The sequence below is a fragment of the Carya illinoinensis genome, chromosome 5 (genome assembly GCF_018687715.1).
Source record: "Carya illinoinensis cultivar Pawnee chromosome 5, C.illinoinensisPawnee_v1, whole genome shotgun sequence".
Lineage (NCBI taxonomy): Eukaryota > Viridiplantae > Streptophyta > Magnoliopsida > Fagales > Juglandaceae > Carya > Carya illinoinensis.
This window is the reverse complement of record NC_056756.1, coordinates 39,153,423-39,224,789: the sequence shown is the minus strand read 5'-3', so window position 1 is coordinate 39,224,789 and position 71,367 is coordinate 39,153,423. Positions and strand designations below refer to the sequence as shown.

Below are 71,367 nucleotides of genomic sequence, written 5' to 3'. Positions count from 1 at the left end.
TCCCTTTTTTTTCTGCTTCGCAAGGGGGGCGGTTTAGCAAGGTAGTGGGGAAAAAAATATTAAAAAAAGTTGTAACTAGTAAAGCAATCAAAGTTGACAGATCACATCCTAAGTAGAAAAAGAAATAAATGCCATCATTATTAGGTATATTGGAATGATTAGGGAATTCATTTCAGAACAGCAGTAATGCCAACAGTGCTATGAAAAATAGAACAAAGTGATTGAATTATCATAACAACCAAAACATACCTACCTATAACTTGCTATATATTGCTCGAGAGTCGGGAATACTTGAAAAGTGATCTAAAAAGGTTGAATAGAGTAGCAAATCAATTATTTACAACCCACTTTGCATTCTTGTTTGCTTTATGTCTTTTCATTTGTTTCTCTTTTAGCATTTAGAAAAAATTGACTTTCCATTGTTCAAAACAGTATGGTATTCTTATTTCCTCATACTTTTATTATATGTCAATTCATACCATGGATTCCTTCAGAAGTGACACTCCTACAAATTTAAAAGACAATGAGATTACTTTTCTTTAGCTTTAAACATTAACTTGTCTAGTAGTAGTAACACTACCATCCCTTCCCAAAGGAAGGCAAGTAAGGACTCATCAGCAGTGTGAGAACACTTCACAAAAATAGATGGATATTCATTAAGTGACCCAAAACTGGGGTGTAATTACTACCACAAGACTTATGCTTGTCACCCCAAAAAACATGGTACATCAAGTATGCTGCATCATATTGGTGTTTGTAAAAAAAAACTCTGATAGAATTAGACCTAGGGATCAACAAACTACACATAAGTTTGATCTAAAAGATGTAAGAATGGCAATTGCAGATATGATAATTTGTGATGAGGCTCCGTTTAAGGTGGTGGAAGGACAAGGATTTAGGAAGGTATCTAAATCACTAGAACCAAGATTCCAAGTGCCATCTCGAACCACTGCAGCGAGAGATTGTATTAAACTATTTAAAAGAGAGAATGAGAAGTTGAGGAAAGTATTTAAGGCAATTGGGCAGGTTAGTTTAACTACTGACACTTGGATGTCTAATCAGAACTTTAATTATATGTATCTTACTACACACTTTATTAATGATGAATGGAAATTGCACAAAAAAATTATAATTTTTTTTTTTATTCCTAATCACAAATGAGACACTATGGGAAGGCATGTAGAGTCATGTCTATAGGATTGGGGTATTGAGAAGATTTTTATTATTATAATTGACAATGCTTCATCAAATGATGTTACTATCAATTACTTAAAAAGATTTGTGGAAGGTCATTTGTTGAAGGAGAAGTATATTTATATAAGATGTTACGCCCATATTATAAACCTTATTGTGAATGATGGGCTAAAAGATTATGATGATTCAATCACAAAGGTGTGCAATGCGGTTAAATATGTTAGATCATTTCTTGCAAGAATGGAAAAATTCAAAAAGTGTATAGAGAAGGAGAAAATCAGTTGTTCAAAATTGGTGTGCCTTGACGAGATGAAACTCCACTTATGTCTTGTTAGAAGTTACAAAAACATTTCAAAAGCCATTTTTGCGATTAGAGAATGATGATGGTTATTTCTTACTATTGTTGTAGTGTGGGTTTGAGCCCCCAAAGTTCTAGTGATTGGGTGAGAGTTAAAATAATGGTTAAATTTTTGAATATTTTTTATGATGTTACTGCGAGACTTTCTGGCTCTTTATATGTCACATCTAATGCATATTTTTAAGAGTTTTGTGGCATCCAATCGCATTTATAAAAAATGAGTTAAAGCAATGATCCAGTGTTGAGAGTTATGGCTACGAGCATGAAGAGTAAGTATAACAAATCTTGGGAATCAATTGAAAAGACTAACTTGATCACATTCATTGTTGTTGTTCTTGATCGAAGATACAAATTTAGTTTTTTGTATTTTTAGTTCAAAAAAATATATGGTAGTAATTTAGTTAAAGAAATGATTGTAAAAGTGAAAGAATTGATGATTGATATGTATGGGGAGTATAGTATTATGTATGGGAGTTCAGGTGGAGTTTCATACTCTGAGACTCCTTCCTCAGTTAATCCTAGTATGATTGATTCTGATTATCAGCAAAGTTTTTGGGTTGAATATGAGTAAGAAATTATTGAAAATAATTTGAGGAATAAATCAAAGATTGATCAATATTTGGAACATGGTTGTAAGGCACGAGTTCCAAATTTTGATATTTTGGATTGGTGGAAGATCAGTGAAATAAAATATTCTATATTTGCGAGAGTTGCACAGGATGTGATGGACATTCCTATTTCTACTATTTCTTCTGAGTCAGTTTTCAGTGTAGGGGGTCGTGTGCTTGACCTATTTCGTTGTTTATTATCTCTAAGAACAGTTGAGATACTTGTTTGTACTTAGAATTGATTAAAAGATCCAATACCTATTGATCTTTGTGCCTCGTTAGACAATGTTCAAAATTTTGAGGCAGAATTAGGTAATGAATATATTTCTTTCTTCCATATTTATTGAAGTTTTTCATAATGTTTATTTTTATATTATTTAACAATCTTTTTTTCTTTTTTCTTTTTTTCCAGAATTTGATTCCCAATCAAGCTTTATTTATGTTGATGATGAGTGACTCAAGGCTTATGGTCTACACATTCTATATTTGTTGTTAAAGATTCCTGTTTGTGGACTGTTTATTTCTTGTTCAAGAATTTGTTTAAAAGGGTTAGAATATTTTCTATTGATAATATATATATGGACATTATATTCATGTTTATTGTTTATTGTTTATGTTATGGATGGCCTATGGGATGTAATGTAGTGGATGGATGAACGGATTTATGAGAAATGCTGGACGTTATATTCATGTTTATTTCTAGTTCATGAATTTGTTTAAAAGGGTTGAAATATTTTCCATGGATCATATATAAATGGACGTTATATTCAGATTTATTATTTATTGTTTATGTTATGGATGGCCTATGAGATGTAATGTAGTGAATGGATGGCCTATGAGATGTAATATTTATTGAGAAAGGCTGGAAATGAGATTTATAAGATATATATATAAAAAAAAAAAAAAAGAGGCAGATTTAACCCGACCCGAATCATTTGGGTTGGCTCGGGTCATTCTATGTTGGTCCTGGGTTGCGGGCCACATCAGGTCTGGCCAAAAACTTATTGGGTGGGCTCATGATCAGGCCTAGCTATGCTTAGCGTTTATACATTCATATGTATTGACCAGAAACTCGATACCTGTCTATTGAACTTATAGGAAGATACAAGTCAGGGTGTTCTTGATGATAAATGAAGTGGTGCTTTTGAAATCAGAAGGACTTGAGTGGTACTTTAATGCTAAAGTGAAGGGACAAAGTTATACCAATTTTCTAATTTATGAATCTTAGGTTAGAACAAGTTTGGCAAGTGGGATGAGATACAAAATTTTCATATTGTCTTACTTCTTCATTATAATTTTTTTAAATTTTCACACAAAATATAATAAATAAGTCAACTTTTTTAAATTCTAAAATAATAATAATATTAAAAAAAATATTTAAATTTTCATCTAAAATTAAAAATTCTCTTCTCACTATCGAAACATACCCGAGTTAAAAACACAAGGTTTTCATTAGTGAAGTAGACTGGTATCAACGGTAAGTCATTACTATTCTTAGAATGCCAGAAATTCAAATTTGAAATTGTTAAACCTTTCTCTCACAATGATTAAAAAGGATTCTTCTTGACCGTTGCGTTTGCACAAATTCAAGATAGTGTGATCTGTATATTAGATCTCGGTTTTCCTGGTTTTACCTTTCAAGAACGGTAAAAAAATGTATTGTTCAGTTTAAGGACAGTCCTCTTGGGCATCGTTACGCTTTACACATGATGACAGGGTTTATTTTATGGAAAAAACTATTTTTACCGCGGCCTTATTTGGTTAACCAAAACTAAAAATTTCATCTCATCTCATCTCAACTAATCATTATACATTTTTCAAATTCCAATACAAAATATAATAAACAATCTAACTTTTTCAAATCCCAATACAAAATTAATATTCAAAAATTATATTATAACAATATTTTATTTATTACTATTTAAAACATCTCATCTCATCTCATCTGTGTAACCAAGCGGGGCCAGTTGACTGGTCCGTAAATTTATTTTTATTTATTTTTAATTTGTTTTATACTTAATAATTAAGAAAGTAATTTTAAATATATTGATATATATTTTTATTTTTTAAAAATATTTAAATATATTAAAAAAATATGAAAAAATTAAAAATTAAAAACAAAAGTTTAAACTGCCTAACCGTAACAATGAGCAGCACCAATCTTATTTTTTTTTAGAGTTTTGCTACCTATAATTAAAGTCGAGTATTAATCTGCGTATCAATACTAATTATTTTATATTTAAAATTTAAATTAATACTGTTTTTTAATAAAAATATAATTTTTAAGTGATCACATTATATTAGTACACATATTAATATGCAGTTATACTTGCAACTAGATTTTTTCTTTTATTTATACTTTTGAATTAAGAAGATTTGATAAAAAATCTCTAAGGTATAGTTTGATAGTAAGGTAAGAATTTTGTATTTTTATCAATTGTTTTGAAATTTAAAAAAAAAAATTAAGAAAAATTTAAATTATTTATGATATTTTATATGAAAATTTTAGAAAATTATAATGACGTAATAAAATTTTTAAATTTAAAATAAAAATTTTGATGGACCAAAACCGAACCTTAATGCCTGCACGCCATTGAAACTGATGCATGAATTACTTTCTTTGTTGAGCCCCGCTATTGTGCCGCTGCATTTTATCGTTGTATTTTATCCCTAGTCTAAAATTATTTTATTATTTTTTTAATTTTTGTATATATATTTTTATTATTTTAAAATATTTTTTAAAAATATAAAAAAAATATCAATACATTAAAAATTACTTTTTTTTTTATCATTAAATAAAAGAATTTTACAAAAAGGTCAAATGAAGTGGTCAAATAGGAGTGGCACGATAGCTTAGTTCATCTTTGTTTTACTTACGACGCAATCTATATCTATGTGGAATTATGTTATCCCCTGGAACTTAATTGGTACTGGTCTGTGTGACTTCGACAGGGGTATTGCTTGAGTGGCCTTATTTTCAAAACGATTCATTTGTATTCCTTCAAATGCCTTACTGAGAATTAAATATTTATTTCTGAAGGTGACTTTAACATAATTATTGTCTTGTCCGTTAAAAGAATACACTACTAGGAGTTACCATTGTTAAGAACATTGAATGGTCCCATTTAATTATCTGGAAAAAAAAAAAAATCGATTAATCCTAATCGTTCAGAAATGTTGCTAATAGAAAGTTCTAGAATAAAGAACAAAAATACAAAGCATGCAATGCATAATGAGCAGAAGAAAAAGTAATCCTTAACAAATAGGATTAGAAGAAAGTTCTGGAATTTATAGAAAATCGGTTTATAACTTGCCTTCAAGTAATCTGGATTGGACTGGTCAAGTTGACACGCTAGAACATTTTCGTTAGAATAATCAAAGTTAAATCCGTATTTTAGATAATATTGAATATTTTATTCACATCAAATCTTCTTATTAAATTATCTATTTTTTTATTATATAAAAATAATAATATTTATTTTAATTATGAGATGAATATTTATGTTCCAAAAAAGATAATTAATAATCAAAAAAGTTAGAATCAAAAAAGCCATCTTATTTTATATATACAGAATGTTTTCTCTTTTCTTAGAGAGATTTAAAAATTAAGATAATGTTTGCCATTATTTATGCATAAAAGCTCCAAAGTAGATATATTAATTGGTTTATAGTCTAATTTTTTTATATTAATAAATAATAAATCATAACTGTAATTTCATTTGTTGAATAAATGCAATAAAGCATGTTTCCATAATTTTTTTTTAAAAACAAAAAAAACAAAAAAAGGAGCACGACTGTAGATTCAATATGTTCAAGGCCAACCTGCGTTGAGCAAGGCGACACTAGAAGTTGGACCCTAGAGCCGTACACGGCATCACTTATAATCGTCCATACACCACTTTGAAGAAAAATATAAATAAAATAAAAAATAAAAATAAGAAATAATGAGTAAAATTTTTCTATATATATATATTTAAGAAATAATATTTAAAATTATATATTAAGTGACACGCACTTTTTTAAAAAAATGTATAAGTATGATATTTATATAAAAAAAATTAATTTTTTAAAAATTATATATATATATTTATACATTTCTTTATACATTATGTAAGAGTTTACGTGCAAGACACGTATTCCTGTCGAAAGTGCCATTATTTTTGATATGGTCAATATGAATTTTAAGATGTATATCAATTAGAGTAATCATTCAATAAATATGGTAAATGTAAAGATAATCTTATATTTTTTTAAAAAATTTTACAAATGATTATAATTATGATTGAAAAAAATAAAAGAAACAAAAAATGTAAAATTATTAAACACGTAACAAATCAAATGTTTAAAACTCATTATATTAAAATGATAACAGGACAAGCATTGTTCTATTTGTTATGAGACCAATTAGACATGTACATATTAATAATATTGTTCTTATAAATGAAAAAAATAAAATAATATTATTTTTAATTGTTTCAGAAAACCGCCGGATATAATTGTTATTAGAAGGATAAAGTGTAAAAATAGAATATTCATTAGAAATTTTTTTAAAATATAATAGGTTTTTAGATAAAAATAATATTAATTCAAAAAACGACATTCACTATGATTTATTATTATAAAAGTAATATGAAGACAAGTATTATGTGTTTGAAACCATATCCTATAATAGTAAAATATTGTTCTATAAATTTAAAGACAACATTTTCTTTTTTGATCTTAAATATAATATTATTACTGTTTTCAAATTTGGAATTGTAATATCGATCTTAGAAAATAAAAGCATGTTCTTAACAAAATAATTTTTTACAGGATAACAGTGTTGTTATTTTTTTAATAATAATTTAAAAAATTCATTACAAATAGATTAATATGAAATGCGTTATCAAAAAAATAAAATAGTGAATGAGATAAATTAAAGACCAATTATAGAGTGATGCATAAATCGGAACCTGAAAATAATAATTTCATTTTTTAAAATGAAAATATTATTAATCCAATACGAGTTAATACAAAAAATAATATGAAGATAATTATTATTTTTCTAAATAATATTATATACAAAAAATACTATTATTTTTAAATCAAAGAACAAATTAAAAAAAAAAAATCCTGACTTGTTAATTTGCTCCACAAAAGTTCAATTACCCAAGATCTTTAATTTAGATTATTTGTAGGTTCGTTAATACTACTAATAATAATATATTCTAATTAATATTAGATAATAAAAAATTTTAATTGTGGACAAAAGTGTTTAGAGGACAAAAATGTAATTGTGCAAATGAGGACAAAACGTAAGATATCAAATGAGGGCAAAATAGTAATTATACAATGTGACCTCAAAGATTTGATGACAAAAATGTAATTGTACAATGTGAACTCAAAGAAAATGTGTAATACTACTCTTAATATGTTTTATGGAAAATGATATTATTACTCCTCAACTATAATTTATCTATAATATTTTTTGTATTTGATTTTTTTTTATTTTTTATTTTATTTAATGATTAAGGAAGTGAGTATTGATAAAATTATATTTTTTTAAATTTTTTCTTAATAATTAAGGATGTTAAAAAAATACTTAAAAAAAATTAAATAAAAATAAAAAAATTTAAAATACACATGAGTGGTAAATGAGTTGCAATAGAGTAGTAATTCTATCACTACCCATATTTTATTATCACCACTTCATCTTTTTATGACATAGTATTTAAGGATTGAAAATTATATATTATATTTTATTTAAAATTTTATAATTTAATTTTACGTTAAGAAATGTTAAAAAGATGATGATAAATAGATTTTTTTTTAAATAATAATATTATAATGGCCAAAAAAAATGAAAAAGAAAAATGAAAAATCCTTCGCTCTCTATTTTGGACGATTTAAAAAGAAAAACTTGTAGCTAGAGTTTTGGAGAGAGACAGTTTTCCCGCTTCTTGTCTTTGCATGCAGTGAAAAAAATTTCTCTTTGTAATATTTCGCTTGTACGAAGGGTTTTTTTATCTTTTCTTTCTTTCTTTCTTTTTTCTTCTTCTTCTTCTTCTTTTTTTTTTTTTTTTTTTAAATAATGATAACCGAACAAGTTGTATACAATATGTAGACAATTTTGTAATAAAGTATTGATTTTTAAGAGTCTCCTTTGAATTTTGATTTAATTTTAATATGTTCAAGTTTTAAAAAAAATTATTTTATTATAAAATAGTAGAATAATGGTAAACAGGTTGTCAGTATATCAGAACTCCCCTTTATATATATATATATATATATATTTTTTGTTCATTTCCACAATAATAGTAAACAGGTTGTCAGTGTATAAATTTGATAAACTGGTACGTAGAAGAAATAAATGATAATAATTTTCTCATTTTATTAGAAAATACAATGCAATTTTTTTAGCTTTAAATTAATAAATTCTCTCTCTCTCTCTCTCTCTCTCTCTCTCTCTCTCTCTCTCTCTCTCTCTCTCTCTCTCTCTCTCATGTTAGGGGTAACGTTGTTGTTCAAGCAAAATCCTTCGTACTAATATTTTCTAAAAATAGTTTAGATGATATGGGCTATAGGAAAATATTAAATTTACTTAAGAAATATTTATAACAAACTTATTTTTGCATGTATCAGTAATTGATATATTAAAACTCATGAAAAATTTTAAAAGAAAATTAATAAAATGATTCTTGTAAATAAAAGTATAAATAAAATTATTAGTATATATAGATCAGAATTACTTATTGGGTCTGTTGATGAAGTTGTGCTTTAAAACGTATAAATTTCCTGAGCTAATAAAATGAACTTTTTCGGCTTATAATATTAAAGATGTATTTACGACTCATTTTTATTTACTCAAAAGACGTTTTCTTAATGGCAATGATAAAATAAATAAATGCATGTTGCCTTGGCTAGGCTAAGGTTTGAAATTAACACAATAGTTCAATTTTGGATTATAAAATGGAGTCAAGCATATCGATTATATAGAGTTATTTTCTGATTTATAGTTGTTGATTTTTGTTATGTATATTGGAAGGGATCTTTGAGCCCCTATAATTTTAACTAAGAAATAAAGTCAAAAAGGGATTCAGACTCATAAGAGAAAGATGATTCATATTTCTAGTAGGAGATGACTTCACACTTCTAAAAGAAAAGAGATTCAGGTTTTTAATAGGAAAGAGAACTATACTTCTAAAAAGAAAATGTTTTATAAAACTAATTGGATTTCTATCACTCTAAATAAATAATCTCTATAAATAGCTTATAAGAGATAACAAATTTTTAACTAGATTTATTTGCTACTCTATACATTTACTCTTATATTACTATATCGACTTTGGTATCAGAGTGTCTCCAAAGCAACCAATGCCACCCCTTCATTTGTTATAGGTGATCGTGTGGTTGGTGGTGAGACACATCCTTAACATATATAACTATTTGGAAGGTTTCTTTATATATGTTTCTATATATTTTATCAAAAAATGAAAAATGATTTGTACAATTTTAAAATATGTAAATATTGCATACTTCTTTTAAAATATATATATATATATATATTTCATTTATTTATAAAAGTGAAATTACATCTTGATCTAATATAATTACAAGTTAATTCTTCACAATCGAGGCTCTTTTAATACATAAATTCTTTTGTGATTAGTATGGTTTTAACTTCTATAACTCTCTACAAATAATCCTTTAAGAGATAATACTTTATCTAAAATAGAGATTTCCTCTCTCACTCTTAAGAGGAAGAGAGGACTTTCAAACTTCAATCTATAGAAAAGGTGATGACTTTCAATCTATAAACAAAATATCTAAAAAGCTATTTTTTTAAAATTTTTATTTAAATAAAAGTAAATAAAAAAATTTAAAAAAAATAGATGTGAAAGTGATGATTACATAGAATTTATACACTATAAAATTATATGTAACATTATTTTATTTTATCAAAGAGAAAAGAAACATTTAATTCCAATAACAGTTAAGGAAATATTCCTGAGAGAAAGTTCTGGAATATCGAGGAAAAAAAACAAAAAAAACAAAAAAGCAATTCTTAGAAAAATGGTGTTAGGAGAAAGTTCTAGAATTATCGGAATCGATAGATTTGTATTGACAATTGCGTCGAAACTTAGGACCCAAGCAGACTGATCCTGGTCATTTATGCCGTCAATATTCATATTTTTACATCCAAACTTTTTTTATTTAAGTAGAAGATAAATAAATATATAGAATAAGTTGTACAAAACTTTTTTTTTTTTTTGTTTTTATTCATATGTTAATGCTTAGTGCTTATACATTCAGATGTATATCATGTATTGACCAGAAACTTGATACTTGTCTACTGAACTTACAGGAAATTAAGAGTCAGGGTGTTCTTGATGATAAATAAAGTGGTGCTTCTGAAATCATCAGGACCCGAGGGTTAGATTAAAGCACATATACCACATTTCTGAATCTATGTGGTATTATATCCCCTGGAACTTAATTGGTGCTGGACTGTGTGACTTCGACATGGGTATATTGATTATTGCTTGCTTACTGGCCTTATTTTCAAAACAATTCATTTTTATTTCTTCAAATGCCTTACTGAGAAATAAATATTTATTTATGAAGATGACTTTAACATAATTATTGTCTTGTCCTTTAAATAAATCACACTAAGAGTTCCCATTGTTAAGAACATTGAATGGTCCCATTTAATTATCTGGAAAAAGAAAAAAGAAAAAGAATCGATTAATCCTAATAATAGTTCAGAAATGGTGCTAGGAGAAAGTTCTAGAATAGAGAACAAAAAATAAAAAACAAAGCATGCAACACATAATGAGCCGAATAAAAAGTAATTCTTAAAAAATTGAATTAGAAGAAAGTTCTGGAATTTATAGAAATATTTCCAAGAGAAAGTTCTGGAATTTAGAGGAGGAGGAAAAAAGTAATTCTAAAAAAATGGTGTTAGGAGAAAATTCTAGAATAAAAGGAAATCGATAGAATTGTATTGAAATTGGTTGAAACTTAGGACCGAAGCGGACTGATCCTGGTCGTTTATGCTGTCAATATTCATATTTTTACATCCAAACTTTTAGATAAATAAATATTTATCTAAATATTTGTACATCCAAATAATATATTGTACAATATTTATTTCATGAAGTGCGGAAAATCTAAATCATCAATAATAAATATGAGAAAAAAACACTTTATTTATTTAATTTTATTCTAGAACTTTAAGATTAAGATATATATATATATATATATATATATATAAAAGATTCTTTAAAAAAAGACAAAATGGAAATGAACAAGAACCAAACACACATAAGTTGTCCTTCCCAAACCGCGTTTTTTAGAGCAATGATGTGATGTCTCCGTGTGGAAATATACTCATCTTTTAAATTCACAAAATAATATATTTTTATAATCTTATCCAAATGATAAAAAAATCTCTCAAACTTCTGGGTATTAACAAAGAGAAGCCGAATTGAGGGGACCATTTTAATAATAAACTGAAACTCAGAGGACTTAAGTGCAATCTTCGTTAAGAAGTTAGTTGTACTTGCTTTTGATTCATTTTCCCTCCATAAATAAAGAACCAACAGCCTGATCTCCATCTCGCTCGCGTTTGACCCTCTATTACTTTACTTAGAATCCTGTTTGTTCGCGACTGTGATGGATGCGTTCTCTCCGAAATTGCGACCATGGATGAGATTTCATCCGCCGGACGACATGGCCATCGACTTATTGAGGGCAAAGATCACTGGGAATGATGATTTAGTCGACTTCATTCCCGAAGCTCAGAGTTGCGAATGGGAGCCCTGGGATTTGAAAAGTAAGATACATTCTCCCCATTCTTACCATCAGAGATCCAGATTCGTGTTTTTTTTTTCCGTGCAAAAGTTTGTGATTCTTTGGTATTAGGGAAATGTAGTCTTCCTTTTTGCGAATTGTTGTTTGGATTTTTTATGTAATCGATTTTTCTATTTCTTTTTTGTTTATTAAACTCTGTTGGAAAAATTATTAACTGGTTAAGTTGATCATATCTGCAGGCTTAACCTTTTGGGATAACTGTTTATTTAATTGCTCTCGGGAATTTGAATCGGTATGAGAAATGTGATACCAATAAAAATATTTCGCTCTTCCTCAGTATGACCATTTGATTTTCTCGTTTGGACCTTGAATTTGTAACTTCATTGCTGTATGTTTCTTAATCATATTATTTATAATTTTATCCTCTTTTTTTGTGCTGTTTTAATTTTCTGCCATCTTTTACTGTACCTTAACTGTTTGTTTGATAATCCTGCATACTGTGCTCGTGTGTTTTACTAATTTTAGCCCTCGAACTTTATGCTTAGACTGGTTAGATTCAAGTTGCATAAAGACAGCATATCCAGAGTGGTGGTTCTTCTCGCGACTGGATCTGAAGCATCGAAGTGGGAATCGATCGAACAGGGCAACCAATGCTGGGTACTGGAAAGTGACTGGAAAGGACAAGAAAATCATGTCTGACTTGGGAATGATTGGAAAGAAAAAGTTTCTGGTATTCTATAGAGGGCGACGTAAAGGCAAGAAAACAAATTGGGTGATTCATGAATACCACATGACCCATCCCGCTCAGGTTGGTTTAAATGATTGGATTGTGATGTTATTGGCTTCACGTTTCTTCTTAATCTCAATTCTTATTGGAAATTCCTGTAAGTTTCGTTTGTGTGGAATTAAGACCATTTTTCTGCCAACCTTACGTGGATGTCCCCTTAAAAAGATGAATTATTCAATGAGCAAGGGGTGGAATCTGTTAAGTTTTTACTTGGGGTCAACCTAATCAACGAGTTGAGGATATCTTCATGTGTTTCAATTTGTAATTTTAGCTGTCCTCACTTTAAAGTGGAAGTCTCTTGGTTTATTATAACCGGTGCTTGTTCTTTTTATAATAAACGAGGACAAATTCCTCTATTTCATTATTGCCATAGCTCTAACCATTCTGATACACATCTTCACATTTTTTTACCATGCAGTTCTGTAGTAACCCAATTTGTACGTTTGATCAGCCTCATTCACTTTTTTGATGAACTTTATGCAGAACGCCTATGTACTCTGTCGATTATCCAATAAACACGAAAAAAAGAGTATTAAAGATCCAAACTTTAATGATGCTGGACCTGCTGTTTCATCTCCCGCCGCATCCAAATCTTGTCCTGAAGAATATGAGTCTGAGCTACTTCTTGCCTCAGTATTCCCGGCATCAGAAGTGCAAGCTACTACAACACCTGGAAATTTTGATGGAACAATATACATCACTACAACACCCGTCGTGTGTGATGACAAACATTTTAGTGCTCATGCTGCAGAGAATCAACTGGGAGAACTTACCACTACCAATGTGAGAAAAGAATTGAGTTTCAGCTTAAAACAGTTGTTAATCTTTTTCCGGAAGTTTAGAAGTGCAGTCGATTAATTAAGTACTTATCTGATCTTTTCATTATTTTTTCATCAGGATGATCTGCAACTAGGAGAAGCATCGAAAATGACCTTTGAGCTGCAGCAAATAGTAGCTTGTGAAGTTTTGACACCCTCAACTTCACCCCACAATACCCTTACTGTTTCATCCCCTACCACAGCTAAACCTTCTCTAGAAGAAATAGAGTTTGCGCTAGGCTTGGATTTGGTATCTCCTGAAGAATATTTTGATGGAAAGATGCTGAACACTATAGCATCCAGTAATTGTAACCAAAATAGTTATGATGCTTGCACTGCAAGAGATGAAGTGCCTGACGTAACAGCCTGTGAGGTAAGGCATCGAGCTCCTGCAAATCAATAGCTAGTGTGTTAAATATCGGTCCCAATCGTTTATGTTCCTAATCAGGTTGATTTGCAGTTTGAGGAAGGCTTGAGTATGTTTGATCTCCTACCGGAGCCACCTGATTGCAACTTGTACTCCTCGTTCCCCTTGGATATCCAATTTGGCATGTCTTACCCCGTCACCAATGACTTGAACAACACTCAATGTGGGATGTATTTTCAGTATGGTGCTAGTGAGCCTGCTGCATATGGCTATGAATTTTCAGATCCAACACTTGATTTTCCTAACGAGTACATTCAAAATACGTTTGTCAGTCAAAAGAATCTCACTTTGGTCTCTATTAAGGACAATGGATCATGCAGTGGGTTTGATGCAAAAATGGCCAATAAACCGGTAAGTGGAGCTCTCAAGTTCTTTTTAGTTAATTGATAATTGCAGGTTAAGCTTAGAAATTTTGTGTTGGGTTGTCTCAATTTGCAGCTTGAATGTTGTGACCAAAATAGTTATAATGCTTACACTGCAAAAAATGAAGTGCCGGAAGCAACAGCCAGTGAGGTAAGGCATTGAATTCCTACACATGAACAGCTAGTGAGTTAAATACCTGTCTCAATCGTTCATGTTCCTATCACCAGGTTGATTTGCAGTTCAAGGAAGGCTTGAGCATGTCTGATCTCCTACCAGAGCCACCAGATTGCAACTTGTCCTCCCTGCATCCCTTGGATATGCAATTTGACATGTCTTACCCCATCTCCAATGACCTTGCCTCATATGGCTATGATTTTCCAGATTTAGAACCTCATTATGTTAATGAGAACCTTGCAAATATGTTTGGATGTCAAAAGGATCTCACTTTGGCCTCAATTAAGGACAATGGATCATGCGGTGGTTCAGATACAAAAATGGCCAATGCATCGGTAAGTGGGATATCTCAAGAACTCTTTTTATTGATAGTTGCAAGTTGGGCCCGAAAGCTTCGTGTTGGGTTTTGTTGATTTGCTGCTGGAATGGTGTGGGTTGCTATAATCTTTTGTGGGTACATTTAACTGAATGAGTTTTAGATGTCTTATATTTTCAGATTTATTGGTCTTTTGAAACCTAACCTTGCATTGTTCTTGACAGTTTGACTCAACAATTCAAGATTCTGGAGAGATGAGCAAAAGAAAGGCTTCATCAGGGTTGCCAAATCTGGAATCCCACCTGGTACGGATGGGAGGTTCTTTCAAATCAGATCGTGGGATGGTATCCAAAGGTTATGATTATTAAATGCTTAATGAAATTAGTATCCGAAAATTTCATTAAGCCTTTTAACCCTTGGGACGTAGTTTACAAATACAAAATCTTCTCTCATAAAGTTATATTGAAATAAATTTTTAAACCTACCTACCTACTTTCCCAAAGTCAAAATTTATTTTTTCAAAAAATATTTACTCAAATTGTTTTCTACCTTTTCCAAAAACTCAATAAACAAAACATCTCAAAATAATTCTTCAAATTTTGAGAGATGTGTATTGTTTATAGATGTTTGGTAAATGAGAGAAAATTTGAATAAATCTTTTTAGTTTTTTTTATTAATCTTTATGAAAAGTGGATAGGTAGTATTGAAAAGATGCTTGAATATGATTTTTTAAGAGTAGTTTTTATTTTTGTGTTTGTAATAGTCTTGATTATTGAGTTTTTATAATAATTGGATGTAGAGTTGAACTAGTGAATTATTTTTTTTTAAGAATTTGGAAATGTTTGCTTTGAAATCTTCAAATTTATTGATTACTTTTGGTAACCAAACAAGGCATCCCAAAACCTTTTTGTCATGTTGTAGAGTACCAGAGTCACAAAATACACCAACCAAAACAGTCCATGACCCCAACGACCTCCAAAAACCCAACAATTTGAATTTCTTCACATTTCTACCATCAAACCATAACCTAATGATGCCCTAAAAAGGGTCCTTACATCCATGAAACTTTAGCCAGACAGGGCCTTAAGTTTCATGGATGATGTCATGCTGAATAATTATTAGAACCCTCATTTAAATCTGGTTCTGATAATCATCTGGATGATGCCATATGAAATGATTCTCAGGATTCGTTGAAAATAAGATTCTTATAATCACATGGATGTTATTAAATCAAATGATTATCAGAAACCTGATAAAAAGATCAGGTATTTATAATCATATGAATAACACCATACCAAATGATTATTTGAACCTGAAAAACAGGCTCTAATCATCATATGGAAAATGATTAAACATGGGTTCTTCTTCTTACCCATTACATTTGCACTAAGTCAAGATAGTGTGATCTGTGTATTTGACCTGGAATTTTTCTGGATTTACCTCCTTTCAAGAACTTGTCAAGACTTCATGGAGTACTTCTGCAACTATATTTACGGCAGGTGAAAATGCATCACCAGGGAAGTGGTCATGGGAGATTAGCAACCATGGAAGATAGATTAAGATGTGTACTTTTGTTCAATCTACTTTATGTTGCATGTAAATAACTTTGGTTTGCACTTGAGCTATAGACAATTTGTTAAATAATGTTGTATTGGGTTTGAAGACATCTGTCAAATACTCTTAAGGCTCACGCACGATGACAGAAGTTTATTTTATTTGTACCTTCAAGTTAAGGAGATTTGAGCTTAAAGCCTGGGTGCCATTAAAGCTGATGCATCGATTGCTTTCTTTGTTTTATAGAGTTAAGACAGAATCTATGTCAATATGGTAATCCCATGAAACTTAATTGGTGATGGTGTCACGTGGAATGTGCCAGATGTTTTCTTGCTTCCTTTCTTCTCAAAATTCTCCCCTGCCATGGTGTTAAGAATCTTTCAATTATTCAAGGCCTATGGGAAGAAAATTCTCATGAACAGAGCCCCATGGAATACGTCTGTTTTGAACCAGATTTGTGATTTAGCTAAATCGTACCTTGTACTTTGACATATTACATTTGTGTCCACCCCAAATACTAAAATTTGACATATCACACATTTCAACTATTAAAACCTAACACTTTGTACCATCGAATGTAGAGACCATTGATGCAAGATCCACCTGGCAAAAGTTGCCAGACAAAAAAAAAAAAAAAAAAAAAAAAATGCTATCCTCCTATTGATATTTGATCCTACGGCATGTTGATTTACCTTCTATTCCAAGGAAAATCGGCATTAGCGAATCTCTTTAGACCTTATTTGGATTCAGAAAATGTTTTATCTATAACCTCATTTTATCTTATCTAACTATTATAATTTTCTCAAATTTCTATACAAAATATAATAAATAATTCAACATTTTCAAATTTTAAAATAATAATAATATTAAAAAATAATATTTTAATAATATTTTATTTAACTTCAAATTTTCATCTAAAACTATTTCATCTCAAAGCATTCTCAATGGATTAGCCAAAGCTAAATGACAATTTTGATGAATGTGAGATGAATTTTGACTTTTGGCTATTTCATTCACATAAATCTCTACATTAAAATAGCTATTTTTTTATTATATAATAAAATAAATAATATTTTTAATTATATATTAATTTATTTTATTTTATTATTTTTTTACCATTTTATAATTTATTTTATTTGAATTGTATGCGATAAATTTTTCATGGAAATAATGGTTGGAGTTAAATAGAATAATGAAAGGATAAATGAAGAGATAGAAATAAATGATAAAATATATAGTTAATCTATCTACAATAACATTTAACATTTAAATTTATAAGTTTTTTAAAGTCTCTATAGCTAAATATTTAGATTTTACCTAATTTATTGTGGTAATATTTTAAAATTTAATAATTAAATGTGAAATAGATTTAACTTTAACTGACCCATTGATACTGCTTTTATCCTTCTATTCGATCCAGCCCAAAAGCTGGAAGGAAAATTGCACAACCTCTTTTTAAAAGTTTGGCTTTCCCTTCCCTTGTGTTCGAAGGGCAGTGAAAGTGGGGAGTGGTACGCACATGTCTGCCATTTTCAGTTCACTTTCACAACTTTCCAGGTCAATGGTCTACAGATGATTTTGACAACCTCAGACTCCTGTTTTTCTATCTTATATTATTCAAATATTTTGTGAATAACAATAATAAATAATAAAAATAATTAAATAATAAAATAATAAATAATAATAAAATATTTTGAAGAACAATCTACTATTCAAACTTAATCTGAATATTTCGTATTTATTTGTTTTTACTCCTTGATATTTATTTATTTATTTTTATTTTTTTAGATGAGATTAAAATATTTTTCCACGTTGGAATGTAAAAACATGTTGTCAAAATACAAATTTTAAGGAAACAACATATTTTAGAAAGATATAAAGAAATTGTGTTTCTAGGATTCTATTTCTATCCCTATAGAATGTTTATTTTATTTTAAAACGATTAAAAACAAACAAAAGTGTTAAGGTTAGCAATTGAAAATTAGAAATAATTAGAAATTAGTCTTTAACTTCTCCAAACCAAAACCCCCCATCCTTATATACCTTCATATTATAATAATTATTGCGAGAACAATAAAAAAAATATTTTTAATTATCCTCTCAATTGCAAGTGATATGGATTCTATTTATTATGTAAAATAAGTCTATTTTAATCATTTTATTTGTTTATATAATGCAAATTAACTAAAAATAACATATATTTAGAGCCATGGTTTAATTTCGATGAAGAATAACTTAATAGCCAAAGAGAATGCCTTTTACTCCTTATCAACATGTATAAAATACCAAATTTATCTATATTCTTTTTTAAAAAAATTACTGCATTTTTACAGCAGATTGGTATGGAAATGCAACCTTCGTCAAGAAGTTCGGTGGGCCAGCTTATATAGACTACTATTTTTTCTGTGCATTAGCTTTTATAGACTCAACTTGACTTATATATTTTGGACCCAATTGCTTGCTCTCACTTCAACACTCTCTTACTTGTATTCACACTAATTTCCTCCCTCCCTCCCTTCCTTCACTCACTCTCTGTCGGCGTGTGATGGATGAATTGCCTCCGGACCTGCTACAATGGATGAGATTTTTTCCCTCGCACAAGAAGGCCATCGAAATCTTGATTTCAAAGATCATTGGGAATTGTAAAGGATTTGACTTCATTTTCGAAGCCGAGAAATCCAACTTGGAGCCCTTGGATCTGAAAAGTAATTCATCTTCCTATTCGAATTCTCACAAACCCTGATTCTTGGTTTTTTTTTTTTTTTTTTTTCCCCAAGTTTGTGATTCTTTACTGTACTTCGTTTATTAAACCCTGTTAGAAAATTATTAAGTTGATAATATCTGCAGGCTTAATCTTTCTTGGGATTGTTGGTAAATGCGTAAGCTGATGATACATGTAGGATAAAATCATGGGTTGAAAGTTACCATCATTTAATCGTGCACTCGGACTAAGGAATTTTTTCTTTAAATTATCTGAGATGCCGAAACTCCTTTTAGAGAATCTTATCCCCCGTTTCGTTACGTAATTAAGATAAGATGAGAAGTAATGTTTTGAATAATAAGCAATAAAATATTATTATAAGAAAAATTTTAAATATTAATTTTGTATTGAAATTTTAAAAAATTGAATTATTTATTATATTTTATATGAAAATTTAGAAAATTTGTAATAATTAGATAGATAAAATTATTTGATTAGTTGTTTTCGACATAAGAAGCGAATAAAAAATAAATAGTGTTGATAACTTAATTTATTTATGGGAAATTAAAAACTATTCCTCTCTTAAAAAGGAACGTTAGTTAGGAAGTGGACATAAAAATAAAAAGACCGCTCTTCGCTCTATAATTTTCTAAACCAACCATCTTAAGTTCTTGATAGTAGAATTATCTGGAGGTAGCCTTCTAAATAACACATAGATGTTCGTTCTTTAACCTCCTGCTTTGATTGTCTCTTCATCGAACAATACTCATAGAGACGATGAGATGTGAATAAACCCATTCAGCTCATTTGGGCCTCGAATTGGAAACTTGAAGATGTTTCTTTTGAATTTCGTAGTACTATTTTCACACCCTTTTGGTTGGTTTTAATATCGAACTCTTTACTTGCAGTTTTTCTTTTTTTCCTTTCTTTTTACTGTTTCTATTTTGCTACTTTATTTTTGGATATTCCTGCTTGAAACTTAAAACTGATCATTAATATATCCATTGCATTACAATGATTTGCTTGTAAGAGAAGATGTCATCACTGTTTTGCAATCATAAATACATTGAATCTCTGTTTTGCAATCACTGTTTTGCTAACGTATTTGACTCACTTTGGGCCTCAAGATTTGTGCTTAGCCTCGTTACATGTATGTGGCATAAAGATGGAGTATCCAGAGTGGTGGTTCTTCTCGCCGCCGAATCGGAAGGGGAAGGGAATGGAAAGATCAACCGAATCTGGGTTTTGGAAATTGACAGGTGATCCAAAAGAATTCAAGTTGGACTCGGTATTATTTGCAAGGAAAGACATTTTGGTATTCCATGAAGGGCGTGGTAAAAAAGGCAAGCCGACAGGTTGGGTGATTCATCAATACCAGATAACGCTGGACGAACTTGATGGCACGCGTCCCGGTCAGGTTGGTTAAAATGATATGGTTTGTGATATTAAACTGTTGCATATCAAACTGTTGCATATACCAATATATATATATATACATCTATATAAATTACAAATTGACATGATTTCATAGAATTCGTTAGATTTATTTTATAATAAAATTAATATTAAAATATAACGTATCATATCAAATTACGTCAATTTATAAATTTACTTTTAGATAATATCTTTATAATTAAAGTATTTTTTTCTTATGATATTATTATTGGATTTGGCTCCACTCAACTAGTCCTCCTCTTAATTTATTGTTAACCAGTGGTAGAGAGGAATAACGAAAATTTATTAACTAAAAATATTATAACTACTTTAACATATTTGGAGCGGTCCATCTGTTGGTAAGGCAACAACGTCCAATAGTAATTCGCCACGTTAGCAATTTAACACAAATCACAATAGGGTTGTCGGATAACAAAACTTTCTTTAGAATCCCTCATTTAGACTGCCGAACGACACCATCTCCAAGAGATGCATTGGGTGTTTGGAATAAAGTCTCGATTAATCCAAGAGATGCATAGATTCTTAATAAGGAGTTTTCCGGAAGTGCACCTTAGATAATTCAAAGGAAAATTCTCCCAATCCGGTGGCACCTAGAAATTGTTTGCATCCAATAATTCGATTCTTGGATTTGGAGGGATCATACCACCAAAGCCACCAAGGCAAAGGCTCTTACCACTTGAGCCAACCCCAGAGGTAAGTGGAAATTAACTAACATATCAGGCTAATATATATTGACAATCATATAGATCAAACCAAAATTTTAGAAATGAGTAAACACAATGAACACAAGATTTTGGCCACAAAACTTTTGAAAAACTTTTTAAAACAAACACCACTCCGGGTGCTCAACCACTACCGTTAAATCTACTATAGAAGTTTACTGCATTATTATCAATTTTGAAAATACTCACAAACGCTTGACCTTGAAGTAATCTAGCTTTCAAAATCCGAGTGACCCACTTTATAAGTTTTGCACCGTCCACACCAGTGGTCCCAACAATAATCCAATAGGAACACGATATGATGGAGGTTTGTTTATCAGAAGAACTTAAAAGCTCAATAGATCTCCTTAGAGTTTTCTCTTCTGAATACAATAAAAATAGTAGCCTTGACCTATCTCTACACCTTAAAAGTCATGCATATTAAGCTATATATACTTAGGGTTGGGTAGGCTATTTAACGAGTCCAAATCCAAGTAAAATTGTGTTTCTTGGAACTTTCTCTCTTGCCAATGTTGAGCGAACTTTCTATCCAATTTTCTCTTGAGCCAATATCGAGATGTTTTGATCTAGTACATGTTGGAATTTAAAAATCTTCATGAGAGATGAAGTTGTAGAGTTTTCGTTCAGCTTTCCAACGCCACCAAGATCATCTCAACTCCGTGTTGAGATTAGAAGTTATAAGTGTTTTTCTATGTGTAGCTTGATCTCATTAGGTCTAGTGAATTTGTAATCTTTATATTTTTTTTCCAATTTCAACGTAAACTCTACCCAACATATTTATAACTCAGTTGGACAAATTGTGTTGAAAGAATATGCCAACATATTATTTTCATGTTAACAATTTTGATTCCCGGCAAAGTACTCCAATAACTAGTCACAAGGCCATGTTTGGATTCCAAGAATTTTTGGAATTTGTTTGAGATTAGGTTTTGGAATAGGAGAGAGAATTTTTTGAATAAAAATCTTTTTTAAATTAAGTATTGTATTGGAGTTTGTGAATGTAGGTAGATAAAGTTGAAAAGATGTGTGAATTTAATTTTTAAAATTATTTTTTGTTTTGAAATTTGTAAAAAATGTATTATTATTATTATTATTTTTTTTGGTTTGAGTAATGATTAGAAGAAAAGTTGAAACTTTGAAATAGAAGAACTGTCTTTAAGTAATGATTGGGAATGAAGTTATGAGCAAAGTTGAGAGATGTCGAAAGATTTTGAAAATCCTAAGGTTGCCGAACTTGGCCACAACTTCATGTACAATTTCATAAAATCCCCCAACCACAAATGCTATGTTGGGAAGCACCACCAAAGAATGATAATATTAGAGCTAATACTTAAATCTTTGTTTGGAAAATGGCTATGGAAATACCACAATGAACAGGGAGGCATTGTGGAGGGTCGCCATAGAATCAAAGTATGGTGAACCATAGGAAGGATGGTGTTTGAATGAAGTAAGTGGGCCATATGGGGTAGGGCTATGGAAACACATAGAAGAGGATGACACATATTCAAGAAATATCCGTTTTGAGGTTGGTGATGGGTCCAAAATAAAAATGTGGCCAGATGTATGGTGTGGCGAAAGGGCACTTAAGGAAGCTTATTCAGAATTCTAAGGCATTGCAAAAATGAAAGAAGCCTCAATTGCGAACCTCCTAGTCCTATCTAATGGTACTCCACAATAGAATGTTACATTCCTTAGAGATGCACAAGATTAGGAAGTTAGCGTTTGAGGTTCTATAATTTAGTGTACTCTACTCGTATGATGGGAGGAGTTGAAGACAAGAGTTTTTGGCATCCCTTTAAGATAAGTTCACCGTCCACTCCTTCTATCAAGCCATAACCACGCAAATACAAATTTCTTCCCATGGAAGAGTTTTAGAACGCATAGGCACCCTTAAATGCAATTTTTTTTTTTTTTTTTTTTTTTTTTTTTTTTTTTTTTATGTATGGATGGCTTCCTTGGGAAAGATCATCACACTAGACAACCTACCGAAATGCTGAATCATAGTCATGGATTGGTGTTGTATGTGCAAAAAGAGCGGAGAGTCCGTCGATAATCTATTACTTCATTGTGAGATCGCTATGACCTTGCGGAATGAATTCAGACGGAATTAGCTTGTGTGATGACAAAATGGGTAATCGACTTGCTAGCTTCTTGGCGAGGCATTCAGGGCAACTCTTGGATTGCAACAGTGGGGAATATGGTTCCAAGTTGTTTATAATGGTGTATTTGGAGGGAGATTATTGAAAGAATCTTTAAAGATCGAGAGTGTTCGATGGATGAGCTCAAAAATCTATTTTTCAATACTTTACTCCATTGGTCATTTGGAATTGATTTTAATGGCATGACTTTTCATGAATTCCTTGTATTACTAAACTAGCAGGCTAGGTGATGCTATGTCTTGTATACTTGGGCCTTTCTCTATTTTTATGATCAATAAAATTTTGTTTACTAATCAAAAAAAGAATAGGAACATCTGTGCTTGAAATCATAAATGTAAATAATAAAAAAAAAAAACCTCAAATATGGGGATGTTCACATCATATATTTCACTTGGATAATTTTGGACCCGTGTAACTGACGAGACAAAATGATGATAATGAACAAAGCAGTAACTGACAAGAAGTACAAAATACATGGTTGAGAGGGGGGGTTCCCTCCAGGAAAAGCCCAGGCCTCAAGGCACAATAAGGACTTGGGCCCATTGGGCAGGAACAGAATCATGCTTGGGGCCCGAAACGGGAAGTAAGAGTACAGGACCTGTGACACGTCGATCCATCTAGAGAGATCTGCGCCCAGGCTTGACTCGGCCAATGAGCCCATCATGAACAGGGATAACCTGAGATCCGAGTGGTCAGTAGAGTCCTGCTAGGAAGGGCCTGACAGATGCTGCCCCAGAGCCAGGGCGGCTGGGTATGTCCAAGAATGGGTGCCCCTAAGCAAAGGCACGTCGCATTAAATGGAACGTGGAGGAGTGTATGCCACCACCAGAGGCCACGCTGCATTCAATGCATGTTAGGGGAGCTATGCACGCAACAACAACGTGTAGCCTGAGGTGTCGAAGGACGGCACGACCATGACCTGACACCTCGTCGCCTGACAGGGACGCTGGTGACCGGTCTGACCCATGTACGACCTGATATCCCATGATTTTCCTCAGCGACCAGGCCCAAGTCAGGTATAAATACGCCAGTGCCACTAAGGTGAAGTCTCTAGACTCTTCTTCTTTGTGGTTCTCTTGATTTCTCTTCACCACTTAAAGGAGTCCTATCTGACTTGGGCATCGGAGGGACCCCAGACCTTACCAGAGCCCATCCTTCACCTTTGTTGCAGGATTCGATGTTGGGCCATCGTGGAACTGCTCGGGTTACAAAACACGACATTAACAATGGTAATGACATGGAAATAAATGGTAGAAATAATAAGAATAAAGTATAACTAATGAAAAGTTCAAGAGACGGGGTATTAAAGTTGTCATAAAGGGCGAAAGTAATACGGAACAAAGTGGTAACTGACGAGAAATACAAGAGACAGGTAATAAAGTGGCAGTAGAGGGTACATTTGGCAAGAAGATGAAGAGTTATATTATGATCTTGATGTGGCTTAGCAGAAGAAGAGTATTGTCCTTAAGAAATTGAAAAATTATACTCAACAGCCCTACACCGAATGAGAAAAAAAATTAAAAAGATAAACAATAAAAACTCACATTAGCAGGTGTGTGGTATAAGATTGTTGAGTAGGACTCTAAGAAATTATATATATATATATATATATTTATGTTGGGGAACCCTCCAAGGCAAGGCTTTTCAGACCCATCCTTGCAGAGTAAACTCCTGTCCTGTGCACCTTTATTCAAGCATAATTCAATTTGTTTTTATTAGTTTTAATTGTTATTTTTTCCTAAGATTTTTTAAAATCTTTTTTTAATACTAGTTTTATATCTTTTAAGGGATGGATGGCTTGGGATACTGATGCTAGTCTCAACTTTTTGGTTCCTGATGTGTGGCATCTCTCGTCATGTGGTATGCATTTCATTTAAAAACTAATGAAAGGACCTAAACACTAAAGTGCGAGTTTTTTTAAACCAGGGAGGTAACATGCGATATTTGGAAGACAAGGTGCTGGTTACTATGAAAACATTAACTGTTTCAAAAGTTTAAGTGATGAGAAAATGTAGATTTAATTATTTGTCTTATATTTTTAATATTTCTCCTCACGTGTGAATCAGACTCCTCTCATTGAGTAGGCTCAATACGTGGAATATATAATTAAATGAAGTAGAGTACATAGTCAGGATTCGAACTTAGGATTTTTGCTCTAATATAATGTGAAATTGCTATTTGTCCTAAAAATTGAAGTCGCCGTGAAGAAGTATATTTAATTATTTGTATTATATTTTGCAATTAACCAAAAAAAAATCCCATATTTCATTGTTGTCATGTACCTAGGCTTTCTGAATCCCATCTTTACATATGGTTACTTTGCAGTTTTGTATTAACTCAAGTTTCTAAGTTTTGATCAGCTTAATTCACTTTGTTAATGAACTTTATGCAGAGACCCTTTCTACTCAATCGTTTTTTTTATCAAGAAGATGAGAGTCGCGTTCAAAACTTCAAATATGCTGAGCTTGCTGTTCCATTTAGACATCAAGCATTAGAAGTGCAAGCTACTACAACACCTGAGAATATTGGCAAAACAATATCTACCACTATAACACCTGTAGATCGTGATGGCAAAAGTTTTAGCACTCACGCTGCAGAGAATCAATTCGGAGAACTTACAGCACTTAGTAATTGTAATCAAAATGGTTATAATGCTACAGCTAGTGAGGTAAATCATTGAATTCCTGCTTAAAAGAAAATATTATATCAAGGGCAGTTAAGCACCTGCCCCAATCCTTTATGTTCCTAACATCAGGCTGATTTGCAGTTCCAGGATGGCTTTGGTGAGTCTGATCTACAAGTGCCAATAGATTGGAGCTTGTCCTCGCCACTCACCTCTGATATGCATTTTGGCATATCTCACTCCGTCAGCAATGACTACAAGAGTCATTGTGGGACGTCTTCTGAGTATGGCATGAATGAGCTTTCCAAATTTGGTGACAAGTTTCCGGATTTGGCATCTGATTATCTTAGTGAGAACTTTCCAAATTTGTTTGGCTGTCAAAAGGATCTCCCTTTGGTCTCGATGAAGGACAACGGATCATGCAGTGGTCTAGATGCCATAATGGCCAATGAATCGGTAAGTGGAGCTCTCAAGTACTTTTGATTAAGAAAATATCATCTTGAAGAAACTTTTGATGGAACAACATTTAACACTACAGCACTTAGTAATTGTAATCAAAATGGTTATAATGCTACAGCTAGTGAGGTAAATCATTGAATTCCTGCTTAAAAGAAAATATTATATCGAGGGCAGTTAAGCACCTGCCCCAATCCTTTATGTTCCTAACATCAGGCTGATTTGCAGTTCCAGGATGGCTTTGGTGAGTCTGATCTACAAGTGCCAATAGATTGGAGCTTGTCCTCGCCACTCACCTCTGATATGCATTTTGGCATATCTCACTCCGTCAGCAATGACTACAAGAGTCATTGTGGGACGTCTTCTGAGTATGGCATGAATGAGCTTTCCAAATTTGGTGACAAGTTTCCGGATTTGGCATCTGATTATCTTAGTGAGAACTTTCCAAATTTGTTTGGCTGTCAAAAGGATCTCCCTTTGGTCTCGATGAAGGACAACAGATCATGCAGTGGTCTAGATGCCATAATGGCCAATGAATCGGTAAGTGGAGCTCTCAAGTACTTTTGATTAAGAAAATATCATCTTGAAGAAACTTTTGATGGAACAACATTTAACACTACAGCACTTAGTAATTGTAATCAAAATGGTTATAATGCTACAGCTAGTGAGGTAAATCATTGAATTCCTGCTTAAAAGAAAATATTATATCGAGGGCAGTTAAGCACCTGCCCCAATCCTTTATGTTCCTAACATCAGGCTGATTTGCAGTTCCAGGATGGCTTTGGTGAGTCTGATCTACAAGTGCCAATAGATTGGAGCTTGTCCTCGCCACTCACCTCTGATATGCATTTTGGCATATCTCACTCCGTCAGCAATGACTACAAGAGTCATTGTGGGACGTCTTCTGAGTATGGCATGAATGAGCTTTCCAAATTTGGTGACAAGTTTCCGGATTTGGCATCTGATTATCTTAGTGAGAACTTTCCAAATTTGTTTGGCTGTCAAAAGGATCTCCCTTTGGTCTCGATGAAGGACAACGGATCATGCAGTGGCCTAGATGCCATAATGGCCAATGAATCGGTAAGTGGAGCTCTCAAGTACTTTTGATTAAGAAAATATCATCTTGAAGAAACTTTTGATGGAACAACATTTAACACTACAGCACTTAGTAATTGTAATCAAAATGGCTATAATGCTACAGCTAGTGAGGTAAATCATTGAATTCCTGCTTAAAAGAAAATATTATATCGAGGGCAGTTAAGCACCTGCCCCAATCCTTTATGTTCCTAACATCAGGCTGATTTGCAGTTCCAGGATGGCTTTGGTGAGTCTGATCTACAAGTGCCAATAGATTGGAGCTTGTCCTCGCCACTCACCTCTGATATGCATTTTGGCATATCTCACTCCGTCAGCAATGACTACAAGAGTCATTGTGGGACGTCTTCTGAGTATGGCATGAATGAGCTTTCCAAATTTGGTGACAAGTTTCCGGATTTGGCATCTGATTATCTTAGTGAGAACTTTCCAAATATGTTTAGCTGTCAAAAGGATCTCCCTTTGGTCTCGATGAAGGACAACGGATCATGCAATGGTCTAGATGCAAAATTGGCCAACACACCGGTAGGTGGTGGCTCTCATGTACTTTTTTTTTTTTTTTTTTAAATAGAAAATGATAGGCTTACTACCTTTTTACCACTCTTTTACTATTTTTAGTTTTTAGAATTTTAATTAATTTTTATTTTTACTTAATGGTTAAGGAAGTGACTATTACTAAAGTTGTATATTTTTTTAATTTTTTTTCTTAATGATTAATGATGTTAAAAAAAAACTTATGAAAATAATAAAAAAAATATTTTAAATACACTAAGAGTAATAAAGAGATGATAAGAGGGTAATAAGTCTATCATTATCATTTTTTATCGATGGTAGTTGAGCACATAAATTTTGTTGGATCGTATCGATTTGCGGCTTGAATGGTGTGACTTTTTATAATCTTCTGTGGGTACATTTAACTGAAAGAGTTTTATTTGCTTTATATTTTCAGATTTATTGGTCTTTTGAAACCTAACTGTGCATTGTCCTTGACAGTTTGAGTCAACATTTCAAGGTTCTGGAGAGAGCAGAAAAAGAAAAGCTTCATCAGGGTTGCTAAATCTGGAATCCCCACATGGTATCAATGGGAAGGTCTTCAAATCAGATCTAGGATCTGATTTTATTCCGAAGAATTACTGAAATTCTTCGCAGGATGAGTCTTAACTAAAGGCTCAATCCTAAATTCCCAAAATCTTCGTACTTCTGCGAGATAATTATTTCCCAACTAGTATCCCAAACCTCCCAACATATTTTATTTTGCTCAGCTTCTAATTCCCTTCCATTTCCAACTCCAGTATCTAAACACCATATCAACACTATTTTAAGAAGCCATTGCCAATTCCAGGTTTTAACATTGAACCACAATTCCATGGGGAACCTCCTTGGAAGTTGTGCAAAAAGGTTTTCTCCTGGACATGCATTTCCCTCCAATCAATTTCTAGAAACTTGCCTGCTTTAATCTCACCCAATGATACACAGTTGATTCCAAATTCTAACATTCCACCAAAGCCTCCCATGAGCCCAGACTTGTTACAGTCTAAAACCCTTTCCAATTTCCTGAACTTTTCCTAAGCCGGCAAATAACTCAAGCACAAATCTCAAAAGCCCAAACCCTTTTTATCATGTTGTACAGTCTCAGACTCGAAAAATACACCAGCCACACAATCCATAATCCAAAAGACCTAGAAAAACCAAATCTACCCAGCTATTAGTTTCTCCACAGCTTATAACTAGAACCAAAAAAATGAAACTTAAGCCAGAATGGCCCTCAAGTTTCATGGATGATGCCGTTCTGAACGATTATCACACTACAAGAAAAATGGACAATTGCGACCAATTAATAGTAACGAAAAGACTATTAGCAATCAAAATTAGTTGCTAATAGTCTTTTCGTTGCTATAAATTGAGATTGCAAAAGCCTGTTTTTCTTGTAGTGTCACTTTTGATAATCGTAAGAATGATGCCGTTCGCAAGAATGATGACGTTCTGAACGATTATCACTTTAGATAATTGTAAGAATGATGCCGTTCTGAACGATTATCACTTCTGAACGATGATCGTAAGAATGATGCCCATATGAACTCATAATCATATGGATGATGCCATGCTGATCAATATGATCAATGATGCCCATATGAACTGATAATCATATGGATGTGACCAGATAATTATCAGAACCATCTAGAACAGAGGTTCTGATAATCATCTGCTTGTTACTAAATCAAACGAGACACGATGTCTATTGATCTGGGAAAGATAGTGTCGTCTATCTGCTCTGTGGTTTTTCTGGTTTACCGACTTTCAAGAACTGTTCAAGACTTCATGGAGGATTTTACACAGCTATATTTGTGATGGGGAGAAAATGTATCACCACATAAGTGACTGTGGAAGATTAGTAACCATGGAAGATTGACAAAGACTTGTACTTTTATTTAAGCTACTTTATGATTCCTGTAAGTAATGTTTGCTTGTACTTTGACAATGGATACTTTGTAAATAATGTTGTGTTCTATTAAAGCGTTTGTTATAAGACCAAAATACTATCGGTTGCCTTCCTACAGGAGTCTAGAAGCACTTGGAAGGATAACATTTCCTTCGAGAGCTATGAAACTTGTACGCAGTTTGAAGATAACCCTCTTAGTCGGTATGCATGATGACAGAAGTTTTTGAACTGATTTATTTAGTGGTGAATTATTTTGGTATTTATAATGATAGTTCTCATTATTGTTGATTCTCTCTCTCTCTCTCTCTCTCTCTCTCTCTCTACGTATATAGACAACCTCTGCAACAGTTTTTGAACTGATTTAATTATTTAGTGGTGAATTATTTTGGTCCCAATGAGTAGAAATTTTCTTTTGCAGTATTTGAATCTTTAAAAGAAACTTATCAGTTTTGATTTTAACCTTCCCCAAGATTTCCTTGCTCTCCCTTTCTTTTCAAATTTTCCTTGCCATGGTGCTAAAAGTTTCAATTTACCATGTTGCACAATCTGTTGTGGATAATGCACCAGAAAATCTGTTGTATTGCCAGTACTACCACTAACACAGTGGAGATCCACTTCAAGTGCATGTTTTCTTCCATGCAATATACCTATTCTGCACCCCATAGGTCTGAAATCCCTTTTCCCAAACTCTCAAAACAAAGAGAATTTAAGACCACAAAAAGGGCAATAATGAATCAACAAAGCACACCCTTTAGAAGAAACAGGGCATCTGCCTCTCTTTATGTTCATCTATTATGTCATGGACCCCTTCACAAGATCAAACATCTTCATGATCACGTCACGGACCCACATTTAGGGTTGGGGGGTCATGGCCCACGTTAAAAATTGTTATAATTCATATGTATAGTTTTTTTTTTTTTTTTTTTTGTAAATGAGTAATTCCTATAATAAGTAATGCCTTAGATAGGGTTGTAATCGAGTCGGTATTTGACTTGCCGAGCTCGGCTCGACTCAAAATACTCAAGTTTGAGATTTTTTTAAAATATTTGTTCGAGTTCAACTCGATAAGTTAAAATCTCAACACGAGCTCGTCCCACAAATGAGTTCGAGTCGAGCCAGCTCGAGCTCGAATTGTTTTTTTTTTTTTTTGGAATAAGATTTAATAATTAATAAACTAAATAAAAAAAAAAACTAATATTGAATTTATACAACTAACAAGTAGAACTCCTGTTAAATTATAAAATTTTAAAAAATTTACAAATAATTAATATCTAACTAGTTGATATTTATCCAAAATAACAATATATTATATGTCTACATGTATTATTAATACACACACTTAATATGATAGCATATATCTATTTCATATATAGTTTCCACATACTAGTATATGAAATTATTAAATTTTATCGACTAATTATTATACAAATTATAAAATATACCTATGAAGTATATTCACTATATAGACATAAGTAATTAGAATACATATTATATATTTAATTATAAAAGTGGTATACTTATATTATTAGCTAATACATATATACATGCATATGTGTATGTATATATTTATCAATATATGAATGAGTTTTAATCGAGTTAAGTTAACGCGTCGCCTTGAGCATAAACAAGCCTTAGCTGAGTCAAGTCGAGTTTTGTCGGGTATGCATCATTTACAAATCAAGCAAATATTTGCTTTCAAGAACGAGTTTTTTTTTTTTTTTTTTTTTTTTTTCACGAGTCGAGTTTAACAGAGCCAGTACCGAGCGGGCTATCAAACAGACTGGTTCATTTACAGCCCTAGCCTTAGATGTATCAAGTTGCAATATTGGTAACTATAACATTATCCCATCTTAAGTGAGAGTTATTAATAAAATTATGGGCGTTGAAAAAAATTTGTTTTGTATGAGATATACTAAATACGACCCGTGGTGAAATAAACACTAAACAACTTGCAAAAAGTCTGCATAAAAAGTCAATTACAACAAATGAACTTTCATGTTTCAAAATTATCTGGATTTTCAAAATCTGGTTACATTATTTGAGTTATCCATATGATAGCAGTTTTAAGAAAATCCAAGATACATCATTTCATTTGATTGACAATTTGATTCATATGGTGTTCCCTCTCCCTTTCTCTACTATCACTATAGAACTGAACTAGTTTTTCATGTTCTAAAATGGTTGCTGAATTTTCCCATCCTTCAAACTGGATGGATTTTATTTCAATATAATTTATAGTAAATTAAGAAACTTTTGTTTTTGAAAGGAGAGTTTTTTGAAAAAAAAAAAAAAAGATTTTGTAGACTCTGTTTAAAACCTTCCAGAGCATTGGATCATTGATTAATCTGTGGATACAGACCTTCCCTTGTCCTCCATTGTGCACATAAAAAGGAGTGTTTCATTTCATGAAATCAATCACTTTCCTAGCTTTCAAACCTTAAAGGGACAGCATTAGTGCCACAGACTGTTCTGCTTCACTTGTTTGTCAAAATGAATCAACATCATCTTATCACAAAGAACAAACCTACCTTTAATTAAAGATAAACAGGATTTTGTCCATGAATTTGTGGATATCATGTGCTACGGTGTTGTGGAAATTGTAAGAGAGACTTTTATTCCCTTAGCCTGTCTAGCAATTACATCTCTTTTTTGGATGATTCAATAATTTAGCCTTTCCATTATAAATCTGTATGTTTTAGAAGATTTAAAATTCGCAATTATTCTTAAATTATTGGTCACCCTTACATACAGAGCACTCCAAAAGTGTTTGAGCCAAAAAAATAAAGGAAATCGATCACAAACAAAGAATCAAGACACATGAAAATCCCTACTGCACGATCTTGACCATTATGATGGTCACTGTATTGTTTAACATTTGTTCGATCTAACATGATTTTGTACATATAAACGAGTTCGTTATCCTAATTTGAGACACATATACAATTAAATGACTTTGGGATGAATCCTTTAGCTGCAATTCAGTATGAAGAACACATCATCTGTATCGCTTACATGATAAGATTTGATTTGGATGTTAGCTATTTGAAACTCTCATGCAAATGGGGGTTTTCGAAATATGAAAGCTAAGTTAATGGTGTCAAAACACTCAGAAAATCAAGAATATTTGGAAAAATTGGCTCTCTGATTTCAGCCTCCCCATTCACCACGTAACTAGCTGCTATACAAGGAAATTAGATAATATGCACTACATGGAAAAAAAACCCTTAACTGATCCCTAATAATCAGCCTATATACATGGTAATATATATGTACAGCTAATATTAAAAGAGTCCGAAATTGTAGAACTTCCTAAATGATATACGTTAACATCCCCCCTCAAATTGATGCTGGTAAGTCAACCAGTAACAATTTGCCAACCAAAAATTGATGTCGCTGTCGAGTCATTGCTTTGGTGAAGATATCGGCCACTTGGAGATCTGAAGAAATGTAAGGAAGAGATATTACCCGACTTTCCAAGGTATCTCGGATAGAATGACAATCAACCTCAATGTGCTTGGTCCGTTCATGGAAAACGGGATTGGTGGCAATCTGAATAGCACTAGTGTTATCAGCATGAAGAGGGGTAGAAGTAGTCTGAGGAAACCCAAGCTCCTCAAGAAGACCGCGTAGCCATACAATTTCAGAACAAGCAGTAGACATGGCACGATACTCGGCCTCAGTAGAGGATTTAGAAACACGATCCTGTTTCTTACATCTCCAAGAAATTAAGGCATCACCTAAAAACATACACCAACCCGTAGTAGATCGACGTGTATCCGGACATCCAGCCCAATCAGCATCACTATAGGCAACAAGTTGAAGAGATGAGCCTGTAGGAAAGAATAACCCACGAGTGGGCGAACCCCGAAGATAGCGAATGATGCGTCGAACTGCAGCAAGATGGAGATGCCGAGGAGAAGACATAAATTGACTGACCTGATGAACAGCATAAGAAATATCGGGGCGAGTAGTGGTCAAGTAGATAAGACTCCCAACTAGGCGCCGATAGAGAGTAGGATCATCCAGAAGGTCCCCTTCATCTTTCCTATATTTGACATTTACCTCCATAGGAGTATCAACAGAAGAAGTGTCCTCCAAACCAGCCAAGGTAATAAGATCTTGAATATACTTATGCTGGTTCAAGAAAATACCATTGGCCCGATGATGTACTTCTAGACCTAAGAAGTATGTGAGTCGGCCAAGATCTTTCATATGGAAAGTCGCATGCAACAGCTGCTGAAGCTTAGTGATCAAATCATAGTCAGTGCCAGTAATGATAATATCATCCACATAAACCAAGAGAATGACTATACCCGATGCAGACTTATGGAAGAAGAGAGAAGAATCATACTGACTTTGTGTAAAACTGAAGGTAAGAAGTGTACTGCGAAACTTCTCAAACCAGGCCCTGGGAGCCTGCTTGAGCCCATACAGAGAACGCCTTAGCTTATAGACATCATAAGGAGAAGAAGTAGTCATACCAGAGGGAAGTGTCATGTAGATCTCTTCTTGGAGATCACCATGAAGAAATGCATTCTTCACATCCATTTGATGCAGTTGCCACGACTGGGAAGCGGCAATAGCTAAGATGGTTCGAACCGTGGTCATTTTGGCAACAGGAGCAAATGTCTCCTCATAATCAATCCCATATTCCTGTTTGTTTCCCAGAGCTACTAGGCGTGCTTTGTACCGGTCTAAAGAGCCATCAGAACGAAGTTTTACAGAGAAAACCCATTTACTCCCAATAGGCTTGACTGTAGGAGGGCAAGGAACAATATCCCAAGTGTGATTCTCCTCAAGTGCTTGAAGTTCTGTTTGCATTGCATTTTGCCAACACTCATGTTCCATGGCCTGTTTGTAGCTAGAGGGAATGGAAATAGAAGATAAAGTTGCCACAAGAGAGACAGGGGAGAAGAAACCATACCAATTTGGGGGTCGAGAAGGGCGAGTAGATCGGCGAAGAGTGAGGGAAGCAGGAGCAGGATCAGGCGCCAGGTTAAGATCGTGAGAGGGCATAGAGGAAGTGGAACCAGACTCATGTCGATGACGTCGTGCATATACAAAACCAGGTTTGAACCTTTCCACAATTGTAGGGGAATCATAAAAGCTAGGCAGAAGAGATATAGATGCAGATGGCAGCTCATCATGAGATGGAAAGAAATATTGATTTTCAAAGAAAACCACATTCCTAGAAACACGTATACGACGAGCATGGGGATCATAACAAACATAACCCTTTTGAGGTATAGCATAACCAAGAAAGGCACACTTAACAGATTGAGCAGTAAGTTTATGTCGTTCATGAGCAGAAAGATGCACAAAACAAACACAACCAAATGCCCGAAGATCAGAATATGAAGGAGAATGGCCAAACAACTTAAAGAAGGGAGATACATGATGTAACGTAGGAGAGGGTAAGCGATTGATCAAATGAACCGAAGTAGAAAGTGCTTCACACCAAAAACGAGGAGGAACAGATGATTCAAGTAAAAGGGTTCTTACCACATCAAGAAGGTGACGATTTTTCCTCTCAGCAACACCATTTTGTTGCGGTGTCGAAGGACAAGAACGCTGAGAGATAATCCCTTTGCTTTGAAGAAAGTCCTAAAACTCATTAGACATGTATTCACCACCAGAATCAGAGCGCAAGACCTTGATGCTAGTAGAGAATTGAGTCTCAATAAGTGCAAGAAAGCGCTTAAATACTGAAAAAACTTCAGCCTTAGCCCTTAGGAAGTAAACCCAAGTAAAGCGACTAAAGTCATCAATAAACGTAACAAAGTACTTGTAATGGGCATGAGAAACAATAGGTGCAATCCCCCAAACATTACTATGGATAAGATCGAAGCATTGTGAGGCACGAGATGCATGATGAGGAAAGGGTAGAACTTTACTTTTTCCAAGTTTGCATGGTGTACAATCAAAAGAAAGATCAAGAGAAGAACATGCTTTATTTCCCAATAAACCAGAATTAAACAAAGTACGAAGTACATCAGAGTTTGGGTGGCCTAGACGTCTATGCCACATCTTATTTCCAGAACCAACAACATTACATGCAAAGGAAAGTAAAGGAAAATTAGGAATAATGGTGGAAGGAGAAATATGAAGAGGAAAGAGTCGTCCCACTTTAGGCCCCTTCACGATCATCTTCCCTGACACTTGATCCTGCACAACACAACCAGAACGAGAGAAATGAACATTACAATTATTATCAACCAATTGACCAACAGAGATAAGATTTGTGGAGAGATCAGGAGACACAAAAACATCAGTTAAGGAAGAAGAAAGATCACCAACAGCACTGATAGGCAGAGAACTGCCATCAGCAGTGTTAATTTTCAGATTTCCATCATAATTTCTGACATTGGAAAGAGGAACAACAGTATTGGTCATATGGTTAGAGGCACCAGAGTCAAAATACCATGGCTTAGAAGAAACGTTATGATTACCTGAGAGCCCAAAAGCAGAAAAAGCAGAAATGATCATCTGTTGTACCATTTCAGGAGTGAGTGTATTTGGGTTTGCTAAGGTTGTAGGAACAGGAATAGGAACAACCGGCGAGGCAGCAGGCAATGCAGCAGAACTAGAGGCACCAGTGGAGGTATGAAAAGCAGTACCCTGCTTCCGTTCAGGTCGAATGGGACAAGCAGAGATGATATGACCTTGTTTCTTGCAGTAGTTACAAAACTTCTTGGGACAATCCCGAGCGATATGACCAAAAGCTTTACAACTAAAACACTGGACAGCACGCATGTCTCTCCCCTTATGCCTCCCCTGTGCTGCATAAGCCACAGAAATAGGTACACTAGCAGAAGCCTGATGTGCCATGGAAGCTTGAGTGAGTAGACGCTGCTCCTCACGAAGAAGTTCACTCAAACAAGCATCCAGAGATGGGACAGGAGCACGATTCATTAGATTAGACCGTGCAATTTCAAAGTCAGGCCGTAGTTTCATCAAGAATTGATCTCGTTTGCTGGTGGCACGCACTGCTTGGACAGCAGAGAGAGCTGCAGCGGGAACATTAGCATAAACAATGTCCGAATAGTCAGTCCAAAGAGTTTGAAAACCAGAAAAATATTCCTCAATTGAGAGACTGCCTTGTGTGAAATTAGCCATCTCATACTCCAATTGAAAACGCCTAGCAGAGTTGTCTTGATTATAAACCGTATTGAGATAATTCCACATATCAGCAGCAGTTTTATAAGGCCTCAAATTTAGAACAAGATGAGGCTCAACCGAGCTAAGGATCCAAGTCATAACTCGAGCATCCTTAATTTGCCATTTAGACAAAGCCTCGACATCTTGAGGTGCCGGAGCACTCCCATCTATATGACCCCACAACTCTTTTCCCATAACAAATAAACGAAATTGAAATTCCCATGCAGAGTAATTTTTACCCGTGAATTTCACAGCAAATGATTCAAAAGACATTATGCCGTAAATAGGAGAAAGGATAATAAAAAATAATACCTGCCCACTCTTCCACTCACTGCCGACAGAAGCACCTACACGTGCACACCAAGAATCCCCTACACGTGACTGCAAAAAAAAAAAAAAATCCAAATAATGGACAGACCACGCCTATTCACTCAGCCCACAAATCAGAAAGTGCCGAAATTGCCGAGAAGAAGCAGACTGCAACCAAAATTGCCGAAAAAGGCACAAACAATATAAGCACCGAAATGCTTCCTGCAACAATGAAGGTGCCGAAACAATATCTCAGGCCAGAAACCACCACAGAGGACGCCGGACCCAAAAGCCCAAACCAGAAAACGCTGCGCCGAAAACGGCAAGAACCGAACCACTACTGCGCCGAAAACTGCAACCCAGAAAACTGCAAACCAGAAAACTGCAAGAACCGAACCACTACTGCGCCGAAAACTGCAACCCAGAAAACTGCAAACCAGAAAACTGCAAGAACCAGAGAAACCCACAAATCCAAGAGAAAAAAAATTCGAACAGACACAAATCAAGAACCTGCTCTTGATACCATGTCAAAACACTCAGAAAATCAAGAATATTTGGAAAAATTGGCTCTCTGATTTTAGCCTCCCCATTCACCACGTAACTAGCTGCTATACAAGGAAATTAGATAATATGCACTACATGGAAAAAAAACCCTTAACTGATCCCTAATAATCAGCCTATATACATGGTAATATATATGTACAGCTAATATTAAAAGAGTCCAAAATTGTAGAACTTCCTAAATGATATACGTTAACAAATGGGTGGTTGAGTGTGATTGCACTTTGCCCAAAAACAAAAGGTTTTAGAGTATGATTGGACTTTGCCCAAAAACAAAAGGTTTTAGAGTATGATTGCTTTAATCAACTAGGCTGAACAATCATCTAGATTCTCCTAACCGGCCGTCCTAACAATTGCATTGCCAACACCTGCCATAAGATGAGAATCTCCTAATCAGCCCATCTTTCAAAGTTGAAGTGATTCTAAAAAACATAATCTAAATTAGCATCTTTATTAGTAAAGAAGGGAGAAGGTGGATAAGGAGGTCAACCTCTTAAGCTTTTTGGCTGGACTTTGTGACACTTCTGCATCAGAAAGAAGAAATGTTGGTTGGTGAAATTTGTTTGTCTTGAAAATTTTCATTGGTTGAGATGTTAGCCCAAATCTTTCAAGATGAAGGTTCAGTTAATGTCTTACGCTGAGTCATCTCCATCTGTTGTCCGGCCACTTGGAAAGTAAAGGGCTCTTCTTTCGGTATTTGTACACAAATATTTTCATTTTGGTCGCTCCCATGTTTCTCTGTCAAAAAGTTTGACAAATAACTAAGCAACAACATTTCACTTCATCCACAATTTCTAATTATTCACGGTCACACTGATTGATGCTTTATGTTTGAACGAGAAATGCTTTAGTTACAAAAAAATATCACAAAAGTGTGCATAGAGAAAGAATAAAGGATGGAGATTCAGGATGTACTTCTCCGGCAAATCAGTTCGCTAAGCAAAGGACTTCACATTTTCCATGACTCATGAATTTGGGATGAACGAAACGTGGGGATTGTGAAAATATATATAATAGGTTTTGCGTGCATGTAAAGATCTGCATTGCATACAAGAAAGTTGATCTCACGTGGGTTGCTACCCTTCAGAGTACAAAGCTGAGCTTAACAACTCTCTTTCTTTCCCCTTTCACTTTCTCTCTTGCTGTCATTTAGGGTTACCATAAAAGCTTCCTGTTGGGTTTACCAAATACTCTCTCTCTCTCTCCTAAATGGCAACCACACAATGAGGGGTCAGGGTTTCCTTGTACATGTGATAACACTATCTTACCAAACTATTTCATCATGAATTCTGTTATTCCTAATCATGTCAACTAATGTATCATATTTTAACTGGTTTTTCAATTGAAGTAATTGATTTAAGTAGTTTTATCAGTTAGAACATTTCATAGTTGTATTGAAAACAAAAGAAATACTGAAAACTGCTGGAATAAAGAAGCACACATGTTAATAAGCACATTGATCAACAGAATAAAAAAAATAAAAAATAAAAAAAGAAAAATATTATTGTATAGCCTGTTCTCTTTATCAGCATTTTGAGACAATTAGCAAGATTTCGTTTTGATATGGTGTACACACACATTGAAACAATTTACAACTTATTGTTAGATTTTTAGATCCTTATTAATGCTAACAGCATAAAAGCCAATATCTAGACTACCAAGTGTTAATCATGATAGGTACTAATTCAGTGAAGAAGCCAAGATACCAATATATATACATAGGGCAATAACTAGATAAACAAGCTATTCATCGTTTTTATTTTTGTCATTTTCAATTGGACCAATTGATGTAGCATGTGTTAAGTTGCTTTATAAGTCAATCACTTCAAATACATTTCACTAATTCATGTGATTGGAGATAACAAAATCTAAAATGAACCATCTCAGGTGAGGTCTTTTTTATTTTATTATATTTTTATAAAGAAAATGGTAGGAGGGGCAATCAGAGGTGGCTTTCTTTCGTGGGAGTGATCATGGTAACACATTATCTACTGCGAATCGAACAGGAGGGACCTAGAAGGTGGGAAGCCATATGCGCTTCCTCACACTAGAGAATTTAACGAATTCTTAGGTAGCGCTTACTTATAGTCTAAGATGAATCCATAATTTGATTTGAACTTGAGACTTAATACATGTCAAACCACATAGAAGTAACCAAGGACCTCCCTTGGCTGTAGTTCATTTGCTAAATTGGTGGGGAGCCAAATGGTTGATCAGATGCCAAAAAAAAAAAAAAAAAAAAAAAAAAAAAAAAAAATTGTGTGGTTTTTCCCACACCAGATCTATAACAAGTCGTTGATTTGGACGAAGTTATCCAGGTTGTCCACATAAGATGGCTACACGTCTGATATTCGCCACCTTATGAAAAATCAACCCGGTCGGTGGGTGATTGAAAGTATTAACATCTGTGTTTTTTTTTTTTCAATGTTTACTTTATCTCTTTTCTCTTGGCCTCACCCATTTTCCCTTCGTTCTCTATAAATCTGCCAACCCTACTACACTGGTTTTTCCCCCTTTTGAGGTTCCTCTTCAGCCTTGGAGTTTGAAAAATAATCAGAAAAGGAATATTAAATTAAGTGGCTCTTCGTACAGTTAGTGGCACTGCATGTGCTTAGGAATATTACAGTTTTTTTGCTTTATATACAGCAGTCCCACCTTCCATCCATTATAATTTCAGTGTCTGTATATATAATCGCTCTCTTCTCATTGTTACCTCTCCCTCTCCTTCTCCTTCCCTTTATAATTTAAATTCTTCCCGCTATTTTGAATCATTTGAGTTTGATATCTTACTCGCGATTGATAGAAATGGGTGAAGAAGCTAAACAGGTAAGTTTCTGCATGTTCTTTGCATTTTAGAGTTTCATTAATTTTTATTGAGTTTTTGGCTGTTTTGGGGGGCTACATTTCGTCTATCCTTGTTGGTTGATATTTCATTTGCATTTGTAGGAACAAGCTACAGCAGAGGAGAAGAAAGAGGAGAAAGCAGAAGAGAAAAAAGAAGAGAAAACAGAGGAGAATAAGGAAGAGAAGCCACAGGAAGAGAAGGAAGAGCCAAAACCGCCATCTCCATTAATCTTGTACGTGGATTTGCATTGTGTTGGATGTGCCAAGAAGATCGAGAAGACAATAATGAGGATTAGAGGTCCCATTTCTTTAAAAATTGTTATACTGAAGTTTAGTTTCTTTGAGTTAATATATATGCATGTATAGGAACGTGTGCGCGCTATAACTTCAGTTTATGATTGTCATCAGGAGTGGAGGGTGTTGTGGTAGACACGGCTAAAAACGAAGTGACTATAAAGGGGATAGTGGAGCCTCAAGCTGTGTGCATGAAAATCATGAAAAAGACTAAAAGAAGAGCAAAAGTCTTATCCCCATTACCAGGCTCTGAGAGTGAACCCATCCCAGAAGTTGTTACTTCACAGGTCTTATGCAGTAACTTTAATTACTTGGAAACCAGAAGAAAAAAAAAGAAGAAGAAGAAAAAGTACTCAATTTTTTACTAGAATATTGAAAACAGTCTTGCTTTACTGTACTCCAGGTTACAGGATTAGTGACTGTAGAACTCAAGGTAAACATGCACTGCGAGGCCTGTGCAGAGCAACTTAAGAGGAAGATACTCAAAATGAGAGGTAATACTAATGCTCACTTTTCCATTCTCTATTAGCTAAGTTAATTATTTGAGTGTGACTGACCAACTGCATGAAATAATGAGGAAAGTTGACAAGAAAGGAATCCCATAAAGAATGCTTTGTCATTCCTGGTTTTGCTTGAGCGTCTAGAGCCACTACGACCTAGCCAAATCAGCATCTGGCTGATCCAAATGCATGGTTGGCCGTTTTATGTGGCATGTAGTCTTCTTGGGTGTAACTTATATACTTTCAAAATTCCTTATTGTGCTAGTTCTACTTCCCTGATTACCTGAAAGAAAAGGAAAAAGAAAAGAATTGATTACTAAAAGTCTCAACAGACGTATGTTCCAAAATACCTTCTTCTGCATCTACCATTATTATGAAAAAAGTGAGCCTAAGTAATCTCTGAAGACTGTCTAACAGAATTGAATTGTACAATTCTTGAGAGAGAGACACACATACATTATGTGGGATCTTATATTATTTAATGTTGTCCGTAGGGGATTTTCAAGCAAAATGAACCCCAAATGAACGTTTAATGTATGTCAACAAATCATAGAGGACCTTACAATTCAGTGAAATAATTGGAGAGGATTTTTATCCTTATAGGGAGCTGGCATGTTCTAATTTGGGAAAAAAACGAAATCATCAGACACAATCTGTCTTAGGGAATAAATGAATCTGAAATTTGATTACTCATGTTGTGTTACAGGTGTTCAAACAGTCGCAACGGAGCTCAGTTCTGAGAAGGTCATGGTCACGGGGACCATGGATGCAGACAAGCTTGTAGCCTATGTTTATAGACGCACCAAAAAGCAAGCTCGACTCGTACCACAGCCAGAGGCTGAGCCCGAGAAGAAAGAAGAAAATAAGGAAGCCGAGAAGCCAGCAGAAGAAGCAAAACCTGTAGAAAAGAAAGAAGACAATGGAGAAAAGAAAGAAGAGGAAAAACCACCAGAAGAAGCAAAGAAAGAAGACAATAAGGGTGGTGAAGAAATCAAGGAATTAGAAGCCATTAAGGAAGGTGGAGGGGAAGGTGGCAACATTGATGAGGAGGTTATGAAGAGGATGATGTACTATTATCAGCCACTGTATGTGATTGAACGAATCCCACCTCCTCAGCTCTTCAGCGATGAAAACCCGAATGCATGTTGTATTTCATAATAATTTCTCATAATATCAAAGAATCATGTTATGAGAATGTAAAGTGTCAAGTAGCAGTGTTCAATAGCAGCAGCACCACTCGTGTGAGAGTGAGTACGTACTGGTGTTTGGTGGAAGGCCAGAGTCAAATAATTAATGGAATTAGAACAATTGATTGATAATATAAATCAATATTCTGTATGATATCTCTGTATGATATATAATTTGGATATATGCATACTATATTGCCATTTTTATCCAGAAACCAATCTGATAAGAATATTCTCAGTTGAAATATGTGTCCTTCGCTTGCATGCTTCTTTTGTGTTGATAGGGAATACTTTAATATCAATTTATTAACGTATCATACGCATTTCTATTAGTTTGTAAATTTAATTTTATAGATTTTTTTGTGACTATAACACTTCTTTTTATATAATTGCATGGCCTGCAGCTTGATATGGCAGTCAAACACAAACAAGCACAAAATTAAGAAAAAATTAAACCTTTTACCAACAAACTATTACAAGAGAAAGTGAGCTTTTGTGATCAAAATTTAGTGATCAAAATGACTATTTCTGACAGTTTTACCATGCATTACCTCTTCAATTTACACCCCTAACCTATATATATATGAAAAATTCTATACACCACACCACCATCCCGCTTTCATCCTACTATGTAAGATGTGACACATTTATCGTCATTAGATGATTCTTTATTAGATGATTATTTATCATTTAATGATGATAAATGTGTTTGAGATGAGAATATATAGTATTGCATTACTCAAAAATATTATATATAGTTAAATTTAAGCTCTTAGCAATGTATATGCTTCATTGAGCCATGATTAGAACATGATTGTTCAGACAGAACTTTTAATAATTTGGGGTGAATATTTAAAATGAATATATAATAATTTATGTATAAAAAGCACAACTTAACCCAAAATCAAATTCCCATGTCATGTGATGACATGCAAATTTGCTCTTATAGTAAGCGCACCTAATACTATATAAATATCAGGAGCTAATTCACATATTGATTTTAGGCATATCAAACAAATATTGATGTAATCTATGTGAAGGAATGGTAGCTTCGACCGGTACCTAAAAAAAAGAATCTTTCTTTGTACCCTGATATATCTGATCATCTGGCCAGTCGGGAATACTTTATATATATATATATATGCAAGATTGTATCATTTTGTCCACCTCCATAACAATGTGGAATCACATGCTATACATGATTAACTATTTGTTTAACGACTCTTTGTCAAGATCATCTGAATGAAGACAGATTAAGGGTTGCTCATCAAATCCTGTTGCACATGCATGGAAATATGGAATGAACTGATCATATGTTTCTGAAGAATCCAATGGAGAATACTATATCCACATAAGATTTCAGTGGAAATCTTATTAACCAACATGCTTAATTTTTTTTTTCCCCCTCTTTTACCTCATGACTTCAATCATATAAATAAGAACAATGATGGAGTTTGTGTAATTACACTGAAATAAGCATTTTTTTTAAATCATCACTTGTTTCCAAAATTTAAATTGATGAGAAGAACTAAATTAATTTAATTATTTATTTATATTATAACACTCTTATTAACTTTTGGGTCCAATAACCTTCATTTTATTAAGAGGAATGATTTGTGCAGTCGGCAAATGCAGTCGGTGTGCAGTCGCTTTGAAAAAAATGAATTAATATGGGATCTATATGAAAAAAAAAAATTATTTTTATAACTTTTTTTTATTCATTCTGTACAACCATGAAAAAAAAAATTTTATATTTTTTATTTATTTATTCTGTATAGCCGACTACATGCTGACTGCATTTGCCGACTGCGTCTAGCAAAGCCCTTTGATTAAAATGTAACGTTAGATAAAGCAAAACGTTAACCTTTGTAAAAAGTGGGCCCCACGAGAAAAATATGATTTGTTTTATACTTTTTTGAGAAATTCTTATTGCAATCCCCGTTCCAAGCATGATGAAATGCAGTGTTTCATTATTAAATAAAACGTTGCGTTTCATTACATGAAACCAAAACGCTCCATACATAGATGAAATTGCCTCCCCTCGCCCAGATGAAATCGCTCCCCATACCTAGATGAAATCGGTCCCCCTCACCCCGTCGCCATGGTCATCAACTCTCCCCATCGTATGCTGCGTCGTCGTCCTCTTCCTCAGAGAAGAATAAATCCCCTTTCTTCTTCAGATACAGATAAAAATTATAGAATGTGTTTGTATTTGGTTCTGGTAAATCCCCTTGCTAATTCTTGATGTCTCACTAATTAGTACATAGTATTCATTTATTTCCACATATGAGTGAAACTCGAGCAAGTGATTTGCAAAAGCATGACTACTATCCTTGCAATCGATCTCCCTTCTCGTTTCCTAGAAAACAAGAACTGCAAATGAGACCAAAAATGAAAGAAATCATGAGAAACGAGTGAAGTAGAGCTCGAGACCTAAAAAAAAAAAAAAACTTGAGACCCAGGGAACGAAATGGAAGAACTATGAGAAACAAGAACTGCATGACTAAAATGGAAGAAATGAGAAACGAGTGAAGTAGAGCTTGAGACCCCAAAAAAAAAAAAAAACTTGAGGAAAATGGAACGAAAACAAACAACATGTTTTGTTGATAGTGGAGGAAAGGGGAAAGAAAACAAACCTTGAGTATGTGACGCCATTGATGGTAGAGGTGGTTTTTCCATCCATGGAGATTGGTCTGGGCGCAGGAGTATTTCAGAAAGTCAAATGTTATCATAGCTTTTGGTTTTAGCAGAAGGAGGGGTAAAGTAGTAATTTCAAGTCTAAAAATGTGGACAATCTAGTCATTTTAGACACTAGAACTGCAATACAGTCCTCTAAAGAAGACTGTATATAGCACCGCCCTTTTTTTACAGTAGATCTACTGTTTTTTGTATTTGTACAAATCACTATTCTTTCATTTAAATCATTACTTATCTTCAAAAAATAAAATTTAATATTTAATTTATAACCTAATACTTTTTAAATTACTTTTCTCAGTACTTATTACTTGAAGCCAATTAGAGGAAAATGGAGTTGCATTGCAAAGTGAAATGATCTGGACCACGGTGATCAACATGCTCTTTCTTTCCCTTTACTTATCCATGGCTTCTGAAAACTTTCTACTTTCGTAATAATTAGACTGAAACAATACATCATCCTCTCTGATTCCGATTTTCACGTGTTGGTTTATAATAGAATGGCATTCAGAAACAGTAAAGCAAGCAAAGACTATCCATGGATTCCTGTGAGGAGCTCTGTGAAGTTGCAGAACATCTTGACATGCTTACGCTGAACAATCATTGTACTCCAAATCATCAGAATCCATCTTTATGAGGTTCCTTTTCGTTTTAGGGGTGCAGTTGAAAGTAATTGTTAAGATATAGAAAAAGTTCTGTTAAATATATATATATATATATATAATCTTTGTGGATGTCACATGAAAATACAAGGATAGGATGAGGATAATACTGATGAGAAGGTTTTTCAAGATTCTCTGGGACAAATCAGAGGCGTGGGTTTCACATGGAGGAAAAGGTCCCACTGCTGTTGAGATCTGAGCCATATCATTCTCAATAGTCCGAATGAGACACAAAAATCCATAGAACCCTGACTGGGACCCCATTCTCTAACATGGCAGAGAGTGATGCTTTGTCGACGATCAATGCTTGCATGTCGCACATCTGTGCCCATTTGTCCTATAAACAAGACACTTGAGACAGTCGTCACATTCAGACCACAGTGATCATGCATGTGTCAATCCTCTTAAGTTGAAGACATCGAGGGTACCCTGATAAAGTCATTGAAATTGAAAAAGAAAAAAACTATTCTTACCAATAGCTGGGTCCGATTAGTCTCGATAATTTTTTTATTTAATAATTAAAAAAAATGTTTTAAAACAATATTGTAATTTTTTAAAGATATAAAAAAATAAATGAAAAAAAAATAAAAATAAAAATCTTTTTACAGTTATACGGAAACCATCTCGTGGTACACCCACAATTGAAAAATGCTCCTTATAATGAAATAAAATTCAGGCCAAGAGAAAATCTATAAACATTTTTTTATAAAAATAAATTTATAAATTAATATCTAATTTTATATTTAATCATATTAACTTATGAGTTTATTTTTATAAAATTCTTTAATTTATAGTTAAAACATTTCTTACAAGAATATATATACAAACAGTAGTATTTATGTATTTATTGTATCTCTTCATGTATTTTTCAATGCATAAATCCAGGGATGAAATTAGGGGAACGGGCCCCCCTCAAATTTAGATTTTTTATTAATTTAATCTAAAATTATGTAAAAATAAAAGGAAAAGGGTATTGGATGTGAATTTTTTCAATTCCAAACATGTTTTATTTTTCATAAATTAATCATATATATGCTCATTGATTTATCGTGTATGCCTAAGCTTTTTTTTTTTTTTTTTTTTTTTTTTTTTTTTTTAATTTGATTTATTATGTTGTATGTATGTTGAAATTAGTTTTAAATATAATAATATGAAATTTCATGGGTCATTTCCTTTATATTTTATTTTGAAAACTTAGTTGAACAATATGGATAAGCCAGAAACTTTAAGTCATAAACATTGCTAAGACTACATTTCAAAATAAAAATAAATTGAATGAACTTTTTCAATTTTTAATAGTGTACTTAAGATAAGGTTTCAAAACAAATTAATAAATGAAAACTTTCTTATAAATTATTTGCTAGTCTATATTGGCAAGGAATGTAATAATTAATGATCTTTATTTGTTGAAAGAAAACTGAGATCAATTCACATGTTTAATGTTAATTTTTTTTATTTTTTATTTTACATTCAAACTTGAAACTTCCTATACATTTATGTACGTTTTTAAGTAGTCTTTTAGTTTTTATTATGAATAACGCTACTTTGTCCATTTATTTTAACTGCTCATGTATTTAATTTTTTTTTTTAAAAATTTACTTATTAATTAAAGAAGTGACTATTAGTGAATTAATATTTTTTTTATATATTTTTAAAAATATTTAAAAGTGTTAAAAAAATATAAATAAAAAAATGAAAAAAATTAAAAAGATGAATTTTATCTAAAGGCACGCCCAACAGTGACTACTGGGTGGCACCCTAATAGCACTCTTTTTTTTAATATATAAACTTTTATATATCCTATGGCCGTCCTCTACGCAAAGATATAAAGTTATAGGAATCGAAGGATTCATTTATCATGTAGTTAATATATAAAATAAAATTAAAAAGTGAATAATAGAACTCAAGAAAGCAAAAACATAAAAAGCATAGAACAGCTAATTCATTTGTTGACTAATCCTATACAAGTGAAGAAGTATCAGCCTACTTTTTTTTACCACTACCAATTAAGTAGCTTCTAGTACTCAGATAAACTGTTCAATTTAAAAAAAAAACGAAATATACTTTTTTTTATAAAAGATTTGCATAAGATCTGTACATTTAGAGCTGATTTGAATTTAGACATGAGATGAAATGAGATAATTTTAGATAAAAGATAAAAATTGAATAAAATATTACTATCTTTATTTTGAGATTTGAAAAAAATTAAATTATTTATTATATTTTATGTAAAAATTTAAAAAAATTATAATAATGAGATGAGAAGATAAGAAATACTTTTTAAATCTAAACGAGGCTAGGTTTGTCTCTAGCTACCATTAGTACTCAATTAAATTGCCAAATTTTGCTACATACAAGCACAGTTGCGCACTAATCTGTGTACCAACACTGATTTATTCATACTTAAAATTTAAATTAACACTGTTTTCAATAAAATCTACTTTTTGACCAATCACATCACATTGGTGCACAGATTAGTGCACAATTGTGCTTGCAACTATATTTGTCCTAAATTGCCTCTTTCATCTAAAGTACTGTATATATGATCGGATTTTTGTTAGAACCCTCTGTCCCTTCCTCTTATATTAATATTAGTTTTAATCCTTAATTTAAAAAAAAAAAAATTGTACCTATTGCCAGGCTATGACCCACTCAACTCCAAATGCATGCGCAAAATATTAATTGATTCAATCATTAATCCCTAGTCATCACCTTGTAATAAAGTAAAAGGTCATGATCATGATTGATGTTTAGTTCTCAACCTTGCTTACACGTGATCATGATGCAAATGTCAGTTCATTACTACATTAATCAAACAAAGAATGATCATACTCTTGACATTGTCTTATTTCTCCAAATATTCTTACGAGGTAAAGGTTGTCATCTGGAGAAAAGATTAATGCATGCATGGGGCATGTTATAATCCAATGAGTGTAGAAAATGAAACATCAAAACGGAACATGCATGTTTGCTTGTGGAGAAAGAGAAACAACTCTAAATTAATATTGTACTTTAATACTTTAGTTTTTATTTATGATCTCAAGTTTCCCAATGAGCAGAAATCGATCGAGCTTCGTTGATAAGGAAAACAACCCACATGGGAGCCAACATCTATGACTTGTAGCATCGAACCCCCCACGAAAAGGCCGGAGATCAGATGCAATGAACTTTTGGTTACCCAGAAAAGATGATGACACAGCTTTGCACTCATCATCCAAGTCATCACCCCATATTCATTCGAAACAAGAAATTATGATCCCCAACCAAAGTCTCTTTAATTGATCAGAGCATAATCCTCTTCAACCAACTCAAGACGTCATGAAAAAAAAAAAAAATGTAAAGGAAAGGGCAACTTTCTTTTCTGGGGAATCTTGGATATAATCATATATAATGATCTTAGTCGTCCTTAATCTATGTGCTATTAATCCCATATAAGGCATTCGATAACTGAAATAATAACCATCAATTACCAACTTATAGTTCGGAAGCAACAAGAATCCAAATCGCTGTGGATATAAAATAATAAAAGCACAGAGCAGTACGTTATTTGGATGCGTGTTAACTTGTGCTAGCTTTCATTAATGGCGGACATGCAGATAGTTCCTGCTTCCAAGAATGTGGAAGCACAGTACGTGGAGATGATGGTGCCTCTGTATTCTTATGGGTGTGAGAAGAAAATAAAGAAGACCTTATCCCATCTCAAAGGTAAAGTACTTCAAAGAACTCCCATGTATATTTCTAACTGCAACATAATCAATAGACCAGTTGTGTAGTTTTTGCAGATAAACTATATATAGCATTCATGCACCATTATTTTAAAGTTCTGTTTCTTTAAACATTTTGATATGCAAGGTCGTGATCATGAGGTTGTTTTACTTAAGTTGATCGGCAGATCATGAATACTACTTGTTTTTTGTTGTCGTTTGTAAGTGATATATATATATATATATATAGTTTCTTGTCATGAAGTTATGGGCATGAGCATCTATTTTCAATTAAGCTAAAATATAATTAATCCCAGGGTCCTTGTTATAACCAAAACACAAACAAACAAAAATAAAAAACAAAGACAAAAACACCCGAGCAAAAAATAGTTGGAGAATTAATACTTGTTGTAAACTGATCATGTGATAGTTCAGATTGTAAAACTCATTTTATTATAAAATAAATCTAACGTTTTACATTGATTCACATCAGTTATAAGGTTGTTTTATATATAAGATCATTTTATAGATATATTACTTCTCAAAGTACCATATACACACATAACCGTACATGAAGGACATGAAAACTCACACAAAAACTCATTTACATATCATGTAAGCAAAACCAGCTCTTTCAAGCCTCAGAAAACCGGCCCATAACCTCTTTAGGAACTTGTTTTACATCCACACAAACACAGACGAAGTACCCCTAGTTGCCAGCTGAAAATCAGCAATTTGGTTGGCTTCTCTACACACATGTCGAAACTGTTCATTAAGCATAATTCTTACAGCTTCAATCTCCTGCCAAACATCCAACTCCCAATACGCATCAACCAACCCATTCACTTAAACCAAGAGGTAACAACACTACTGAATCAATTGAATTCCATCTCCACATTCCCAAGATTCTTTGAGATGCACAATACCAAACCATCTAATATAACTCTTGTTTCTGCCAAATTTGATTACCAAGATCAAGTCAGAAATATTCTTGGAAGTTAAACACTGGCCGTAAGCCCATACATACATACATACATACATACATACATACATATACATATATTTACCTGTATGATGTTATCATTTCCCCAGCTGGTCCATAAATCAGAAAACTAGCAGATCATAGCATGCATGCACCATCTCATATATGTGATAATGGGATTGGACCACTTCCTTAAGTTAATGAATACATCGACAGTCACTCCCTAGTCCATACACAGAAACGAAAAACGTGCATATGTAAAAGAAAACTGGCACAGTAGCATAGATAGCAGTGTCAATGATGTCTGTATGAGATATATATATATATATATACATTATTGTATATGTCATTAGTAACACCAAATTCGTGCATCTGTTAGGTCCAAAAACTCAATCGCCCCATTTGTCGAGGAAGAAGGTCCACCCCAAAAATTAGGCCGCAATCAATATTGCTTTTTTGGGCCTTCGCTTTACTGACACCATCATCATTGCTTACCCACCGTGATCCTTTGCATTATAAGTGGGTCGATTGTGGATAAGAACTGCAACCCCCTAAACTTTTTTCACCAGGAGGTCTAGTCAAATAAAAATGAAATCGAGAGTAAACGAAATGCATGGCTTTTTGGTGTCCCAAAAGGGCAAAACGTTCAAATTATAAAACAGACAATTTTTTCCTTTTCAAAAATTATAGATCAGTTGGAGTAGGTTCATACTCTATATATATATATATATATAGAGAGAGAGAGAGAGAGAGAGAGAGAGAGAAATTTGTAAATATATATATATACACACATATGTACACTACTTTGATGCTGTGATAAATTATTGTTTATTTGAAAACTTATATTAAATGATAAAACTTAGTTTGATAATTTACTCGAATCACCATAGTTTAGCAACCAATTTAATTAATAATATCATATGTAATGGCAGGGATATACTCAGTAAATGTGGATTATAATCAACAGAAGGTGACCGTGTGGGGAATTTGTAACAAGTACAATGTGTTAGCAACCATAAGGGGAAAGAGAAAAGAAGCACGATTTTGGAATCCAGAAGACAACATGATCAAAATATTAGAAGAATCGTCACAACCCCCATCATCACCACCACCAAATTCGACTTCTCTAAGATCAGACTTCAAGCATTCTTTAGCCTTGAGTGCTATGGCTCGGTCTCTAAGCTGGAAAACATGGAGGAAAGTCTTCACTAGATCCTATTCCTTCTGAAAGGATTTATATTACTTATTTATTTAATTCCTTCTCACAGTGGAAAACGAAGAATATTGAGTGCAGATTCAGCCAGCAATTAAAACACATTGCGTAAAAGATCTTATCATTTTGTGTGTGTATATATATATTTATATAATTGCTTTATTTCTCAATCATTAATATCATGTAGACTCTCTTTGGTCGTGATCGATCTGTGTTCCAAAGGGTACACGGTGATGCTTCTTTTTGCCTAATTTTACGTCGCTCATTGGATTTGAACAAGCTAACTAAATATTGCCATCTTTCTCCTAATTCTTTGAACTTAACCCCAAATTAAGGGTCAGAATAGGCATGCGCATGATTCAGTCTCTAGAAAGAACTATTCATGGAGCACGTCATTAGAAAATGGTGGACGCGCGTGGCCTTCATAAGTCTTGCATGTTAGGTGAAAAAAACCAAATGATTTCTGACCTTTACCAATATTGTTTCTTTCTCCGACTAGTTATATATATTGGGAGTTTGCCAACACCAAACACCATATTATCCATGCCTTACAATCTGGGAAATGCTGGGAATTTTTAATTCTAAATTTTATACATGATACAAGAATCCTCAAAAGTTTTAATTTTTTTTTATAATTTCTTTGTATAGTTGAGTTGGTTCAATTTGCACGTACGTAGTGACGTTACTTTATAGGATTGTAATTAACGATGGAACATGCATGCATGGTGTGAACAAATATATAATATATCGAAAATATAAAATATGATAGAAATTAAAATAGAGACGAGAGAGAGAGTGAGAGACAATTTGAGAGCGACACAATCTTTATTATTCTCATATGTTATTGAATAAAAAATGAGATAATTATTGAGTATGTTGTAATACTAGATATAGTCAAGAGTTGTACTAGATATAGTCAAGAGTTGTGTAAGTGTCGTATACTCATTTTGAAAAAGAGTGGAGCATACTATTAAAAAATTAATTTTTTTTACATGAGTATTATATTTACTCACATTTGTCAAGATGAATGTGCAATGCTTACGCATTTTATAACTGCAAATTTCATTTCTCATATTAAATAGAGAGAGAGAGTGTGATAAATATCTTTATCATAGTAAAAATCAAATCACTTGATTTGATAATTATGAAAACTAAATTAGTTGATTTGATAATTATGAAATCAAATCAGAATAATAATTAAATTGGATTATTGATTTGATATTGTCTACAACATATATCTTCTCAAACTCAAGATGAAGAATTTTAAAATTTTGAGTATAACTTTCATATTTGTTAATTGATATCCACATAGTGAACACGACGTCTTTCCTCTTGTCCTCTCTCGCCGTCGCTGCCTTTTGATCTCTCAGATTCTCTCCCTCTCGTCGTCACCCCATTGCCAGGTATCTCTCTCTCTTTCCTCATGCAATACCACACGGTGGGCAAATGGCCTTAGGATCAATCCGCTGTCGGCATCTAGATGGAAGCATCAGCTTATGGTTAGCACCCGGCCATAGGTATACCCCAAAAAGAAAGAGCATCGGTTTCTTGACTACATGTAGGATACACTTTATCCGATAAGACAAGTTGCTAAACCATCGAGTGAGGATAGCTAGGGGAGATTTTTTTGGATTAAAGGAAGAGAAAGTTTTTTTAAACGTTTTGAATATATGGCAAGTACGCTAGCTTTGCTAGCTAACATATCCCTTGATCACATAATTTACAATATGTATGTATGTATGTATGTATGTATGTATGTATGTATATATATATATATATATATATATGATTAGGAAGGGGCTGCAGAGTACGTAATTCAAAGGTAACTTCTTTACCATAAAATGTTCGAAGTTAGAAAAACATGACAAGGCAGGTCAAATGTCATTCTCCTACGTCCCTTGAGAGATTATCTTAGACTGTCTGATAATGCCAAAGCATCCCATTCTTTCAAAATAGATAATGTATACTTTCAAGCCACTCCATCCGATATCCATCATCCTATCCAATAGGCTCCTTCCACACAAGCCAAAAATTGGCAAAAAAATCAAAAAAGAAAATAAAAAGTTTCAAAACGTACTGATAACACGAGGTACTCAGACAAGACAAGAAACATCTTGGCAAACCGATAACGTGGTTAATTTTTAACCTTAATGATTACCGTTTGCGCGTCAGCTGACCAAGATTAACACCATCTTGGGACCAGTTTTTTTCTTGATATGATGTGCCTAACCCCCACATGCAATATATCAGAAATTAAGTACCGTCCAGAAAGTTGCAGCCTGCTATCTATCGATCCCGGCCCACATTCTTATAAAATTGGCCGCTGTTTTTCCCACCACCAAAATCAATCTCCCAAAGCCAGCCACACGTTATATATAACTATTCCCACTTTTAATTTGTTAGGGACTTTGAAGCTTGAATCTGTACTTTCTAGGCGTCTCTTGTTGCAGTGCTTTCACACAAAGCAAGAAGGAAGAGAAGAAGATGATGATGGTTGCTGTAATGGCGGAGCTCTTGGGGGAGTATACTGCGGCGCTTACAAGGATGACGGAGTGGCTTCTACCACCAAGGCGTAGCATGCATTTTCATGGTCTCAGGAATCTTCGTCTGAGTTATCCAGCTTCGACCCAAGACGACTCCTCATTCATTGTTTATTTTTAGCTGCTGATAAGTTAGTTTTAGTTAGGTCACCATCTTAATTCTTCATACTTGTATCTTTTTCCGTTTTTTGCAAAACTTTGATGCTTTCTTGAATGTTGTTTAGGGGATTCTTCTGGGGAGGCTTTAGGTTTGGGGTTTAACAGTACTGGCTAGAATTCCTCAGATTTCAGTTAAATTATTATGTCAGATTCATTCTTTACTTCATAAAAGTAATAATGAAATGTTTGAATGAGCTCTTGGTCTTTTAATTTTTTCTTTGCTTTTCTTCCTTAAAGGGTAGTGTCAATCAAGAAACTACAGTACTAATGACTGCAAAATTGAATTTAATGTTGTGACATGATGCAAGGCTCCGTTTATGCATGTTTAATTCAGGAAATTTGCGAAAAGTTCACATGCAGAGCATTACTCACAGGAATTTAATTAATTAACCTAACTTAAAATTATAAAACCAGATAATGATGGAGGACTAGCTAGTACTTGTACAGGGATCTCTTTAAATTAATGCTATTATTGGCAACATGACAAATTCATTGGGTCGACTACTCTATCCAATTATTGAGCGTCATATATACCTCGAATAAAAATTTTATGTATAGTTAGTTTTTCGTATTTTTTATATATTTTATTAATGTAATTAGCTGCATCACTTTTTTTTAATATAAAATTACTGTATAATTGATCTAACATGCAAACCTTATATATGTTATGGCCGGGTTATTAATTCTGCAAATTTTTATTTTATTTTTTCCATTAACGTTCATAACAATAATTACAGTATTAATAATAGTACTAGTTATTTAATATTTTAGTCAAAGTTAAAGGATCTCTATATCCTCTTTGATTGTCGCCTGCATGCCTAAAAAATTATATGCCTTGTAGAATGATTACATTAATAGTTGATCTTTCGTTTTCTACGACAAACTTTAGATTTCACGTGAATAAAATATGAGATTTGAAAAAGTGATTCTAATAAAAAATAATAATTGTTACTGAAGAAATACATATAATTATTGGTTAAAAGCAGTTAATGAACTATATATAAGCATGCATAAGCCTTTTGAATATTACTATAAAAAGGTTAAAGCTGTAGGCGCAGTTAACGAGTTAATTAATTATCATCAAACCACTCATATCATATGAATATATTCCCATAAATTTAGGGTACAAGCACATGAACCAATCGACACCATGCTATATCTAGCTATATGTTTAATATTAATAGAGCAATCAGTTCGATTTATAATAGGAAAAAGAAAAACACCATGATTTGCTGCTAATCTGGTAAACTTTTTGTCAGTAAATAATGAACTTGGAATCCAATTAATTGGCCTCTTCTATAAACAGGATTGTTGAAAAAAAGGGCACTTTGTACCTATTGATAATCATAATATTGAAAATTAGATTAATATCTCTTAAAGTTTTTGTTCGAAATCTAAAATCAAGTGGGAAAGATCGATAGACTTATGAAGTAGGTCATATAATATTTATCTCACATTATATGAGTTTTTGGAATAAAATTATTTGATACTTAATAAATATCGTAGAGCATGATATTTCATGAGACAAATCTTTGTCTCATGAAATATCTATTTAATAAATATCGTTAATGATCTCTTTTTCACTTCAATAATATCTATTTAATGTAAACCATGGTGTATTTTAGTCATTGTTTTTCTAAAAGTGATTAAATTGATAATGAAAGGGTAAAAACATCCATGTTTTTACAAATAAAGTGAATACAATCCATTTCAAGTGAAATGTAAAGGATCATATTCCCACTTCATGTTCTGATTTTTTCTTAATCTAAGACTTAAAAAAGTGTAGGCAGAAATTTTGGCTAGGGATCCTTCCTTGACATATAATTGCATGTTTATTTTTTTGAATAAAACCTCTCTTTCATTTCATTCATCAAAACATTATTCAATACAACGTTGATCAAATTGTACATATCCATCAATAACTGTAGGACCCTCCTCTAACCATATCCTCTCATCTTCACCTTGTAATGCTAGTTTGGCTACTTGATGAGCTACAACATTAACATTGCTTTCTCTAGGAGTATATTGTAGCTTCCAACTCTGTCTTTCCTTGAAAACAGACTTGATATCCTCAATAATTTGACCAAACCATGAATAATTTGGTTCTTGCATCTGTATATCCTTTATAACAACCAATGCATCCCTTTCAAATATTACATTTGATAACCAAATTTCCCCATAAAGTGTCAATGCCCTCCAGAGAGCATTGAGTTTGACAATAACTAGGTTGTTAACATTATCTAGGGGCATACATAGCGTAGCAATCAGTTCCCCATCCTCATTTTTGAACACCACTTCTGCTCCCATCTTAACATTTCCACAGTCTAAGGCTACATCCCAGTTAGCTTTCAAAAACACACTCCCTGGTTTAATCCTCTTAGCCAATCTATTTACTAGACTTGGCTCCCCCTCTATTGCATAATACATAATACATGACATGACATGACTTGGCTCCCCCTCTATTTACTAGACTCGACTCCATAATACATGACATGTCGATTCTTCCACCACATCCCCTACTAGGCTCCAGTAGCATTGAAAAAAGCAAGCCTTAAAGTCATCTGGGCCTGGAGATTTCAATCGGCCATCTGGTATAGTGCCTCTTCAATTTTTGTTTTAGTGAAATCCCTCAACAACATATCATTCATTTCTTGAGTCACCCTTACCTCCATCTCCCTTAAACAGTCTTCTATAGTTTGCATTGATGGGTTATTGGATATGTACACCTCTTTATAATGCTCTTGAAAAGCTTGTTATATACCAGGTTCAGTAGTTCTCAGTTGAGCTTCGCCATCTCTCACTTGCAAAATTCTATTCTTCTTCCTTCTCTAATATGCACATGCATGAAAATACGTGTGTTCCTATCCCTACTTTGATACTAGTTCTTTTTAGTTCGATGCCTCCACTTTATATCTTCTAGATCTAACAGCTTTCCCACCTCTAACTATAGTTCCTTGATCTGATTTACATTATAAGGTCCGTTATTCTCTTGTAACTCCTTTAACTGTTGTGACTTCTCTCTGATAGCAACTCCACTAATTTGTATTCTCTCCCTTGCTCCAACTAGTTATAGCCTTACTACAATTTGCTAGGGAACCATGCACCTTTTCATATTGTTTGATGAATAGGTCCACATCTTCCATCGCCTCTCTACAACCTTTGCACATTCTTTAATCTTTAACCAGCAAGCCTCAAACCTGAATACCCTTCTGTTTCTTCTCCAATTTAGAGCCTCACTCCTAGTCACCACCAACATGTTCTGTGGTCTGAACACCTTGCCAGTTGCCACCATACTTTCTACTTTGATTTCTAAAAGCAGATTTTTCCAAGGCAGATTGGATAAAACTCTATTCCATCTTTCCTTGATAAAATCCTCATTACCTTACTTATTACTCCAAGTGAAAGGATCACCTCTATATCCCAAATCAAATAATTGATTTCCTTCCAATGACCCTAAAATCTTCCATCTGAATCTCAGGCCTACCTCCCCCCTTCCTTAATTCTCTTGTTGTCTTAAAATTTCATTAAAATCACCCACAGCACAAGAAGGTATCTCTTTTGGATTAATCCTTGACAACAAATCACAGGATAGGTACCTTTTACTCGCCTTTGGGTGTCCATAAAATCTTGTCAAAAGCCACTTCACTTGTTTGATTCCTCATCTATCCATCCACTAATGTGTCTCAAAGAGAAGTTGTATAATTCAAACTGAACTTCTTCCTTCCATAGAATAGCTAACCCTCCACTCCTCTCTACCGAATCCATCCCAAATCACCCTTCAAAACCTAATTTCCTTCTAACATCCTCAACTTTAGTCACTTTCAAAAGTGATTCCATCAACAACACAATTTTGGGACACTTATATTTTACCATTTGGTAAAGATCCTAAACTGACCTAGGGTTTCCAAGCCCTCGGCAATTCCAGCTCCAAAGATTCATTGCTCTCGGCGGGGTTGATCCACAACCTCCACCCTTTTTTCATAAAAACATACATCCTTCACTAACATATTCCTTCCTACTTGTCTTTCCACAATTCCCATCATCATACTGTCTTTCCACAATTCCCATCATCATATTTTTCAGAATTTTCATTAAACAACTGTAAACTTCTCTTCCTATCCAATGCAAAAACAGAATATTGACTTACCTTCCCATAGTCCCTTTCACATCTCTTCCAAGAGTTCTTGGTTGCAACTGACTTCCCCCTTCCTTGAGTATCTAGAATCTTCAATTGAATAGGTGCAATATTTTCTTGAAGCTGAATCTGATCATGTCACTCCCTTTTATTAACTTCAAGCCTTCGTTCCCGATCCTTCTGTTTTGGGCTCCCCCAATCTTTGCTTTTAACTAAGCCACTATGGGAGTCGTTGACAAGCCCATCATGGCCCTATTTAATCCTACTAGATAAGGAATTTGAGATCAACAAGTCCTTCTCTGGTACTCCCTTATTTAACTTCACAGGATTCTCCCCTTTCGAAATTTGTATTCCACCATTATTTTCAACCCCTAAAATCTCAATAACTAACTATCTCCCCTTGCACCTTGCTCCTCTACACTTCATCTTCCTCCTTTAGGATTGAGCTTGAACTAGCCATCCAAGTTTGTAACTTCCATTCACTATCGAAATTGCATGATTTGTCCTCTTCATTCAAGTTCACCCCAATCCACTTACTATGCCCTTCACTATCAACTCTTAACCAAGATCCACATTGAAAATCAGTACCTTTACCCTGATTTCTTGCTCCAAGCCCCAAATTACAACCCTGTTCTTCATATAGAATCCTTCCACATCTAAAATACAGTTTAGGAAGCATTTCATATTTCACCGGTATCCACATACACCTATTATTAAAATTGATCGTTTGTCCCCTCGCTACAGCCTTATACAACTCAACCTCAACACAAACCCTTAAATAATTCCCCTAATTTACTTCATCTTCTAATGTATCCACCTCTAACACCTTCCTGAGAGTCCCCCATATCTATTTTCCAATTTTTCTACTTATGCACCCCATAGGGAGATTATGGAGTTGAATCCAAAAAAGCTTGCTAGTAAACTTAAAGTGATTCGGTTGTGTGAAGCCACCAAATGGTTTCAAAATGAATAAATTCGTATAAAAAAGCCAATGTCTTCCTTCCAGAATTTGGTCTCTATCTCTACAATTTGTGAAGGTAATTATGAATGTGTTCTGATGAATTTCCTTAAAAACGACTAGTTTCTCCACTCTCCAAATTTTGAGCATTGTGGATCGAACCATCTTTCTTCCAATATGTCTATCCAAACAAGCTTTCCCAATCAGACTCCTATCCTCTACCTCTCGACTCTCCCTTTATGAAATCTGTATATCAAGCCCTGCTTTCTTTGATTCATTGAGAGATAGCTTCTCCCATGCCTCTCCTAGCTCATTCATTACCTCAATCAACACCTCGTTCTCCACCAATATCCGTCTCCTCAACCACTAGGGAAACCCCATCTCACCGGTACTCTTCTCAGTGAAAACAAAGAACCACTTTGTACTCAGGGACTCACACTTCACTCTTATTGTTCTCCTAAGAGAGAGAAAAGCGAAGACTAAATCTAATCATTTGTTATCCATTTGTATATATGCACTGTTTGTTAAGACTTCGCTGTTAATATATTGCTACATTGCCTTTTTTTTTTTTTATCCACCTTGATAAAATAGTATAATAGAACAATCATTTTGATTAGGGAGAGTAAAACGTACAGCCTGTAACTGGCTAAATCAAGACAAGTAAATAGCATTAATCGAGGAGATCAAAATTGAAACAAATCCATGTTCTGATGAGTGGTATGATGTTCAACACCTAATTCTTCATGTTGGAGCAACGAGATCTCAACAAAATTTGGATAGAAAGGTAGACTTATGCCTAAAACCAAATGGGAAAAATCAAAGAAAAAGAGAAAGAGGAAGACGAAACGCTCAAGCACTATAAGTGCTAGCTACTCTATTGCTTGATCATTTCATTGTTTAGACTCTCATTATATTTTTCCCATGAAATATGTTTAATTATTTTGTTTTCAAATTTTATATTTTCCATACTAAGCTGATTTGGATCGATCAAAAACCGATCGCTAATCCATTCAGCTTGGTGTTGGTAAGGAATTCTAACCCCGAAATAGTTAATGTACAATCTATTTAAGAAGGATGGATCGAGACGGTTCCATCCTTGATTTGGAGAGAAAATAACTCCAAGAGTGCGTTTAGTTGACGAAACAGGGGTGCCGGAAAGACCAGTTATTCCTGCAGAATAACCATCCTTTTGTTTGGTTACACTCTTAGGACTATTGTCATGAAATAACATTCCTTTTTTCAAAATAACGTGAACGAGCATTCCCGTAAATCATTTAATCCAACATGTCCGAAGGACCAAGATCTATTTTGCTAAAAATGGGTCGGATCCAAGGGCCCTTGTCCATCCTTTGGATTGGGTCCAATTCTTGACTACTAGGATTAATAAACAAAGCACCTAATGATCGAGGTCCATCGGGCCGTAAATCGGGGGATGGGTTATTAGGCAGTCTACAGACTGGCCCATTAAATGCACGCTTTTATGGAGCCAGCATTTAAGCATGCAATGCTGTTTTGGGCTTCAACCCATGCTTTTTTTGTGCGGTAGGCCCAAATTTTTATTTTGTATTTTAATCTCCCACAGTCTCAAAGCCATGCTCTATTTCTTTTTATTTTGGTATATCATGTCCTCAAAATTATATTACGTTGGCTTATTTCTTTGGCGAAGTAAATAACAAATCTTCAAGAAGATTGATTTTTCAGCCAAGTTTTAATTATTTACTAGGCTTATCAATTAATACCGTAATTTTACGCTGAGGAATTGTGGCCTATAGCACATGACCCACATTTCTAAAATAAAGATTATGGATTCCCCCTCCTCCTCCAATATATCAAAAAATAAAAATAAAAATTCATACCATAATATGATTAGATAAATATTTTTTGAAAGAAACCCTAAAAAGGAATTAAAATTTAAAACAAGATTACCCAAAATAAAAAGAGATTAAAAAATAGTATTAAAAAAATAGATTAAATAATAAAAAGAATTTGATAATTTTAATCAGTGGCTTCTTTGTAATTGGAATCAACGTAGCAAGTGCCAAAGGCTCAAGAGTCACCTAATCAGTGTCTCCTTTTTCCTCGGTTGAAACAGAGACCACGCTACTGTTCTCTCTATTTCGCTCGTCTTTATCTGGTATTAATCTCTGTAGTACTTTTGATTTTCTGTACAATTTACCAGCACAACACCGTTCTTCATTAACAGGTTTCATATTATATCTCTCAGATGATTGTCTATTTTACATGTTTATGTTTTGTGATTAATATTGTTCTTGATCGTATTTATCTATCAACTTCTTTTGAATTCTTTCGATATAAGATTTTATTCTTACTTGATTGTCCTTGGTTTGATATAAACTTATCTGGGTTTGATCAGTTTGACTGAATTTCTCCGACAACCAACGAAATTAAAAGGAAAAAATATATATGATGAGCTTTTGGTCGCCGGGTTATGGGTCTTACGGTCATGGAGGATCTTCAGCATCATCTTCCAATCTATCGGCTTTAGCGCCGCCTTTTATGGTTGTTCCAAAACCCATTTCAAGCCCACTTGTAGATTTGACTGAACCCTCTTATGGTGTTCCCTCGAACTCTTCTCTGCACAATTGGCTCCCTTCTCACTATCCCAATTCTGGGCCTGGTTTATTTCCAAACCATGGTCCAGAATACGATCCAGTGCCTTCATCAGATGCATATGGATACGCTGCCTCGCAGTATATTGGGTCACTTGATAGCCATTTGTCTTCATTGAGCCCTGTTTCATCAGCACCGGTTGATACATGCTTGTATGTTCAACACTCCGACTGCGTGGAAACTAGTACTGTTAAAGCCCAACAATTTTATCCCATATATGCCCGACCCGGAATTGAAGACCTTAGTCCTTTGGTCGTTCCGGATGACAATAGTTATGATTGGTTATCTTGTTCCAATGTTGCAACCTGGGATGGATCCTCCAACAATGATCATGCTCAATCTGGTTGGGATAATACAGTTGATTGGGTTAGCTCATGTAATGGACTCGGAGAGTGGGAGCATGGTAAGCAGCTCGAGATTGATGGCGGTTTTTGTTCAAAGGGTTTGACTATTGGTGATTCTTCTTCCATTTACAAGAACGATGTGAACCAAGGTATCTCTTCCATGACTTGTCACATATATCCTTATTTCATTATGAATAATGTTAGATACAGTCATAGATTGTGGAAGCACCGCACTCTTGTTTTAAACAGTTTTGCTACGTATAAGCGAATTTGCATACGGATCTGTGTACCAATATTGTTGCCTTCTTATTTCAAATTTAAATTGGCACAATTTTCATTAAAGTTTGACTTTCTGACTAATCATATTAGATGGGTGTACATATTAGTGTGCAGAATTGCTTACAACCATATCTTTTCTTTAAAAAATTAATAGGCTCCACTATTAAAAAATTAATTTTTTTATATAGGTCCCATATTTTTTCAGTTTTTTCAAAAAGAGTTCACAGTGCTTGCGCACTCATGACTGCATTATTTTCAGGTAGAATGCATGTTATTTTTGTTGCTTGTCGATTCTATATATTACCATTCTGAAGTTTATTATGGTTGAAGTTCATTGGTCAATTGTTTTGATTCATTGTATGTTCATATTGATTGTATGTTCATATTGAGTAATGGTACATACCATACTCCCATCCCACTTTTTGATACATACGCACATCCCACTATATAAAATGTGGCACTTTTTATCACCATTGGATCATCCCCCTTCTTTTTAATGAAAAACTCAAAGGTTGATGGGCAATTTCCACCTCTTCATGGGATGGGAATGGGGCATGTAGAATTTCCTATCAATCAGGATACGTTTTGGGATGTTTTTACTTGGTAATGAAGTCCTTCTAGTCTCTCTAAATTGACCCTTTCTCTGGAATGCAAAATCTAATTGACTGTCATCAATAGTATTTCTATGAGATTTTTTTTCCAATCTTCTGGTGGATCCCATGGTTTTTCTTGGGGAAAGGTGTGGTTAGGGTATGTCCTGTAGTCAACTTTCTCTGGCCATCATGTTGCGTGGGATTGTGTTGGGGTTGGAATGGTCAGTGAGTTAATCTGTAGGAGTTTGAACTGAAAAGTGAAAAGGATATCATGATAGATTGTTTTGGGTGATCAAAGTATCATCTTGCTATGCTCCTTTTCCAGACTTTACTTCATCCTTTTTTTTAATTATTATTATGTCTTAGAAAAGACTTTCCTTATATTCCTGTTGAACCAGTACCAGTCTCACTCATAATCTCTGGTGTGTTTTGTGTGTAGGGGTATATCATTAGAATTCATATGTTTTTTATTCTTTAGGAGACTTTGCTTCGGGATTGTGAGAAAAAAGAAAGGGACAACAAAAAGATAATATAAAGACTAAATGTGATAGAAGTGGCATCTGATTTTTCCCCATAATTTTTATGAGTGTTTGTTATGCACAGGAAGTCATGCGTCTGAGGGTTTGGACACACATGCAGAAGCTTCCCATATCATTGATATGCTGGGTTTGGAAAAGCATGGTGGATGTGTGAGTATGGAACATGCTAATGATAAATCCTTCTCTGGGAAAAATTCCAGAATCATGCCTGCTGATTATTCAAAAACATCTTTCTTGGGTTCCCCTTCACTACTTCCAGAAAACCATTATGAAGCACCATCCTTAACACCAGCCACAAATATCTACAAATATCAAGTGCCATGCAGTGCCTCAAATGAGAAACCTATTAGACATCATGATGCTAGTCTGAGTGGTTGTGCATCATTTGTGACATCTTCGCATTCACTTGTCATTACACCACCAGATGTCGACACTAGCTTGTCTGCACCAATTAAAGGCCCACTAGTGGATATGGATTTTGGGACTGATGTTGCTGATCCAGATCATTGTGGTAATAGTCCCTTTAATGTAAACAAACTCCATCCTTTGATAGGGTCTGAAAGCAAAGGTCTGTTTGATACAAGCCAACTTAGCATTCACCTAGATAAAAATTATCCTATTGGTGTGGAGTCGTTCTCATCCAAAAATGAAGAGCTGTCGAAGAAGAAAGAAATTCCTGAGGATGCCTTGGACCAAGTTTTTAAACCAAAATGTGGACTTCAAGTTTCTCATACAAGTTCAGATGGCTTCAATTTCACACTTGATTTTGTTGAAGCTATCAGTCCTGTTGAGAATTCTTCTGAGAGCATAGATCATTATAACCCTGCTGTGGACTCACCATGCTGGAAAGGAGTTTCAGTTTCTTGTTTTTCTCCATTTGAAACTTCTAAAACAGACAGTTGTCAATATTTTAAGAAATTAGAATCACATAATAGTTCAGATTTTCAGGTGCCTCAGGTTTTTACTCTCAACATTGATGATGCTGTAAAAGTCTCCTCTCAAAATCCAAATGAGAAAACAGTGTATGTGGAGAAAGGTTTAAGACCTGCTCCAAAGAGGCCTTCAGATGCTAACTTGTTGTCTAGAGAACCCAGATCAGATGGTTCTGTAAATACTGGACCCTTTCATTCAAAATCGAGTTGTGGCTATGTGGTTCAGTATTCTGGTGAGCCAGGTGATGATCATGCCTTGCTCAGCATGTCCACAGTTGATTCAGAGTTAATACCGTCCCTCACTATGCATCAAAATTTTGAAGCAACCATAATGATTCCAGAAAAGAAGCAATCGTCAGATACTTGTGGTAGTGTTGCAGATTCTGGATCAAGTATTGGTGATCCTGCAAGAAATGGTTTATCTAATGTGCCATTCCATGACACTGGATATGGCCTGTCTTCAGCATCTTTGGTGGAAGATGCTTGTGCTAAGCTGACCAAACTGCATGAGGCAGATTCAACCCCAAATATAGATGTCCAGATGCTGGTTAGCACAATGCATAACCTGTCTGACTTGCTTCTATTTCACTCTTTAAATGATTCGCTTGAACTGAAGCAAGGAGATCGCAAGGCCATTAAAGATGTCATCTTTAATCTTCATCGATGCATATTAAAGGATGGTGAAAAAATGATTCCAAGGCAAGAATCACCCTTTCTTCAGCGAGGCATGGCTCAATATCTAGAAGAGTTAGCTAAGCATCCAAAGGTATGTTGTTTTGCTCTGTTTTAACTCAATTTAAACTTGGCTTTCTACTGGGTAAGAAATAAGTTACCTTCCAGATAAAAGGGGTAATTGCAAATCCATTGGATTGCACTTTTTTCGCTAATAAAGATAAGCACATAAATGGCGCAAAAATGTGAAGAATGGCAAGCTTTTGTATTGGCCATTATAAAAATAAAGATGGCCTTCTTTCATATGAGAGCAGTATCTTACGGCCCAAAGAGCTTTTGTGCAGGATTTTTAAAGATTATCTAGAACCCAGATATTTAAGCCACCTGCATCTTTCTTAGGAGAGCAGGTTTTTCATCTTGAGAAAGTTGACTTTTCAGCTAGCTACATAATGATAATTTCTTTAAACAAGATGGATGCCTATGATGTGTAGTAGCTGACTGGAAGGCAATAGTTCCGGCTGTTCAGTATAATGTCTATTCAGCAATCTAAGCTCTATTTATTTTAATTTAGATTGTGACTGTAAATCAACATTTCCTTATTCACCATGCAAACTTACTTTTAGATTCTGAGTTATCCAGTCTATAACCTTCCATTCTATGATTCATTGATTGTTGTTTGTGGTTCCAGTGTTTAAATAAACATAAATCAGTGCCATTGTTTTTGTAATATTACGTTAAGTTTGATGGATAATGTCTACTTCAGGAAGTGAATGTGGACAGGCCTGGATTGACAAAGGATGCACCTATTATTGCTCAGGACCAGCTTGATCCTAAGTGTCTACATGACAAAAAGCATCTTAACATTGGGTCAGGTAATAAAATGGAGATGATATCAGATTCTGTTTCTGTGAAGAGTGATGCCAGCAGGCTGGAAAAAGATAATATGACGCAGGTACGTTCTGTTTGTTTTTGTTTCTATGCTGGCACTTTTCTGTTGGTTCTTATTTATAACCATATTAAATGTTAATCCATTCTCCCCCTGAAGAAGGGCAAAGGGAAGGGACACAAAAAGAAAATAGAACTTAGTTTCTTCACCGTGGATCATGATTTGCAGGCTATTATGAAGGTTCTCAATGAGAATTTTGATTATGAGGAAGAAATGGAGCCAAAATGCGCCTTGTTTAAAAATTTATGGCTTGAGGCTGAAGCTGAAGTATGTTCTATCAACTATAAAGCTCGCTACAATCGTATGAAGATTGAGATGGAGAAATCTGAGTTGAACAAGGCAAAAGGTTAGTTTTTAACTACCCAAAAAAAGTTTTTGACTACTGTCTTTGAACAATCGTTCCTTTGTTATAGCTTAACCTAATATTCTTGTGCTTCAGATGCTTCAGAAAATACTATGGATGTCGAGAGAAGGCGAAAATCCAAGACTTCCCGTGATTTAAACACGCTCAAAAAGTTGGTACCTGAGGCTAACATTGGCCCTTCCCCTGATATTTTCATCCAGGATACCCCTTCTATGCAGCATGTTAGGGCCAGATATGGTATTCTAAAGCATCAGATTAGTTACTCAAATTCCCCTACTGCTTTAGAGGAAGCATCAAGCTCAAATGTGTATCCTGATCTGAACAAGGTTGACAAGTTGGTACCTGAAAAAACAGAAGCGAAGTGTCTGAACCAGGATATTTCCATTCAGAATTCACCTATCCTCAGCACAACCTGCCATGTGAATGATGTTATGGCCAGATTCCATGTTCTGAAATGCCCAGTTGACCATGTGAATGCTATAAAAGCTACAGATGTAGAGGAACCATTAACTGAGAGTGTTTCTCCTGATCGGAATGAAATCAATAATTTGGAACCTGGAGCAACTGAAGCGAAGGAGACTCTAATCCCAGATATTCCCGCCCAGAATCCTTCCATTTTAACAAGAAGCTGCCATGCAGATGATACTGAGGCTTCTGTCATGGCCAGATTCCTTATGCTTAAAGGCAGGGATGAAAACTTGAGTTTCATGGACGTGGAAAAGCAGGAACCGGAAGAGGTTATTCATCCTGGATTGGCATGTGAGAACAACCGTAGGCCAATTACTAAAGACAGATCAGGGGATGGAATTGTGAATTTAAAAGCGGGACCTGTCTTGCAGGATCCCACTGCCAACAGTACTGAAGACAAGTTGACTGTGAAGGATTGTCATCTACCTGGGACCGATCCAGTGATCCAATATTTCCAGTCCAACAAGCCTGGAGACTCACTTATTGACAGCTGGTATGACGGCACTTCATCAGATTGGGAACATGTAATGAAGGAGGAGCTTTAGGGTAGACCTGAATGTTCCTTCCGTAAATGGCTCCATATCTTCTGGAAGACACTTTTATGCAGTTTCTGTATAAAAATAATGGATATTTCTCTTAAAACTGTATATATGACTGCTCTTTGAACTTGTAAAAAGCTTTCTAAACTTATTTGGATTTTCAGAACATGTTCTTTCTTTTAATTTGCAGAGTTTTCTATTTCGGTGCCTGAATTTATCTTTTGGCGTTTTGCTCTCTTTGAAGTGTATTAGGAACGTATTTCTTGAGGGAATGTTTTGGCCTCAGCTTCGGCAGCCAAATCTTTAAATACACCAAATACATTATTGGTGAGAAAATCCATCATATTAGCCTGCATAAAAATAAAAATAAAAAAATATTTTGATTATTATTATTATTTTATAGCATAAATATTAGGGGTGACAATATGTTACACGACCCGTTAACCCAACACGAACACGACACGATAATAGCGGGTTAGAGTTTGGTCTTAACGGGTTCGGGTCAAAACGGGTTGACCCGTTAAGACACGATTGCTTAACGGGTTGATAACGGGTCAACCTATTATGACATGTTAAGAAAGTTAAAATTACAATTATACCCTTGTACTTAAAAGTAAAATTGTTAGAATTTTAATTTCGATATTTTTATTCTTTGAATTATAATTTTAGACTTGTAGTTAGTTTTATAATTTTTATAAATATTGTGATTTTAAAATATATATAAAATTATGTTAAATTTAATCAGATCAAACTGATTAATTTTGGGTATATTAAACCAATTTACATAAACAGTTTTAAACAGGTCGTATTGTGTCATGTTAACCTATTTCGTAATATTTACTAATGGGTCAAAACGGATTGACGCGACATGACCCGTTATGTTAATGGGTCGTGTTAGGGTTTCAGATTTTGACACGATAAGGTTAACGAGTCAGGTTAGGGTTGAGCTATATAGTATAATATATATGCTTTGACACGACACGAACACGACCCGTTAACACGATTTGACACCTCTAATAAATATTAACCTTACAAAAAAGTACTTAAAATTAATATTTTAACTTTCAATTTTCATCTTCAAATACATGTACGCTTGATAATGCAGATCAATTCAACACCTAATTAAACAATAATTGCTAAACTCCACTAGTTAAAAAGAAAAACTACTATAATTACATGGGAAAACCTTCCCACATGCGTAACCTCCCCCCCCCCCCCCCCCCCTCTTCTTTTCTCTAAAAAAGGCATCCAATGGGAATGTGTCATGTAGACACTTCATTTTCAAACCTTGTGGCCACATTGCAGAGAAACTCTCCATCTCTCTCTCTCTCTCTCTCTCTCTCTCTCTCCCACAAGCCCTAGCCCCACCCCTGCCTCCCTCCCATTTCTCTATCATGTTTCTCTCCCGCAGGTGATCAATTCAACACCTAATTAAACAACAATCGCTAAATTCCTCTAGTTAAAAGAAAAACTGTTATAATTACATGAGAAATCATTCTGCAAGCATAACCTTTCCCCCTTAAAAAAGGCATCCAATGGGAATGTGTCACGTAGACACCTCATTTTCAAACCTTGTGGCCACATTCCTAAGAAACTCTCCATTTTCTACCATCTCTCTCTCTCTCTCTCTCTCTCTCTCTGACCACTCCCTCCCTCGAGGCCTAGCCCCACCCCTACCTCCCTCCCATCTCTCTATCCTATTTCTCTCCCACAGGCGAACCCATTCCAAACAATTGAGGAACGCGACCCAACTCGACTCTCTACCCCCCCCCCCCCCCAACAACCACTACTCTCTCTGCCCCTTCTCTCTGTTGTTACTCTTGGCCCCCTCTTCCATTGTTCCTGACCACCACGGAAACCCCCCTCTCTAGAAACCTCCTCACTGCTCGCCCCTAATTATACCAACTCCCAAGTCTTATTCGATCAAAGTTAGAGAGGATCAAGACCGATACCCAGTGCTGCTGATAACATCTTTCTAGTATCAACCCCCTATGCCACTGACGATGGATAGAGACTTTGGTATGCCTTTTTAAGCCTATTCTCTGGACTTAATCTGAGATTGAAATCACTTACTATGATTTTGGGTTTGAGAGTGTTTGATTGTGGTTTGAAAGTGGGTTTGATACCATTGGATTGAGGGTTGATTGTTGGCATTGTGGCTTGTACCATATATTAGTACTGCTTTTGTCAATATTTTGGACCTCTTTTAGCGTGATTCATCTTCCTTTTTAGTTATTACTGAACTTCTTTAATAGGAGAAAATTGGAAATGAAGATGAAAAGAAAACCAAGGCCAAACCCCACTTAGAAGAGACCACTGATTCTTAAATACAGTACCAATTTTCTATCTTTTTTTTTTTTAATCGGTCAAACGAAATCCTAAAGTCACAATAATTTTCAAATGATTTGGCATGAAATCATTGTGAAATAGAAAGCTAAAATAAACCTCAGTGTGGCATATAGATTGGCCATCAAATCCACTCCTATCTAGACCAACATCTCCATTGGTCACCTAGAAATCACATGAACTGAATTCTCATTCCTCTAGAGAGCAAGTGGTAACCAGAAATTTAAAAAGTGGTATAAAACCATTTTTATACCCAGACCACATTGTTTCTTTAAATGCATTTGACCATAGCTACAATGGTGCTTTTCAGCATACCTGATGAGTAGCCAAGGATATAATTTGCTATGTTTCCCACTTAGTTACCATGTTAACTTCATTACCTAGATTGAAATGGTCAAAGAAATGTATTCATCTCTCCCATTATCACCTACCAGTTCTTCAATGCAGCCGTGTTGCTCCTTGCTCAAGTAATGTGTAACAAACTACTAAATCTTAACCAGATGGCATCATTCATTACAGAAGATGCTCTGTTAGACTAAGTGGATCAGAGTGATTCATTAAAATGGATTGAGTTTGAGGACCAAGCAAGATTGAGGTATTTAGACTAACAGAGTATATATAGAATCTGAAATTATAGCTTGGACACCTGAACTGATGGATTGAGTCCAAGTAAATGATGCTTGGAATCTCAACAGGATTACGAGCAAGTTATGAATCACTTACATTCACTAGAGCAATTACTTCTAATCTGGGAGTGAAACTTAAATGATGG

General features: G+C 34.1%; 6 protein-coding genes and 2 long non-coding RNA genes across 13 annotated transcripts; 5 read left to right on the top strand and 3 right to left on the bottom strand.

The window, feature by feature from the left end:
- Nucleotides 1–11,737: 11,737 nt before the first annotated feature.
- On the top strand, nt 11,738–16,587 carry LOC122309013. Of its 3 annotated transcripts, XM_043122345.1 has the most exons (9): nt 11,832–11,974; nt 12,192–12,244; nt 12,498–12,760; nt 13,223–13,522; nt 13,637–13,930; nt 14,006–14,335; nt 14,423–14,497; nt 14,575–14,856; nt 15,062–16,587. In XM_043122345.1, the coding sequence occupies exons 3-9, from the start codon at nt 12,644–12,646 to the stop codon at nt 15,203–15,205; spliced, it is 1,542 nt and encodes a 513-aa protein (XP_042978279.1). In that variant the 5' UTR covers nt 11,832–11,974; nt 12,192–12,244; nt 12,498–12,643; the 3' UTR covers nt 15,206–16,587. The 3 variants fall into 3 exon arrangements, with proteins under 3 accessions (XP_042978277.1, XP_042978278.1, XP_042978279.1); XM_043122343.1 differs by lacking the exon at nt 12,192–12,244 and having other exon boundaries at nt 11,738–11,974; XM_043122344.1 differs by lacking the exon at nt 12,192–12,244 and having other exon boundaries at nt 11,739–11,974; nt 14,018–14,335.
- Nucleotides 16,588–18,847: 2,260 nt separating this feature from the next.
- LOC122309012 lies at nt 18,848–30,330 on the top strand. 3 transcript variants are annotated; one of them, XM_043122342.1, is made up of 9 exons: nt 20,372–20,509; nt 23,879–24,657; nt 25,216–25,288; nt 25,821–26,096; nt 26,196–26,507; nt 26,736–27,047; nt 27,276–27,587; nt 27,816–28,127; nt 28,596–30,330. In XM_043122342.1, exons 3-9 carry the CDS (start codon nt 25,238–25,240, stop codon nt 28,737–28,739), a joined length of 1,719 nt encoding a protein of 572 aa, XP_042978276.1. In that variant the 5' UTR covers nt 20,372–20,509; nt 23,879–24,657; nt 25,216–25,237; the 3' UTR covers nt 28,740–30,330. The 3 variants fall into 3 exon arrangements, with proteins under 3 accessions (XP_042978274.1, XP_042978275.1, XP_042978276.1); XM_043122340.1 differs by lacking the exons at nt 23,879–24,657; nt 25,216–25,288 and adding an exon at nt 18,848–19,096 and having other exon boundaries at nt 20,220–20,509; XM_043122341.1 differs by lacking the exon at nt 23,879–24,657 and having other exon boundaries at nt 20,338–20,509.
- A 5,734-nt stretch (nt 30,331–36,064) lies between these two features.
- On the bottom strand, nt 36,065–38,448 carry LOC122309034. Its single transcript, XM_043122380.1, has 2 exons — nt 36,492–38,448; nt 36,065–36,207 (listed from the first exon to the last, which is right to left on the bottom strand). Exons 1-2 carry the CDS (start codon nt 37,471–37,473, stop codon nt 36,170–36,172), a joined length of 1,020 nt encoding a protein of 339 aa, XP_042978314.1. The 5' UTR covers nt 37,474–38,448; the 3' UTR covers nt 36,065–36,169.
- A 1,973-nt stretch (nt 38,449–40,421) lies between these two features.
- LOC122309121 (heavy metal-associated isoprenylated plant protein 9-like) lies at nt 40,422–43,106 on the top strand. Its single transcript, XM_043122486.1, has 5 exons — nt 40,422–40,896; nt 41,017–41,212; nt 41,323–41,495; nt 41,612–41,702; nt 42,415–43,106. The coding sequence occupies exons 1-5, from the start codon at nt 40,876–40,878 to the stop codon at nt 42,864–42,866; spliced, it is 933 nt and encodes a 310-aa protein (XP_042978420.1). The 5' UTR covers nt 40,422–40,875; the 3' UTR covers nt 42,867–43,106.
- Nucleotides 43,107–44,782: 1,676 nt separating this feature from the next.
- On the bottom strand, nt 44,783–46,288 carry LOC122309567. Its single transcript, XR_006242458.1, has 2 exons — nt 45,532–46,288; nt 44,783–45,268 (listed from the first exon to the last, which is right to left on the bottom strand). It is a non-coding gene; the product is annotated as an uncharacterized LOC122309567 (long non-coding RNA).
- A 3,305-nt stretch (nt 46,289–49,593) lies between these two features.
- On the top strand, nt 49,594–52,258 carry LOC122311604 (protein SODIUM POTASSIUM ROOT DEFECTIVE 2-like). The gene is made up of 2 exons (XM_043126210.1): nt 49,594–49,956; nt 51,870–52,258. The coding sequence occupies exons 1-2, from the start codon at nt 49,833–49,835 to the stop codon at nt 52,163–52,165; spliced, it is 420 nt and encodes a 139-aa protein (XP_042982144.1). The 5' UTR covers nt 49,594–49,832; the 3' UTR covers nt 52,166–52,258.
- LOC122311605 lies at nt 50,447–51,222 on the bottom strand. The gene is made up of 2 exons (XR_006242819.1): nt 51,023–51,222; nt 50,447–50,907 (listed from the first exon to the last, which is right to left on the bottom strand). It is a non-coding gene; the product is annotated as an uncharacterized LOC122311605 (long non-coding RNA).
- A 9,675-nt stretch (nt 52,259–61,933) lies between the features above and the next one.
- On the top strand, nt 61,934–68,432 carry LOC122309718. 2 transcript variants are annotated; one of them, XM_043123312.1, is made up of 6 exons: nt 61,934–62,076; nt 62,317–63,066; nt 64,393–66,026; nt 66,696–66,884; nt 67,047–67,224; nt 67,318–68,432. In XM_043123312.1, the coding sequence occupies exons 2-6, from the start codon at nt 62,367–62,369 to the stop codon at nt 68,253–68,255; spliced, it is 3,639 nt and encodes a 1,212-aa protein (XP_042979246.1). In that variant the 5' UTR covers nt 61,934–62,076; nt 62,317–62,366; the 3' UTR covers nt 68,256–68,432. The 2 variants fall into 2 exon arrangements, with proteins under 2 accessions (XP_042979246.1, XP_042979248.1); XM_043123314.1 differs by having other exon boundaries at nt 61,988–62,145.
- The last annotated feature ends 2,935 nt before the right edge of the window (nt 68,433–71,367 follow it).

Bases quoted from the DNA above. Each gene is read 5' to 3' on its own strand.
- LOC122311604 (XM_043126210.1), top strand. From the start codon at position 49,833: ATGGCGGACATGCAGATAGTTCCTGCTTCCAAGAATGTGGAAGCACAG. The intron at 49,957-51,869 runs GTAAAGTACTTC...ATGTAATGGCAG, and splicing joins GACCTTATCCCATCTCAAAG to GGATATACTCAGTAAATGTG.
- LOC122309013 (XM_043122343.1), top strand. From the start codon at position 11,815: ATGGATGCGTTCTCTCCGAAATTGCGACCATGGATGAGATTTCATCCG. The intron at 11,975-12,497 runs GTAAGATACATT...CTTTATGCTTAG, and splicing joins GGAGCCCTGGGATTTGAAAA to ACTGGTTAGATTCAAGTTGC. The intron at 12,761-13,222 runs GTTGGTTTAAAT...AACTTTATGCAG, and splicing joins ACATGACCCATCCCGCTCAG to AACGCCTATGTACTCTGTCG.
- LOC122309121 (XM_043122486.1), top strand. From the start codon at position 40,876: ATGGGTGAAGAAGCTAAACAG. The intron at 40,897-41,016 runs GTAAGTTTCTGC...TTGCATTTGTAG, and splicing joins TGGGTGAAGAAGCTAAACAG to GAACAAGCTACAGCAGAGGA. The intron at 41,703-42,414 runs GTAATACTAATG...GTTGTGTTACAG, and splicing joins GAAGATACTCAAAATGAGAG to GTGTTCAAACAGTCGCAACG.
- LOC122309718 (XM_043123312.1), top strand. From the start codon at position 62,367: ATGATGAGCTTTTGGTCGCCGGGTTATGGGTCTTACGGTCATGGAGGA. The intron at 66,027-66,695 runs GTATGTTGTTTT...TGTCTACTTCAG, and splicing joins AGTTAGCTAAGCATCCAAAG to GAAGTGAATGTGGACAGGCC. The intron at 66,885-67,046 runs GTACGTTCTGTT...CATGATTTGCAG, and splicing joins AAAAAGATAATATGACGCAG to GCTATTATGAAGGTTCTCAA.
- LOC122309012 (XM_043122340.1), top strand. From the start codon at position 18,937: ATGGATGAATTGCCTCCGGACCTGCTACAATGGATGAGATTTTTTCCC. The intron at 26,508-26,735 runs GTAAGTGGAGCT...GCTGATTTGCAG, and splicing joins CCATAATGGCCAATGAATCG to TTCCAGGATGGCTTTGGTGA. The intron at 27,588-27,815 runs GTAAGTGGAGCT...GCTGATTTGCAG, and splicing joins CCATAATGGCCAATGAATCG to TTCCAGGATGGCTTTGGTGA.
- LOC122309034 (XM_043122380.1), bottom strand. From the start codon at position 37,473: ATGTCTTTTGAATCATTTGCTGTGAAATTCACGGGTAAAAATTACTCT. The intron at 36,208-36,491 runs GTAATCATAACG...TGTGTTGTGCAG, and splicing joins TTCTGCTTTTGGGCTCTCAG to GATCAAGTGTCAGGGAAGAT.